Here is a 72089-nt window from a genome sequence, read left to right on the forward strand (position 1 = left end):
CACCCCCATTAGCTCCACCCTTTTATGTTCTGTCCACTGTATGGCTCACCTCAGTCCTAACCCAAAATTTTCCCTTAAAGGGACAGTCTACACCAGAATTTTTATTGTTTTAAAAGATAGATAATCCCTTTATTACCCATTCCCCAGTTTTGCATAACCAACACAGTTATATTTATATATTTTTTACCTCTGTGATTATCTTGTATCTAAGCCTCTGCAAACTGCCCCTTTATTTCAGTTCTTTTGACAGACTTGCAGTTTAGCCTATCAGTGCAGGCTCCCAGGTAACTTCACGTGCATGAGCACAGTGTTATCTATATGAAACACATGAACTAACACCCTCTAGTGGTAAAGAACTGTTAAAATGCATTCTGAAAGAGGCGGCCTTCAAGGTCTAAGAAGTTAGCATATGAACCTCCTAGGTTAAGCTTTCAACTAAGAATACCAAGAGAACAAAGCAAAATTGGTGATAAAAGTAAATTGGAAAATTGTTTAAAATTACATGCCCTATCTGAATCATGAAAGTTTATTTTGGACTAGACTGTCCCTTTAAAGTAGAACACTGTTTTTTTTGTAGGCGACAGATATTATCAGGTTGCATTAAGATACTTTTCACTTAGATATGGTTCAGGAAATGTAACAATATATTTCCCTCTACAAATAGATTAAGTGCTCAGGTGTGGATGTATTTCCCATTATGATCCTAATGATAGCATCATATTTAGCTTGCCACCTAGAAAATACAGCTATTTGGACTGGATAATACATAATAATGCACAATCGAGCATCACCACAGTTAAGCAAGACGGTAAAATGGCACTCTCTACAAGTTAATCCAATTAAGTTTTCTTAGCCACTGAAAATAATCATCACCAGCCAAAAGATTGGGTTTGACCTTGCAATGTACCTGATCCTTAAACTGTTATTTTATAAATTTAGAGCTTGAATGAAAGCACAAAATCGTAGTCTTCTAGCCCTGCTCTCACCAGACAGATCCACTTGTTAGGTGGAGAACAAATTAAGGCAAGCACTCAAATAGGCATCAGTGTAGCTCGTACAACTTCCACCCCCGCCTCAATAAAACAACAGATGCATGCTGTACATAGAGCAAGTCAGCTTGGCAAACAGGATTCCAGAAACCTTTTGGAAAGGACAGAGGATTGTGCATCCCATTCATTCACCATTGACAAGGACATGTCACAGTATTGCAGTAGCCTGGCCGGTAGTGTTTTACTCTGCAGTCAGTGACATCCTCTAAAAAATGATCTTGCTGCCCATACACAAAAAACTTTTGCCATTGCCCCCAATGCCATTTCTGCAGCACATCAGGCTTTATGGTTAGTTTTTCACTATACTGCAGAACTAAACCTAAAGGGTGATGTACTGCACATGGTGTAGGAGACATTAGTCCCAGTATGTATAAAACAATTTATTTAAGCTTTATGTCATTAATAATGTATTTTTTATAACCATTGTCACCCATCTTCTACATCCCCTGTATTTGTCTCATCCACATACCTTATCCTCAACGCTTTATATACAGACACTTATCCCTATAGAGCACTGGTATTTTACCTGCTCTCAACCAAGGTAATCCTGAAAATCTGGCCTGTTAGGGAGTCCTGAGAACAGGTTTAAAAACAAATGCTATAGCGTGATTCCCTCTGCCTCACATGCACCACCCCTCCTCTAGCATCTCATGTAAAGATATACAGTACTATTGAGAGGTTTCATATGTCTTAAACACAATGCCTGTCAGCACTTTACATGTAAACATTTAACACAATGTAGAGGCTCCCTTTGACTTACACGCAACCCCCTCTCCTGTATCTTATATACAGATATATAATATTATAGAGAGGTTCCCTCTGCTTCATATAGACAACCCTTTCTTAGTACCTTTTATATGTGTATATATATATATATATATATACACACACACACACCGTATATATTTAATATTATAGAGAGGTTCTCTATGCCTCACACACCTAGTTCTTCCTTATATACTGATATATAATATTATATAGAGGTGACTTCTGCCTGACAGACAACCCTTTCCCCAGTACATTATAAACAGATATATAATATTATAGGGATGTTAACATCTGCCTCACACACACACAGCCCCCTCCTCAGTTTTTTGAAAAAAAAAAAAAAATATATATATATATATATATATTTATTATAGAGAGGTTCCCTCTGTCTCACAAACAGCCCCCTTTCCCAGTTCCCTATATATAGATATATAATATTAGAGTGGTTCCCTCTGTTCACACAAATAGCTCCTTCCCCAGACATGCCAACTCTCCCTGAAGTTCAGGGAGTCTCCCTCATTGTAATAGCGGCTCCCTGATGCCCACAAATGAAATGCAATCTCCCTGAAACTACAAATACCATGATCCAACGTTGCCAAATCCAGAAACAGTGTTTCTTTAAGGAATGCCTCTAGTTGCGGTGACGTCGTTGAGCAGGAAGGCATTGTCACAGCAAGTCTGTCTTTACTTTCAGTATATTGCGTGCCTGCCACCCTCCCTCCTGCTGTTTGGAGGCGGCGATAAGGCTCTTGGGGAGGAGGAGAATCTGCAGCAGGCAACATCGGCTGCACCATAGGCAGCCGATGATGGCAAAGAGAGTGTGCCCCTGTGAGGGAAGAGATAGACACCCTTGCTGTCAGGTCCTTATCAAACTGACTCTACTTTGAGTACAAAACGTACTTACAAATAGCCTCTCAAACTTAAAATCACACACGCTCCCAGACACAAAAACTGAAAGTTGTACAGGGACAACTATACTGAGTAGTTCACAAGCTGGGACGCTATGGAACCCTCAAAGCATGATCAGTAACCAAAAAGCCCCCACTGATTTTAATAAAAAACACAAATACTACCTTATTTACTGAACATAATTAAACTTCGTATTCTAAAATATTTGAGCATTCAACAAGCGTACGTTCACTGGAAAATAGGTTTGTTGTATGTGGTTGTGCAATAAAGCTACTCTATCTTATCTCTATCTTATTTAGGGTTTCCATGTGTCTAGTATATAAGGGGGGGGGGCGTGCATCCCTGAAATGAGTTTTTGCAAGTTGCAAGTCTGCTTCCCCATACTTTATAACACAGATATATAATATTATAGAGAGGCTTCCTCTGCCTCACACACAACCCCCTCTCCAGTACCTTAAATACTGATATAGTATATTATATAGAGGTTCACTCTGCCTCACACACACAGCCCCCTCACCAGTTCCTAATATACAGATAGAGGTTCCCTCAATCACACACACACAGCCCATTTCCCAGTTCCTTATATACAGGTATATAATATTATAGAGAGGTTCCCTCTGCCTCACACAACAGCCCCCTCTCCAGTACCTTACATACTTACATACAGATTTATTATAGATTTTGTTGCACCATATTTTACTACCACTCTTAAGACACACACCTTAAAAAAAATAAAAAATTAAACTACTCAGCGTATTATTACATTTGTATCTAAACGAACATGTATCCGACCATCACACATAAGGCACAATCACTCATGTTCACTTCACTGCTGTGTAGTGTAATTACCCATCCTCTTTATAAGAAACCGGAAACTCACAGTGACGTCATTCTGAAAATGCTCTATACGCTGCATTATACAATATAGTGAGAAGCTCGCGCGCGCGCGCATGAGGATGTTATACAAGCTGGAGGCGCGCGTGGTGGGTACAATAAATATGAACAAGCTGTAAGCAGTAGAGGTAATGTTGATAGGTAAACGCAAATTAGGGGATAATGAGGGGGTATAAATGTTATGCATTAACTATAGAAACTCTTGTACGTATGAGTTGGTCCAAGTAGATTAAAAGTTGTGTTTGCAAACTGCGAACCAGATACAGATGCAGCGCACAGAAAAACGTACTGCTGATGGATATGTAATATAATGTAAAGTATTCTGTTACGTTTTGAGAACTTGTTATATAATGGCGCGCTTTATGTACAGGAGAGTGTGCAGCACTGTTTTTTTTATGTATCACCTTTTATTGCCGTACAAAAAATGAAAAACAACCTATGATAAAGCATAAAAAATTTGATGTATATAGCAAACGTGTTTCTTATATATATTTTAACATTTAGTGACAATAAAGGGACGTAAAAAAATCTTCTTGATTCAGATAGAGCATACACTTCTAATTCGTTTCCAATTTACGTCTATTAAACTTGATTTGTTCTCCATGTATTCTTTGTTGAAGCGATACCTAGGTAGGTAGTGTGGCAAGTAAAAGTGCTACCATCTAGGGCTGTTGCAAACGTTTATTAGTCTTGAAAAACAACTGCCATATAATGCAGACATGTGCATGTTCCTAAGCGTAATTTCCTGTTTTTCCAACACAGTTATATTTATATATTTTTTACCTCTGTGATTATCTTGTATCTAAGCCTCTGCAAACTTCCCCTTTATTTCAGTTCTTTTGACAGACTTGCAGTTTAGCCAATCAGTGCAGGCTCCCAGGTAACTTCACGAGCACAGTGTTATCTATATGAAACACATGAACTAACACCCTCTAGTGGTAAATAACTGTTAAAATGCATTCTGAAAGAGGCGGCCTTCAAGGTCTAAGAAATTAGCATATGAACCTCCTAGGTTAAGCTTTCAACTAAGAATACCAAGAGAACAAAGCAAAATTGGTGATAAAAGTAAATGGGAAAATTGTTTAAAATTACATGCCCTATCTGAATTATGAAAGTTTATTTTGGACTAGACTGTCCCTTTAAAGTAGAACACTGTTTTTTTTGTAGGCGACAGATATTATCAGGTTGCATTAAGATACTTTTCACTTAGATATGGTTCAGGAAATGTAACAATATATTTCCCTCTACAAATAGATTAAGTGCTCAGGTGTGGATGTATTTTCCATTATGATCCTAATGATAGCATCATATTTAGCTTGCCTAGTAAAATACAGCTATTAACCTAATAGCTATTCCTAAGCGTAATTTCCTGTTTTTCAACAAAGGATATCAAAAGAACATAGACATTCAATAATAGAAGTAAATTGGAATTTTTTTTATTTTTTTTTGTTTTTAATTCCATGCTTTATCCAAATGAAAGAAATGTCAGGTCCCTTTAATGTGCCTCTACACCCAGGTTGATAATTAAAATAAATGCATGCATTCAGCTAATGGTATATTTGCAGTCACATGTTGAACTTAATTTTGTGTTTCTTTTTCTGTAAGACTTCCAGTTTTTGCAAGCAGATTGTTTATTTCCTACACTTAATTACTCCAGCAACAATGTCTCAGGAGAGAGCAAAATCCAAAGTAGATGGTTCTGACAGTGATAAGTCGGATGGGATGCAGAAGAAAGCACAAAGCTTAGACCCTAAAATCAAGTCACCCACCGTGACCAAAAGCCCTAAAATAAAGTCACCCACCGTGACCAAAAGCCCTGGAAAAAGAAAGACCCAGGATGTGAAAAAGGTTATATCAGAATCAAGCAGTGGAGAAACCTCAGATGTGGACCTCAAGAAGAGAAAGAAACAGGAGAAAGAGGAGTCAGAAGGAAGTCTGGTGGACGCCGTTAAGAAGTTCCGTCAAAGGGAAGCCGCTTCTGTAGCTGAGTTTAAATTCAACAAGAAAAGGGTGCGGTTGGTGTCTAGTGACGCAGATATCGCAGACGATGTCCACGGTATTGTGTACTGGATGTCACGGGACCAGAGAGTGCAAGGTGCTGATGTGGCCATCTATAATGCATGTTTCATGAAATCACTTAAACGTCCTCATAAAATAATCAAATGGGTTGTATTTTTTAAGTAATGGGATCTAATTGTTAAATCTACTTTACCTATACACAAAAATATGTATTTTTATTTCTTGAACCACTCTGCCTTTGATGTCACATTTATACTTAGTTCTCAGTGTTACTGTTCTCTCTTTTTTTTTTTATTCATAGCTATAAATGCTTAATGTTTATTGCTATAAATGATCTAGAACAGATTAAAGGGACAGTAAATCAGTGTTTGTAATCAAGAAATTTAAAGGCAAACATTGTATTTCACATCGTAAGCTAATAGTTTATGTATTTCTTGCAGATAACTGGGCCTTTCTGTATGCCCAGCGCCTGGCACTTAAGCAGAAACTGCCCTTACATGTGACCTTCTGCCTGGTGCCAAAATTCTTAGATGCTACTATACGGCACTACGGTTTCATGCTGAAGGGTCTACGAGAGGTTGCTGAGGTATGTTGTAAGATCAGTAAGTGACATATCACAGAATAAAATGGTATAACACTCAAACCATCCTTTTGTTTGCAGGAGTGTCAGCAGTTAAACGTGCCTTTCCACTTGCTCATTGGCTATGCCAAGGATGTGCTCCCCACCTTTGTGAAGGATCATGGCATTGGGGCGGTTGTGACTGATTTTGCCCCTTTGCGAGTCCCCATGCAGTGGGTGGAAGATGTCAGTAAAAACCTACCTAACAATGTACCAATTGTGCAGGTGAGCAGACAAAGCATAACCGCTAAAGCATGCTAAATGTATCTTTCTATTTATACACATATGAATGCAAAACTGCCTAATTTATTTAAGCTGTAATATTAAATGAAATTAGAATGAGTCATTAAAGGGATATTAAACAGTAAATACTTTCTAGATAGACATGATGATGTATTTAGAGCAAAGATTAGCCTTAGAAAAAAAAAAAATATATATATATAATTTAAGTGTAAATATAAATCTATAATGTAATATGCACTGAAACTTAAGTTTTCCCCTTTATCTATCTTACCTGTTAAGGACAATTGGGGACAGATCTAAACCAGGCAATAAAGGAGACTGTACAAACAAGGTGGAAACCCTGTTATATATTTACTTGCACAATAAAAACAAAACAATGCAATAGCACTTACTCTGAATTTATTTTTCTTACACATTTCAAAATGTACTTAAATTTTCTGGACTCCTGTATAATGTGACAGCCATCAGCCAATCACAGACTCAGATATATGGCGCCTCAGGAAATGTGCATATAAAAAGACTTTGCCCAATTTGAAGTTTGACTTTAGTGTCCCTTTAAATTACAGGAAAAAGGAACAAAATAAATACTGAATGTATGTTGCATACTATTATCCATATCTATATATCACTTTCTTTTCAACGTTTATAATCTAAATATTTTATTTTTGACATAATAAAAATGTAAAGTTATAGGGACATTCCAGCCCAAATTAGAATCCACATAGATGCATTTCAGTTTTGAATAGAAGCATTTTTGTAATATACATGTAATAGCAATAAAGCTTCTTATAAAAGCTATAGCGGTTTCAAAAGTGTATTTAAAGGGACAGTCAAGTATAAAAAAAAAACCTTTCATGATTCAAATAGGGCATGTCATTTTTAAACTACTTTCCAATTTACTTTTATCACCAATTTTGCTTTGTTCTCTTGGTATTCTTAGTTGAAAGCTAAACCTGGGAGGTTCATGTGCTAATTTCTTAGACCTTGAAGGCCGCCTTTAATCTAAATGCATTTTGACAGTTTTTCACCACCATCTGTTTCATACAGATAACATTGAGCTTATGCAGTGAATTTATAGAGAAGTGAGCATTGATTGGCTAAAATGCAAGTCTGTCAAAAGAACTGACAATAAGGGGGCAGTCTGCAGAGGCTTAGATACAAGGTAATTACAGAGGTAAAATGTGTATTATTACATTAACTCTGTTGGTTATGCAAAACTGGGGAATTGGTAATAAAGGGATTATCTATCTTTTAAACACAACACTTGTTAAGAGAGACTAAGGTGCTTGTACCATCTAGTAATTAGTGGTGCACTGAAATGAAAATTTTGGACCAAAAATTTAGGGAAGGAAATATGGTATCACCTAAGGCCAATTGTAGAATGAATAGCCGTTCTATAATACAAATTAAAACAGCTTGCACTTCTCGTCTGATATATATAACAAACCAAATATCAGTTTCAATAGAGTAACAAGCACGGTATCTGTCTTCCGCACACTTGCAATACCAGCGTATGTTGTTAGACCCTCGGGAGATAATCATCTTTGGCCTGATTTCTGAGACACACCTAGAAGCTCATAATGAGCAAGGGGTGAGGGCTATATTATATTATAATAGCAGTTACAGTATATCCAACGCACAGCAAACCTAACCTTCCAGATATAAAGATAAACCTGCAGTAGTATGATCTAAAAACTTGACTTATTTCAGGAGTGTCAGCACAGTGGTTAGTCTTTCTATTTAGTCAACCTCACCCAAAAACTATTCTACGTTGTCACTTCAAAACAAGAAATACATAAATGAGAGGTTGTTTCTATAGCTGTATGTTTAAAGGGATATTAAACCCAACTTTTTTTCTTTTAGTATTCAGATAGAGCGTGCCGTTTTTTAAAGCTACTTTCTAATTTATTTCCATTATCAATTTTTCTTAGTTTTCTTGTATCTTTTTGTTTAAAAAAGGAATGTAAAGCTTAGGAACTGGCCCATTTTTGTTTTTGCACCCTGGCTAGCACTTGCTGATTGGGCACTACATTTAGCCACCAATCAGCAAGTGTTACCCAGGTGCTGAACCAAAATGGGCTGGCTCCTAAGCTTAGATTCCTGCTTGTTCAAATAAAGATAGCAAGAGATAGAAGAAAAATTGATAATAGGAGTTATTCGAAAGTTGCTTAAAATTGCATGCCCTACCTGAATCATTGAATCATGAAATAAAAATTGGGTCTCATATCCCTTTTTAATAGCACATTCATAAAAATTATATGTATATATTCCCTTTTAAATCAATTAAAATGTGTAGAAACAACTGATTTTTATCTTAACCACAGAGTATTATTTGTTGGCTTACATTTAGAAACACATTTAGTGACTGTGCATTTATAGTTAGAGCCACAATCCAATGAGTTAGTGCATTTTTTTCTATTAGAATGCTTTTACAAAAATAATTGAATCTCTTTCTGATAATTCCAAATTGGTAATTTTCAATTTAAAGTTTTATGTTTATTCTTTAAGGAAATTGTAGTAGCTGTGACATTGTGCTAAATTATGTATTTGCTTTCATTCCAGGTGGATGCTCATAATATTGTCCCTTGTTGGGTCGCATCCAACAAGCAAGAATATGGAGCAAGAACCATCCGCAAAAAAATCCATGATCGACTATCTGAATTTTTGACCGAGTTTCCTCCCATAGTCAAACACCCTTACAAGTCAAAGTTTGAAGCAAAGGTGCATATTTATATTGAAGCACTTACAGTTGCATAACAATTTTATAACATTCTTATATTATAACATATAATAAAAATATATATATATATATATATATATATATATATATATATAATTAGAGATCAAGCAATTAAAAATGTTTGTGTGCAGAATTTGATTTATTTGTAATATCTGCTAAGCACCTGGCTGCAACGATAAGCTACGCTTGAAAACAGTTACTTTATTATCAGAACTGCATTAACGGGACATTCTAATCAAAATTAAACTTATGATTCAGATAGGACATGCAATTGTAAACAACTTTATAATTGACCTTTATCATCAAATTTGCTTTGTTCTTTTGGTATTTTTTTCTGATGGCTAAACCTAGGTAGGCTCATATGCTTATTTATAATACCTTGAAGGCTGCCTCTTATCTCTTGACAGTTTTTCAGTTAGACACTGTTGGTTTATGTGTGCCATGTGTATATATAACATTGTGCTCACTCCTGTGGAGTTACTTATGAGTCAGCACTGATTGGTTAAAATGCAAGTCTATCAAAAGAACTGAAATAGGGGGGAGTCTGCAGAGGCTTGGATACAAGGTAATTACAGAGGTAAAAAGTGTATTGATATAACTGTTGGGTATGCAAAACTGTGGAATGGGTAATAAAGGGAATATCTATCTTTTTAAAAAAATACAAATGTTCAAGTAGGCTGTCCCTTTAAGCTTATAGTACTTAAGCTGTCCATTTGCTAAAGTGCAAAAAAAAGTAGACATGGGCATTCATGTGCTTCGTTGGCATCCAAATGTGGAAGAAGATGGCCCCTCATGCCATTCGGCTCTATTCAGAGACACATTTATTCTTGTAAAAAAATGCAACACATTACGATCTAGATTTGCACAGATCGTAGTGTGCTGCAATTTCACAAGAATAAATACGGCTCTGAATAGATCCGAATGGCACGAGGGGCCGTTTACCTCTGCATTCGGTTGCTAACAAAGCACCCCGAATGCCCACTTCTAAAACATTAAACATAGAACAAGCAAAAATAAGACATGATAAACTGGTATACATTCACTTGATAAGGGATATATACTGTTTCTTCTGCTATAAAGGCAAGTACATGTAACTTAACTGAAAGCTCATGAATTCCCTTTTATTTCCCATACCATTATTACATAGTTCCTTATAATGTTTGCCATAGTTATCATGTAATATATAATTATAAGTCACACTCTGTGAAATAATAAAAAGTCTACGTTTTTATATATTTTTATTTGTTAGTGAAGGCTCAAATTATTGCAATTTCCTTTGCCTTCTCCACAACCCTGGTACTAAACACTAATTGGAGTGTGTAACATATAGTGTCATTCAAAAATGGCACAGCATGTACACTCCAATTGGTGTGAATAAGTTCTGATTGTCAACAATTTCAGCTCCTACAGCTAATCAAAAAATGATGAAGGAAAAAAAAACAATTTTTCGATGTTTATATAAACATCATACTGGGATCGTATAACCCTAGTCATCTGAAACTTCTTATTTTGTTTGGCTAGCCTATAGATTGGGAGAAATGCTATGACAGTCTGGAAGTTGATCGCACAGTTGAGGAGGTAGAATGGGCAAAACCTGGAACAGATGCAGGAATGAATGTCCTTGAGGAATTTATATCAAAGCGACTCAAGTTCTTCAACTCTGATAGGAACAACCCAAACCTAATTGCTCTAAGCAATCTGTCCCCATGGTTTCATTTTGGTAAGTCTCCCTATCTGGGGAAGTTCTAGAGGAATTATGATAGTTGTCATGGTTACTAGCGGTAAACTATACTACCATTCTGAGCTGGGTGCACACAACCTGGGTAGCTACAGTGGGTATTGAAAAGAATCACCCCCCCTTGAAAATAATCATTTTTTTTTAGCCTTGCAGCCTGAAATAAAGACACCGTTTTTGTTTATCCAGTTGTAATTACTCAGTGCAACTTATAACATCCAAATGAAATATAACACGTCTGGCAAAAATAAAGACAATTCAATAACAGAATCACTGAGTTGGAAAAAAGGATCACCCCCTCATAAAATTACTTGTAAACTCAATGGCACACACACCAAGCCATTTGACCTTCAACTGTGGGCATATTGATTAGCTCAGCATGAAAAGAGCATGAGATGTCATAGTAAACTTCCTTAAACTGAATAGGGAAATGAGTGTGCACAAAGCTCACTCCCATGGTTGTCCTGGAACAGACATACTGATTTGTTGCTTAAAGTCCTTTGCAATGGGGTTTGAATACTTAGGACATTTTGAGGTAAAATATCTTTTGTTTTTTACATATAGATGTTCAGGTGATATTTTCTAGTCAGCTTTTTACAGCTATGCTGCATCACTTTATGTTTTAAAATTTGGGTATCATCGCCCTTTTAAGAAGTGGAAGGTATTTGGTACAACACAGACCCTCTCTGGATCAGGACTTCGCTCCAAACTGGATGAAAGAGCCAGGAGGCAACTGGTCAGAGAGGCTACCAAGAGGCCCACAGCAACTCTGAAACAGTTGCAGGAATTTGACAGAGTGGTCATTGTGTGCATGTGACAACAATATCATGAGTTATCCATAAAATCTGGCTTGTATAGGAGGGTTGCAAGAAAAGCCACTCTTGAAAGGCCACATGCAGTCACAACTTTGCTTTGCCATAACACACCTAGGAGATTCTGAGGCCACATGGAAAAAGGTGTTATGGTCAGATGAGACTAAAATTTAATTATTTGGCCTCAAATCCAATCCAATACAGCTCACCTTCCAAATAACACCATACCTACAGTAAAGCATGGAGGTGGTATTATCCTGTTATGGCAGTGTTTATCTGCAGCAGGCACTGGAGCACTTGTCAGGATAGAAGGAATAATGGATGGGGCAAAATAATGTTAAATTCTTGAGGAAAATCTGCTGCCCTCTGCCAGAAAGTTAATGGGAAGAAGGTTTACCTTTCATCATAATGACCCAAATCAAACAGCAAAAATAACCACACAGTGGTTAAAGGAGATAAATGTGAATGCCCTTGCATGGCCTAGTCAGAGCCCAGACTTAACTTAAAACCCCATTGAATATCTGTGGCATGACTTGAAGACTGCAGTCCACAAACGGTCACCATCAAATGTAATAGAACTGGAGAAGAGTAAGCAAATATTGCACAGTCTAGATGTGCAAAGTTACAAGAGACATATCCCAACAGACTAAAGGCTGTAATTTAAAGCAAAGGTTGTTCAACAAAATACTGACACAAGGGGGTGATCCTTTTTGCAACTCAGTGATTCTGTTTTTGAATTGTCTTTATTTTTGCCTGACGTTGGTGTTAAATCTTTCACTTGGATGTTATAAGTTGCACTGAGTAATTACAACTGGATAAACAAAAACTCTGTCTTTATTTCAGGCTGATAAGCAACAAAATGTGACTATTTTCAAGGGGGTGTGATTCTTTTCAATACCCACTGTATCTTAGGAAAATCTGGATGTACATACTAGACCTGCATATCTGTTATTTATTTTGAAATAAATAAGCTACCGACAGTTTCCAGCATTCAGATAGTTCTGATTCAGGCTACATTAGAACAGAAGTGCAACTTCAAATATGTGTGAAAATATTGATATTTTGAATATATCCGATGTTGGAGCTATCCAAATGCCAGAAACTGTGGTTAACTTTGTTTGCGCATCTAGCTCTAGCTTTTATTTTATTTTTTAATTTTTTTTGGGCCAGCTACTGGGCTAATGTTCTGTATCTTTTATTTATTTTAAACTACAAGAAACACAACTGAGAAGGATGTGCATACATATTGACACTAGCTGCCTGGTAGACTAAAAAAATCATGCAGTTGCTATATATCACCTGTTGCATTAGGGTCATTCCAAGCAAAATGCCTCACCATTTTTATTATTCTGGAAATTGGGTAGTGCTTTCTATCACCCTTTTTTGATGAAGACCCCACTCCTTTTTTTTTTTTTTTTTTTTTTTTTAATTTTTAAAAAAAACAAACAAAAAAAAAAACGTTCTGAGATATAGGTTATTACTTGTTTCAAGGGTAGTATAAAACTGCCTATTTCTATAAGAGCTATACAGCTCCACATTGTGTCTTTGGAAAGCTTACTACCTGTTCCTTTTAATGTTATACTTAAAGTGATAGTAAATCCTATGGTTTGTGAAGCAACAAATTAAAGGGGTCTTTCAGACATGAAGTATAAAATACTTCATGCTGAAAGTTCATTTATTTTTCTGTAGCGTTCGACGCACTGAGCGCCTAAAGCCGCGCCCGCAGCAGAACACTGTTTTTTCAATGAAGTAATGTTTACACCTTCTAGCCAATAGCTGTGTGCCCAAGCTGGCATTATCCTGGATAGCTAGCACGCTATTGGCTAAGATCACCTCAGTGATAAAATAGCTCAGCGCGGCAAACACTGCAGACAAAGGAACTTTTAGCATGAACTATTTTATACTTCACTGAAAGTCCCCTTTATTTTCTGCACTGGTAAATCCTAGCGTTTCACAAACACTAGGATTTACCATCACTTTATATGTAATATGTTGAGCCTTTGTAACTCTATGGCTGTCTAAATATGACTAAATGAACCTCCATCTTCTACATATTTAGGTCTTCAAAATTCAGTGGACTGTAACCACTCTTCTCTCTCTCCTTCTTTTTTTTTTTTTTTTTTTTTTTTTTTTTTTCTTCATGGGGTTCTCTTCCATGGATAATATGTGTGGAAGAAAATTTAGCTTGTTACTACCAGTACTTCAGTCTTTAAAAATTAAAAAAAAAAAAAACGCATAAAATTTGACAAATTTGCTTTTTAAGGGCTCAATATGTTAATGTGGGACCAATTTTAAAAATTCAAAATATATTAAATGATGTTGCATTTTTAATAATCTCCAACTGCATGTTAGTAGAGTCTACATTTGCCTCTGTACATAAATGTTTGTTGATACCTATTTTCAAGTTGAAAATCATGAAATGGATTAATCACGGCATTGAAGAGATTTATTTTTTTAATAGGGAAGACAAAATTGTTATTTCCACATGAACATGAGCAGAGGAAAGTGAGATGTGAGAGGGCAGTTTTATAATGGTGAGGTTCCAAGTTTAACCAGGAAAAGTAACTGCATATCAGGCAGTTGAGAGGGGTCTAGGAAAGCATTTGACATAATTTATCGTTTTTATGGTATTATAGTTTGGGAAGTTGAATCAAGGGCATGAAGAGTATAGTAGACTAATTTATGGGGATCTTCCAATGCAAATGCTGCTTCATCCGCTGTTGCAATATTTATAATAAAGGGACATAAATCCCCAAATTTCTTTCATGAGTCAGATAGTGCATACAGTTTTTTGTTTTGTTTTAAACAACTTTCCAATTTACTTCTATTATAAATTTGTATTTTTTTCTTATCCTATGTTGAAAATTTGGAAGGTAAGTTCAGGAAAGGCACATGTTGAGCAAAAAGAGGCTGCTTCTTGGGTGGTAACTAGCCATAGAACAAGCTATTGTTCGTTCCCAGGTTGAGCGCTTCTCTCTTTTTATTTATGCAAATTATGATACTTAGGGAAGTCTCCCTAAGTGTGATGCGGGAATCCAGACGTGGACCTGTTGCTCAGTGTGCCTAGAGGGATATGGCTGCACCTCACTGACGAGGCCCACAATAGGCCAAAACGTACGTCTGGGGTTTTGCTGTTTCTCTTGTTCAGAGAGGGATTGCCTGGTATTTCGGGGCTGGACTGTACTGTGAAGTCAGGATCAGACTGATATGCTCCAGGAAAGTTCTTCTCTGTGAAAAGCACATATTGAGCAAAAAGAGGCTGCTTCTTGGATGGTAACGAGCCATAGAACAAGCTATTGTTTGTTCCCAGGTTGAGCGCTTCTCTCTTTTTATTTATGTGCACGTGTCTGCAGTACTATAGGGCAGCAGTTTTGCAGCATTGTTATACATTAGCAAGAGCACTAGATGGCAGCACTATTTCCTGTCATGTAGTGCTCCAGACATGTGCACGCTACCTATCTAGATATCTAGAAGAAGAAAAACATGAGAACAAACCAAATTTGGTAATAGAAGTAAATTGGAAACATTTTTTTTTAAATTGTATTCTCTGAATCATGAGGAAAAAAAATTGTGTTGCATGTCCCTTTAATTGAGAATCTTTAATCTACAAACAAAGTTTAGAAAGCTATAGTTAAGTGTACAAGTTTAAAAATGTTACACAGAGCATAATGTTTTTACTGTAATTCTGAACTATGCAAATGGATTATGTTAGTGTTTTCAGATTGTAAATAACCAGATCCAAATAAACTGCTTATATCTGAAACTACAATATATTACATTCACGTTTGGCCTACATCTTTGATTTATGAATGCTGTACTGACAAGTTAAAGGGACATAAAACATGTTGGGATAGAGACAAAATAATATATGTACTTTAATTACTTTACCTGCAAATTTATACTGCAGTGCCTCGCCATTTAACCCTTTCTTTTTAGTTTCTGAATTGTAAATCTCTAACTCCCCCAACACAATTCCTTTTATGGCTGTATCTATGTTTATTGTTCTTTTTGTAAAATGCATAGGGATTATCTGCTGGAGCATGCCTAGAAGCTGTGAACTCAGTTGAAATACAATGCCTGTGTCTAAACACTGAGAAGAGGGGTGGAGTTGGCTGCCCCAGGCAGCTTAGCTATGTAATTAATTTTGCTTATTTTTTAAAAATTATTTAAAAATACTTGCCAGCAATTTAAAAAATTTTTTTTAAGGGTTGCCCAACACTCGGCTTACCCCCTGGAAGACCCTAGAGATCACTTCTTTGAGCGACTTCTACTCAAATGAGTCTTCTCCCGTCCCAAGATATGATAGTCATATTTGATATCCCCCGACATCTAGAGTTTGACTTTATGAGACTCAGGTCCCTCATGAAGGCCTGGGGATTCCTGCTCGATAAGATCAGGCCACTCACTCTCTGGGAGGTTAGATGGAGAGCGAATCTGCAACTATACAAACCTCTCACTGCTCATTACAGATCCCTTTTGGGGCTCCCCACTCTCGTAAAAACGAGACCTATGATTTCCTGGGAAACGGAATTGAGACATGTCTATACGACCGCGGACTGGACTAGGGCGATACAGATGACTAAATCAGCGCTCCGTTGCGTCACACTATATGAACTCTACTTTAAGATCATTACCAGATGGCACTTAGTGCCGACCAAGCTTCGAACTCTGTACCCTGGACACTCACCTTTGTGCTGGAGAGGAGAGAGTGTGGAGAGATAGGCACCCCACTTCATACGTGGTGGTCATGTGGTAGACTCCGACCGCTTTGGTCTAAAATCTGTGTGGTCTGTACGGCCTTGGAACTCCTGGCTCCTGATACCCCGGGTCTAGCCCTCCTACATGTAGGAGTAAAAGACCTCCCAAAACATAAGAAACACTTGCTAATCTACCTGTTGACTTCGGTCAAAATGCTTATAGCCAGAAATTGGAAAAAGCAGCAGCCCCCGAGATGGCAGGCAGTGGTCGACCATCTACAGTACATTAAATCTATGGAAGATTACGTCTTTCGGACGAGGAACCAATCGAACACCTTTAGCCTAATCTGGGGACCTTGGGAGGCTTACCTGAGACCACCCTCATGATTGTCCTTGTCCCTGATCTCTGGTGTCTTACCTCTTGCCGTGACCCCTCCCTGACCCAGAAGAGACGCCTCGCTATGGCTGTACTGAGGCGCTCCTCTCTCTACATTATTCCCTCCCTACCCCTGATGTCTTCCCTTTCCACTCCCACCCCTCTCCCCTCCCTAAAGAGACTTGGGTGAACAAACCCAACAACACCATTCCTACTTATGTATCCAACATATACCCTCAACCTAGCTATTCTAAACTGTCAGGCTTACTAGGTATGGCATTTATTGCCGTACACCTCTTAAAATATAAAATCCTAACTATTCCCTCAGAATAACCAACACATAACAACTACACTTTATGAATATGCACTAGCAAAATGGTTAAAGGTTAACTATGTTCATCTTTTCAGGTACACCATTTTGCCTTCCATGTAACTCCCCTTACTATGTACCGTGTGTATTCCAGCTGCTAAAAATTTCATGTGATGAGTTTGTTATTATATGGTTTTTGCACTTTACTTTTCAATAAAAAGTTACTGATTAAAAAAAAAAAAATTTTTTTTTATGCGAACGGTATTTTAAATTATCCCTTTTTAGGATATGCACAGATCTCAACCTGTTTTATGGCACTTTAATTTAGCACATCCCATTGTTAGAGTATGTGTTCCATTGTCTCACCTTTTTATAGTACTTTGAACTGCTACATTTGTTTCATATGACTTCTATTCTTCTCCCCTATCCCCATCAGGGCAGCTCTCTGTTCAACGAGCCATCTTAGAGGTGCAGAAGTATCGCAGTAAGTCCAAGGAGTCTGTTGACAGCTTTGTGGAAGAGGCTGTGATAAGGAGAGAACTAGCCGACAACTTCTGCTTCTACAACAAGAACTATGACAAAGTTGAAGGTAACTTTGGGAAAAAAATAGCTATTTCATATCTAAAGATAGGAAAACGCCTAATTTCTTACTCATCTGACTTGCTAGTCTAGGATTAAGGGTTTTTTTGGGGTTTTTTTTTTTAGCAGAGTTAGTTTATTTCTATATAATAAACTAAAAACAGAAATACATTGGTAATATGTATTTAGGAAACACATTAATTTAAAAAAATGTCAAAATGAACAAATAAGGATTACAGTAGTACATTTAAAGAATATCACAATGTATGTATGAAACTCATTATGTGGTACATAGCCCACCATACCCTGTAACATAGATATAAATGCTGGAAGCCAAAGCAGTCTCGGTTCTCAAATGACAACCAAGACTTACTGCCTGTGGGCTTCCAGCATTTGCCTTTATAAGGTAACGGAGCAAGGTCCATTACCATATGAAACCATCTTGCAAGATTGTTAACAATCTCTGTAGGTGCCAGTAGGCAGGGAAGGTGTGTGGGTGGCCCAATGGCAGAGGGAGGGCGGCAAAATGATGGCCTAGATCAATACCTTGTGTTGTCTACTTAAAAAAAAAAAATACAAAAATAAGAATATATAGTTTTGATATAAAAAAAAAAAAGCCCCATTTCTGCTTAAATATAAGTGCAGGCACAAATCAGCAGCTAGCTCCCAGTAGTGCATTGCTACTCCTGAACCTACCTAGGTATGCTTTTCAACTAAGAATATCAAGAGAATGAAGCAAATTAGATAATAGAAAGTTGTTTAAAACTACAGGCTCTGTCTGACTTTAATGTACTTTTAAAGAGACATTGTAATGTAAAAATGAATCCTCTTAATAGTGTGTAGTTTCAGCTGTACTAGTTAAAGGGACACCCAATTTTTTTTCTTTCGTGATTCAGATAGAACATGCAATTTTAAGCAACTTTCTAATTTACTCCTATTTTCTTTCATGTAAGTGGCAAGAGTCCATGAGCTAGTGACGTATGGGACATAATTCCTATTAGGAGGGGGCAAAGTTTCCAAAACCTCAAAATGCCTATAAATACACCTCCCACCACACACATACTTCAGTTTTTACAAACTTTGCCTCCCTGTGGAGGTGTTGAAGCAAGATTTGCTTGATTTTCTTCTGTGAAAGGCGCTTCTAAGCATTTTGAAGCCCAAATTCCTCTGAGTACAATGTTTGTCAGAGCAATGTGAAGGGATTTATTGCCTGTTGATTTAGTGGTTTCACCCATGGGAAATCCTTTCAAAGGCTCTCTGTAATCGGTCACAGGGATTCATTCCTTGCCTCCCTTTTCAGATCGACGTTATACTTCTATACCATTACCTCTGCTGATATTTTTTCAGTACTGGTTTGGTTGTATGCTATATGTGGATGGGTGTCTTCTGGTAAGTATGTTTAATTTTTTTTAAGACACTCTCAGCTATGTTTGACGCTTTGTTATAAAGTTTTAAATATATGTATTTGCTTATATTTGCCAAGAGTCAGGTCTATGTATATTTCCCTTTTCTGCAGACTCTCAGTTTCAGTATGGAATTTATGTTGGGGAAGATTATAATTTTTGCTTACCTGGGGTTCCAGATTCAGTCAAATTTGACTTTGTTTCAAAATTTTCGTGGGCAAACTAGGCTCTCGGGGACGCAAAATGCAGGGTTTTTTTATGGCGTAATTTTTGGCTCGAAATTGTGTCGAAGGTGACTTAAAGGGACAGTCTAGGCCAAAATAAACTTTCATGATTCAGATAGAGCATGTAATTTTAAACAAATTTCCAATTTTACTTTTATCACCAATTTTGCTTTGTTCTCTTGGTATTCTTAGTTGAAAGCTTAACCTAGGAGGTTCATATGCTAATTTCTTAGACCTTGAAGTCCACCTCTTTCAGATTGCATTTCAACAGTTTTTCACCACCAGAGGGTGTTCACATATTTCATATAGATAACACTGTGCTTGTGCACGTGAAGTAATCTGGGAGCAGGCACTGATTGGCTAGACTGCAAGTCTGTCAAAGAACTGAAAAAAGGGGCAGTTTGCAGAGGCTTAGATACAAGATAATCACAGAGGTTAAAAGTATATTATTATAACTGTGTTGGTTATGCAAAACTGGGAAATGGGTAATAAAGGGATTATCTTTTAAAACAATACAAATTCTGGTGTAGACTGTCCCTTTAAGTCTCTTCATTTCCTGTGTCTTTGTGGACGTGAGTTGTTTGGGCACGAAGTCGAGCTTAATATGTAATATAATTTGTAAACTTCCTTTTTGCGTCATAGTTGGCGCTAAAAAAACTTTTTGTATATTACCCCTCTTCATTGAATGCTTCTGGTTCTCTTTATTAAGAGCTATGATGCTTATTGTTTTGCATCTTACTTTAGCATTTTTTTCCCATTCCTGAAACTGCTATATGAGGAAATTGGATATTTTGTTTAAATGTTTTTTTCTTTTTACATTTTGCAAGATTTCTCAATCTGATCCTGCCTCTGATGCTGTAGAAACCATGCTGCCTGAACACAGTTCTACCAAAGCGAAGTGTCTGTTGTAATTTAACTGTTATTTCTTCAGCCCAATTATGTGGCATCTGTCATAAGCATTTGCATGCTGATAATGTTTCTATTAGTACGAATACATTGTCTATTGTTCCTTCAACATCTAAAGTACCTGATATTCCTGCAGATGTAAAGAATTATATTGCTGCAGCTATAGATAAGGCTATGTCTGCTATTCCTCCTACAAATAAACATAAAAGGTCTTTTAAAACTTTTCATAATTCTGATGAAATTTGTATTGACCCACAGCATACTGAAATATCCTCTGCTGATAAGGATTCTTCTGGTTCAGAAGATCCTGATTCAGATTCGGAAATTGACAAATCTTCCTATCTGTTTAAGATTGATTATATTCGTTCTTTATTGAAGGAAGTTCTGGTTACTTTGGGTATTGAAGAGTCTAGTCCTTTTAATAATAAAGCCAGTAAACGTTTGAATACTGTTTTTAAACCTAAGGTTGCACTTGAGGTTTTTCCTGTTCCAGATGCTGTTTCTGATACGATTTTAAAGAATGGTCTAAGCCTGGTTCTTCTTTCAATCCTTCTAGGTTTAAGAAGCTGTATCCTTTACCTGTGGTTAATTTAGAGTTTTGGGAAAAAAGTTCCTAAGGTTGATGGAGCCATTTCCACTCTTGCCAAATATACTCTATTCTTATGGAAGATAGTACTTCTGCTATTTCTATGGCCGATGTGACTTCTGTTTCAACTTTTTGTTTGGATAGTTTAGCCCAGCAGGTAGAAGATCATGATTTATCCAGCATTATTCTTCTGCTTCAACGTGCTAATCATTTCATTTGTGATGCTATATTTTACATTTTTAAAATCGATGTTAAATCTATGTCTTTAGCTATTTTAACCAGAAGAGCTTTATGGCCTATATCTTGGAATGCTGACATTGTGTCTAAATTACTATATCTATCTTTTTAGGGTTATTTATTTGGTTCTCAATTAGATTCTATTAATTTCACTATTACTGAAGGGAGTTTTTTTTTTTATTTTTTTTTTACCTTAAGATAAGAAATCTAAGGGTAAATTTAAGGCTCCTGATCTTTTTCATTCCTTTCGTCAGAATAAGGAACAAAAGCCTACCCCTTCCCCTAAGGCCTCTGGTTCCAATTGGAAACCATCTTCAAATTGGAATAAAACCAAGCCTTATAAAAGACCAAATCCAGCCCCAAAGTCTGCATGAAGGTGCGGCCCTCAATCCAATTCAGCTGGTGGGGGGCAGATTGAAATTGTTTCAGGAAATTTGGTCAGGTTCTGTTCAGAATCAGTGGATTCAAAATATTGTGTCTCAAGGGTATCAAATAGGTTTCAGAATAAGGCCTCCCATGGGAAGATTCTTTCTTTCTTTCTTCCTTCCTTCCTTCCTCAAATCCTGTGAAAGCACAGGCTTTTCTGAAATGTGTTTAAGATCTAGAGCTTTCAGGGGTAATTATTCCAGTTCCTCTACAGGAACAGGGTTTTATTCAAATCTATTCATTGTCCCAAAGAAAGAGAGAATTCTTTCAGACCAGTTCGGGGTCTGAAACTTTTAAATCGTCCCAACTTTCAAGATGGTAACTATGAGGACTACTCTACTGTGGACATAAAATGCCCTTGCTGAACAAAAAGGCAGACTTAAAGGATGCTTATCTTCATATTCCATTTCATCCAGACCACTATCGGTTTCTGAGATTCTCTTTTTCTAGACAAGTATTACCAGTTTGTTGCTCTTCCATTTGGCCTAGCGACAGCTCCAAGAATCTTTTCGAAGGTTCTCGGTGCCCTTCTATCTGTAATCAGAGAGCAGGGTATTGCGTCGTTTTGTTATTTGGACGATATCTTGGTACTCGCTCAGTCTTTTCATTTAGCAGAATTTCACACGAAACTAGTGTGGTTTCTTCAAAGGCATGGTGGAGGATCAATTTACAAAAGAGTTTCTCGATTCCTCAAACAAAGGTTGCCTTTTTAGGTTTCCAGATAGTTAGCGTCGATGACTCTGTCTTTAACAGACAAGAGGCGAATGAAATTGGTTTTAGCTTGTCTAAACCGTCGGTCTCGATTATTCCCTTCAGTGGCTATGTGCATGGAAGTTTTAGGTCTTATGACTGCAGCATTGGACTCGATCCCCTTTGCTCGTTTTCAGATGAGACCTCTGTAGCTTTGCATGCTGAATCAATGGTGCAGGGATTATACTCGGATATTGCAACTGATATACTTAAATCCCAGCATACAACTCTCTCTGTCTTGGTGGTTGGACCATCATCATTATTCAAGGGGCCTGGTTTGTTCGTCCTTCTGGACTGTGATCTAAAGAGATGCAAGTCTTACTGGTTGGGGAGCTGTCTGGTGGTCTCTGACAGCACAAGGGGTTTGTAAACATCAAGAGGCGAGGTTACCAATCAACATTTTAGAACTCTGTGCTATCTTCAGAGCTCTTCAGGCTTGGCCTCTATTAAATAGAACTCTTCATTTGTTTTCAGACAGACATTATCACAACAGTGGCATATGTCAATCATCAGGGAGGGACTTGCAGTTCTTTAGCAATGAAGGAAGTATCTTGGATACTTTTTTGGGCGGAGTCCAACTCTTGTCTAATTTTTGCGATTTATATTCCAGGTGTAGACAATTGGGAAGCGGATTATCTCAGTCGTCAGACTTTGCATCCAGGGGACTGGTCTCTCCATCCAGATGTGTTTCATCAGATTGTTGCGATGTGGGGTCTTCCAGAAATAGATCTGATGGCTTCTTGTTTAAACAAGAAACTTCCCAGATATCTTTCCAGATCCAAATATCCTCAGGCAGAGATGGCGGATGCTTTTAGAAGTTCCTTGGTTCTCACAACCTGTTTACATTTTTCCACCTCCTAGTTCTTCTCCCAAGGGTGATTTCCAAGATCATAATGGAACAATCTCATGTGTTTCTGATAGCACCTGCATGGCCTTACAGGTTCTGGTATGTGGATCTTGTCCGGATGTCCAGTTGCCAGCCTTGGCCACTTCCTTTAAGGCCAGACCTTCTGTCTCAAGCACCGTTTTTCCATCTGGATCTCAAATCTCTAAATTTGTGGTTATGGAAATTGAACGCTTAGTTCTTATTCATAGAGGTTTCTCTGACTCTGTAATTGACACTATGTTACAGGCTCGTAAGTCAGTTTCGAGGAATATTTATTATCGGGTTTAGAACACCTATATTTCATGGTGCTCCTCTCATAAATTTTTCTTGGCATGCTTTTCAAATTCCTCGGGTTTTTACAGTTTCTTCTGGATGGTTTGGATCAAGGTTTGTCTGCAAGTACTTTGAAGGGACAAATCTCTGAACTTTCTACCTTATTTCATAGAAAGATTGCTAAACTTCCTGATATTCACTGTTTTGTTCAGGCTTTGATTCGTATCAAACCTGTTATTAAGTCTATTTCTCTTCCTTGGAGTCTTAATTTGGTTTTAAGGATCTTGCAGGCTCCTCCTTTTGAGCCTATGCATTCTTTGGATATTAAACTACTTTCTTGGAAAGTGTTATTTTTTTTGGCTATTTCTTCTGCTAGAAGAGTTTCTGAGTTGGCGGCTCTCTTGTGAGTCTCCTTATCTGATATTTCATCAAGATAAAGCGGTTTTACGTACTTCATTTACATTCTTGCCTAAAGTTGTGAATTCTAACAACATTAGTAGGGAAATTGTTGTTCCTTCTTTGTGTCCTAATCCTAATGTCAGGGTATCTGTGAATAACATGAAGTGGACTACAGATGTACCACATGAATTGTTTCATTTTTGTTAATATAAAATTTGACATGAATTGTGTGGGCTATAGCCATAACCCCAAAACCCCCTTTACAATACATCTAAATGAGAACAAAGGAAGAAAACATTTGGTCTAATTAGTTCAGGCAGTAATTTCTTAGATCAGTGGGCCACTTCAAAGTAGATATTAGCATTTTAAAACTCTCAGATGTGTAGGTCCATATATGGAGTTTCCTGCCCAAAATGGATAATAGATTTACAGACCCCCTCACTGCTCAATACAGAGGGAGCCTTAAGTCTGAATAAATCAGATAAGCAAACACTAAGCCCATGAAATAACCCTTAGCATATAGGTGATAAATTGTCCCTGCTGAGATCTAAATACATATAAGTAGGCTGACCATATTGCCGCTTTAAGAAGGAACACATATGAAAAATACATATGTGAGGGTTCTTATACAAAACCATTTCTTTAAACAGTCCTGAAAACAGCCCTGACATATGTATTTTTTATATGTGTCCCTTTTTAAAGCGGCAATATGGTCAGCCTACATATAAGGCATCTGAACTCAAGTTACCTGTATGACATGGCAAAAATAAATCTTACAAAAAGGATTGTGCAAAATTTTCATGTGAGTTTAAGATACTCAAATGACATGTATATTTAGACACATATTAAATATGAACATACAAATCTGAGAGATTATCTATGCCTAGGAAGTTGAAAGCCTGAGAGTTAAGATTTTAACATGTCTTAACGTATGTATTTTAAAAAAAAAAATCATAGAAGTCTTAAGGATCCGAAGTTTGGACAAATCATACATATATATATATATATATATATATATATATATATATATATATATATATATAGTTTTCAAACATTAAATATGTGCCTTAGACTATTAACTAATAGATACCAATAAATTGATATGAAATTGTCTGTTCGTATAATATTAAATGTGAATGTCTGCTAAATGAAAAATATAAATAACCTATTCTTTTTAATTTTCAGGCATCTCACAAATACACGTGTGGTTGTTCCATAAATTGTCATATGTTTTACGCACTCAGAAAGAGGTGTACTGATTTTGAAATATGCTGTGTTTTTATATGAATATAAGATAATATGATGTTAGAAATAATTTTGAGGTTTCATATTAAAATAATCTGGAAAAATGACAAAATATGATCAATGTATAGTAAACATATGACCAGACAGGTTTATTAATATAAATAAATAGTGTATTTGATAAACATTTTATAGATTAGATAATGGAACTGCAGCAATATTTGAATGAAACTATTTGTCTCTGCTGCCCCCGATGGCCTAAATCCAGTGTTACAGCCAAAAGACATTTCACTGTTGAAAATGAAATTTCCCAGTAGCCAATCAGGGGGGCGACTCTCAAATAACCAATCAGGGACAAGCTTCCGAAGGGCCTACCATCCTAATTTCACTAATGATTAGAATAAAAAGGGGTGGGATTATATCGCGTGATATAACCCCAGGCAAGAGAGAGAAAGGGCGGCTGCTGCTGAATTTTTGGCTGACAAACTGCAGCCTTGCAATCCAGTCTATTATAAAGCAATCTGGGCCTAATTTTTATCCATCTTGCAAATATTACCTCTTAATTTATGAGGTGAAATTGGATTTATCGCAGAAACTCTGGAAGCTGAAACATTGATTTGGTATTCTAAGACTATAGTCAAATTGCAGTTAGTAATTTTAAAAGGGCACTTGGTATTTTAGCTTGCATTCTTAATCCTGTGTGGTTTAAAACTAATCTTTTGGGGGCGTGGCCACACAGCAGACATGGAAGGTTGCACTTTTGGGAGCTCTCTAAATATTTTTCTACAAATGTCCGATTATTCCTGAAGTTTTAAGCCAATTTACCTCAGACTTACTCTGTACAGATACCTTAATGTGAGGGGACCCTGATCTAAGATGAATTGATCCAGCCTGCTGAAAGCACTACTAAGGACCTGAAATAGAGCTCGCAACTCTTCTCATGCCCGGGTTAGAGTGGAGATATTCTTACTACACATTAAACCCACGCTGCTCTGAATATGGAGGAAGAATATTTGCTAATAAAGGCATTACTCGGCAAGCTAGACCGGCAGATCTTCAACAGTTTCCAGGATCTTACGCATGTTCTTAAGACCACTATGGGAGCAGGAGACAACCACGCATCCAATATGGCGGAGAAAATTGATAGCTGCACGCAAAGCACAGAGCCTCAGCACACTGCAAATACATGCTATCCCATAGCGGACAATTTCGAAAGCCAGCTTACCCGCGATTTCGAGATAGTGGGGCAGCAAAATACTTTTCTGCTGGAGGACGAATGCACCTCTGATGGCTCTGATCCTGTTGCGCAGATTGAGGGACGCTCTGTGGAACTTGTACCACACGGCAGTCGCGCTGATCTACTATTACACCCGGATAACAGTCCCAGCGTCTGGAGCCATTGTGATCAGATAGCGACTAGGCGGGAGAAGAGCTATTCTATATACGGACCTAAGAAGGTTCATTACGCTAATCTGTGGGTTCAGTCAGGTCCGATGTTGTTAGCCGATGCAACCCCAAATAGACTGAGCCACTCTGATCTGACGAAGAAGGGATTAACATCATTCAAGCATTGGGTACTACCTTGTAGCTCACGGCACCCAGACAGTTTTTCAGCTTCCGGAGTGGGATGACTATTGCATACACGGTAGCATATTGGAACTTTAAGGCACTGAAAACACACTTGTTATTGTTCTTAACCTCTGCTGAGGATTGTTTGTCAGACCAGCTCCAATAATATAATTTAGACAAACCCCATATATTCTTGTAGTTTTATATGCTATATGTTCAAAATATTTTATATGTGCTTGAGTTTGTACGTTATGACTGAAAACTAGGTTTTACTGTCTCATCCTCAGTTCGCATATAGATATTGTTGCCAGTATATCTGTTTTAACTCACTGTTTGATAGTTAGATGTCTCTCTGCCTGTTTTAGGCCATAATATATGCATCTTCAATATAAAGATTTTTCAGGAGGCACATGGTTGGATATCCCTCAAGATTTGACTGAAACTCATGTTAAATAGAGCTGTTCTTCACCTTAAGGTCATTGCCCCTTATTTTCAATGTGCTAAAATAACTCACTAGAGTCATAAGGAGCCCTGTGTTTTTATGCTGTTCATCCTAACTCCCTAGACCAATATTATACTTTTGTTCCCTAGCATTGCAGTGTTCTTTATAATATTCTTATGTAAGGGCTAAAAAAACATTAGATGCATTATTGGGGCCTTCTGTCTTTTTTAACATTTTTCTCCTGTTTCATGGCAGTCTGTTAGAGGCCTTAGCATTCCCTGGTAGGGACTGTTGTGACCTTTTAAAAGGGTATGACTATACTCAAGCATACCTATTCATATGCATAACTAATAGCGGTTAGCTGGGTATATTTCACTTTATCTATTCCTCTCCTTGGGATATAGGATGCTGGAGAATAGTAATTTGTCTTTACTCTCTGCCCACTCTCATTTGCTATATACTTTAGGTTATCTAATGTTACATGGTTTTACTATGGGGCCTAGCTCTCTCATCTGTCATAGAGGATCCATAACAAAAATTGAAGATCACATGTTTGTTTTCTGTGTGCAGAACTACCCATAGGTCTCAAATTAAGATAGGTCTAGGTGAAATAGTTGTATGCTCCTCATCTCTACATACACGAACTAGTGAGCGCTGCATTCATACACATAGGGTATATTCCTACTTTTACCTTCAAGTATACTATCTCCAGAATACGCACAATTTAGTAATTTGAGCTGTAAGTTTTCATTACTTAACCTTTAATTATACACATAGCATTATTATGACCATATTTACACTCTAGCTAGCCCGCATAAAGCCGCACACATCTCCAGCTCCCCTCATAATTACAGATTATTTGCTCCTCACTCACTATTACCCTCTATACCCCCTCCTAATTCACATATACAATATTTCAGGACTTGCTCACACTTCTCTCGCCTCATCCACCACTCACACTAGTACATCCATAATACTATAGGTTAGAAAGACTAAGCGCTGAGGTAATTGGGGCATCCATACCTTTTTAGAGAAATTTATCTCTTTAAGCCTTAACGCCCATATCCTTTCATAGTCTTCCCCATCTTAAGTGGCCTATACATCAACCTATGCATATATGGATTGTAATACTATGTCAAGATTGGATGTTTATATAATATATTTGTTTTTTGAGCTTGTGACTATTTTCTTAGGAAAGGGCCTAAGTGTAGAGCTGTCAATGTACCCACCATTTATACTTTATATTATTAATGCCTGACGGTATATCTCTTAAATTGCCCTTGTTTATATATGGCCCCGCCCTCCCACCCTGTCCCTCATTTAAAGAGCGGTGCTTACCCGCTGAATTTCCACCCTCCCCATACTATATATTCATTCATTTGCTTTTTGTAGCTCATAAAGAGCTATCCATCTGACCATCAGTTAGCTTCTATACCCATAGACCATTTGGCCTAGAAATATGTTCTTAACTGGTCAGTCAACTACATTATTGGATCACAAAATCGAGGTTCCATCAGCCTATTAACTGTGTATTTTATATTTGTTGAATTATTTTGCTCAACTATGTTTGGATCTTTCTTATGTTATCAAAAGGCGGACTATGTTTTTATGTTTGTTACGCAAAACCTCAATAAAAAATATTTAAAAAAAACAAAAAAAAAAAAACTAATCTTTTGTTTGCCAAGTAATTTATAATGGTAGCCATATGAATATATTTTCGAATTTGCCTTATTGCTGCTAAAGAATATACTTCAGCTTAGATAAATTGGCATATAAACTGGCTGTTTACATTAAGTATGTATATATATATATATATATATATATATATATAATCTCTTCTGGTGTTTTAATTAGAGTTGTATTGAATCATTTGTGGGCTAAATAGCTTAAGTATATTTGTCTGGAAATTTAACAAACCATACCTTGGCATCTCATTGTGGTGTTTAAATGCAACTCTGATTTGGGAGATTATTGTGAATAAGGTAATTTTTATGATCTTTATATAGCATATTATAACAGCATAAACGTGTATAGTTTGATTCATAACCTGGTTCCTACAAATATAATTCAATTTGTCTATAAATTTTAACTAATTTAAAGAATTTAGGAATTTACATTAATTTTAATTGTTTTGTATATGCATTTTATTGGGGGTTTATTTTAAAGCGTAATTATTAAATATATTGTATTATAACCAGGCCTATACTGACACTAAGAATTCTCTTGAAAGATCTCTACATTCTTTGAATGTGGTAAGAGCTTTGAAATGCTATGTTGAAGCTACTAAGAATGTCAGAAAGTCTTATAGTCTATTGTGGTTCCTTCAATGTGTCTCATTCCTTCTTTGAAGGAACATTTGCTTCATAATTTGGATGGGGTTCGCGCCTTGAAGTTCTATCTTCAGGCTGCTAAGGATTTTAGACGAACTTCTTCCTTTTTTGTTGTGTATTCTGGAAAGCATAAGGGTCAGAAGGTCTCATCGACTTCCTTATCTTTTTGGTTAAGGAGTGTTATCTGCTTTACTTATGAGACAGCGGGACATAAACCTCCTCAGAGGATTATGGCTCATTCTACTAGAGCAGTGGCTTCCTATTGGGCCTTTAAGAATGTGAGGCCTCTATGGATCAGATTTGTAGGGCGGCTACCTGGTCCTCCTTACATAATTTTTCTAAATTTTACAAGTTTGATGTTTTTGCTTCAGCTGAAGCAGCCTTCGGGAGAAAGGTCACCACAGCCTGCAAAACCTCAGATTAGGGTCCGCCTCTCTTTGTCCCTCCCTTTATCAGTGTCCTCCTAGAGCTTGGGTACTTGGGTATAAGTTTCCCTACAGTAATAAGTAAAACATAAATTATGCTTGCCAGATAATTTAATTTCCTTCTGTATAAGGAGAGTCCACGGCCCCCGCCCGTGTTCTCCGATGGGCGGCCCTCTAAATATTTTCTTCTGGCACCATTTATACCCTGATATTTCTCCTACTGTTCCTTGTTCCCTCGGCAGAATGACTGGGGTATAGGAGAAGTGGGAGAGTTATTTAAACCTTTGTCTGGGGTGTCTTTGCCTCCTCCTGGTAGCCAGGTTCAGTATTTCCCAACAGTAAGGAATTATGCCGTGGACTCTCCTTATACAGAAGGAAATGAAATTAACTGGTAAGCATAATTTATGTTTTTGTGGTGTTATGTCCCTTGTAAGTAGATACATTTTAAAATTATTATATCATCTGTCTACCAGACATCCCTGATATATAAATGGTGTTTGCAAATGAAATTACCAAAGTTTTCAAACGTCTCACCAGTACTGGAAGGTCCCTCAAAGAATTTTAGAGAGGGAAATTTTAGCTTGAGAGCTATTTATCTTGCTAGGTTGGGTTCTGGATGTGAAGGAGAGAACGTTTTACATATTTTTACACCCCTGAGTGCCCTGAAATTTGTAAGAGTTCCAATAACAAGAGATTTCATTTTGTATTCTTTCTAATGACACAGTGAGTCCACGGATCATCATCAATTACTGTTTGGAATATCACTCCTGGCCAGCAGAAGAGGCAAAGAGCACCACCGCAAAGCTGTTAAATATCACTCCCCTACCCACAATCCCCCAGTCATTCTCTTTGCCTGTAGTGAAAGGAGTAGGTGAAGTTTAGGTGTCTGCATTAAAAAAAAAAAAAAAATCTTGATTGAAGAAAACTTACTCTGTTCTTGTCTGGGGTCTAGAAAGATGGAGACTATTTGCTCCATTCTTTCCTTGGTACAAGAGGGTCAGTTCATGACAACCATAGACCTAAAGGATGCATACCTTCATGTTCCCATTCACAGGGACCATCACAAGTTTCTGAAATTTGCCTTTTTGGACAATCATTTCCAGTTTGTGGCCCTTCCATTCGACCTTGCCACATCTCCCAGAATTTTTTCTTTTAGCTGTGCTTCAATCTCGGGGCATTGCAGTGGCACCTTATCTGGATGACATTCTGGTTCAGGCACCATCTTTTCAACAAGCAGAATCTCATACAGAGATCTTGTCTTTTCTTTGATCCCATGGATGGAAGGTGAATCTGGGGGAAAAAAGATCTCTGGTTCCAGCTACAAGGGTCGTACTCCGTGTTAATAAAGATTTTCTGACGGAGGTCAGAAAAAGAGAAAATTTCAATTCTCGTCTTGCGCTCCAGTCCTCTCCACAGCCGTCAGTGGCTCATTGTATGGAAGTAATCTTTCTGATGGTGGCTTCCATGGACATCATTCCGTTTTGCTCGGTTCCATCTCAGACCTCTGCAGTTATGCATGCTCAGACAATGAAACGGGGACTATACGGACCTGTCTCCGCGTGTAAATCTAGATCAGGCGTCAATAGACTCTCTTCCGTTTTGGCTTTCTCAGGATCATCTCTCCCAGGGTACTTGCTTCCGCAAACCCTCCTGGGCGATTGTGACCACGGATGCCAGCCTTCTAGGTTGGGGAGCAGTATGGGGCTTGTTGAAGGCTCAGGGCTTATGGACCCAGGAGGAGTCAGTCCTGCCCATAAACCATCTTGGATCTGAGAGCAATCTTCAATGCTCTTCTGGCCTGGCCTCAGTTAGCCTTAGCCTTAGCCTGGTTTATCAGATTCCAGTTGGACAACATAACCTCGGTGGCCTACATCAACCACCAGTGGGAACTCTTGAGTTCCTTGACCATGACAAAGGTAACCCAAATTATTCAGTGGGCGGAGACCAACAACTGCTGTCTTTCTGCAATCCACATCTCAGGAGTGGACAATTGGGAAGCAGATTTTCTGAGCAGACAGACTTTTCATCCTGGATTCGGATGTGTTTTCCAGCTTGACCCTCAAGTGGGGGCAGCCGGAGTTGGATCTCATGGCTTCTCGTCAGAATGCCAAACTTCCGAGATACGGCTCGAGGTCCAGAGATCCGCAGGCATTTCTGATCAATGCTCTGGCAGTTCCTTGGAACTTCAGTCTAGCATACCTGTTACCTCCATTCGCTCTCCTTCCAAGAGTCATTGCTCGAATTAAGCAGGAGAAGGCGTCTGTAATTCTCAAATCATTACAATTTATAATCTGATTGGCTCTTTGTGCTCTGTTACAAGTGGCCGAGTTAAGAACTGGAGTTATATCTATAACTCTACCACCTAGAATGCTCTACTAACAACATGAAGCACTGTTCTAACCCTGCATCTCTCCTGGTTCCTTTATCTGCCTGGTTGCCCCTCCGTGTCCCTTTTAATTTGCTTATAATACACTGGTATGTATCTCTCCTGCTTTCTGGATTTATGATTTTTTTTTTGTTTGCTTTTTTGTTAGATTTGTTATCAGTTCCTTTGTACAATATCTGTGTGCTTCCCAGCCATTTGTCTCCCCCCCTCCCCCATCTACTTTGCAAGTGTGTGTAACTCCAGTCTCCTAACTAGTCTGCCTGTGCACAGCTGCCTTGAATCAAATCATTACAACTTATAATCTGATTGCTACAAATAGATGAACACTTGGCTCTTTGTGCCCTGTGTTACAAGTGGCCGAGTTAAGAACTGGAGTGGGGAAACTGCAGTCCCACTAACAGGTAAAACTTACTAACTATACACCTGCATTTCCATGTCTTTTCTGCTATTTCTGTCTGCCCTCTTCCTAAAAATCACTGCACTTCCCTGAAGCAACAATAACCCCCACACTATCCTTCTCACCCTCACTTCTCTCATCCCCTATGCTCTCCTCTCATGAACTACTTTGTCTCCTTAGAAATACTTCCCCATCTAACTCTCTTGTGTCTAATCATACCCATTCCTACAAGTCCCCCTCTCACCTTCTGTCACTCACACTCCTACTACTGCTTGCTGCTGGTGACATCTTTCCTAACCCTGGCCCTGCAGCAATCACCACACTTTTACACTCTCACTCAGTCCCCCACTGCAAAAACTCTAGGTCACACAATCCTAACAATCTCATCTCTATTAACCCACAGTGCTTATCCCCTCTCTTTTCTTGTGCTCTTTGGAATGCTCGCTCTGTCTGTAACAAACTTACAACTGTTCATGACCTGTTTGTTTCTAACACCTTCAATCTTCTAGCAATTACTGAAACCTGGCTATCTTCCTCTGACACTGCTTCCATTACTGCTCTCACGCACGGTGGTCTCCACTTTAGCCACACACCTAGGCCAGATGAGAGACATGGTGGCGGTGTTGGAATCTTACTCTCCCCCTCCTGCTCCTTTCAGCACCTGCAGCCTCATCCATCTCTCTCCTTTTCCTTCTTTGAAGTTCACTGCATCCGACTATTCTCCCCCCTCTCCCTCAGGGTGGCAGTTATCTATCGCCCCCCTGGACCAACCTCCCAATTCCTTGATAACTTTGCTACCTGGCTTTCTCACTTTCTCTCTACAAATACACCTGCTTTAATTCTGGGCGACTTCCACATCCCCGTTGATAACCCATCTGCCCCTGCTGCCTCTAAGCTTCTCTCACTCACAAACTCCTTTGGTCTCTCACAATCCACCCTATTCCCCACTCACCGTGACGGACACTCTATTGATCTAGTATTCTCCTACCTCTGCTCTCTCTCTCTCTCTCTCTCTGACGCCACCTGCCCATTTCCCATCTCAGACCACCATCTGCTCACCTTTAAGCTTAACATACAGGCTAAACCTACGTCTCCCCCTCATCCCCGCACCTGTAAATATCTGCACACTGTGGATCCTCTACAACTCTCCATCCTTATTCAAAAACACCTCCCCCACACTTCCACAATATCCTGCCCTGACCTTGCTACAGCCCACTATAACAATACTCTCTCCTCTGCACTGGACACTTTCGCTCCTCCCCAAATACGCAAAACCTCACGTCGTCGGCTCCAACCCTGGCACTCTAAGCAAACACGCTACCTGCAAAAATGCTCCCGTGCTGCTGAACGTGCCTGGAGGAAATCCCGCTCTGAATCAGATTTCCTCCACTATAAGTTCACTCTTTATTCTTACTCCTCTGCCCTTCACTTAGCCAAGCAAACCTACTTCTCTTCTCTTATATCTACTCATGCCTCAAACGTCTCTTCTCCATTTTCAACTCTCTCCTTTATCCACCTGCACCACCCCCTTCATCTGCCTTTAGTGCTCAAGACCTGGCAGACTACTTTTTCAAAAAAACAATTACCATCCGAAGTAATATCCCAACACAACGCCCTCCACCACTCTCAGCACCTTCCACTGAGAATGAAGGGAGTTTCCTATTATCTTCCTCACACCTCACTACCTTCCCACTTGACCCTATCCCTTCACATCTAATACTTTCTTTGTCTTCTACCCTCACTCCAGCTCTTACTCACATATTCAACCTATTCGTTACTTCCGGTTCATTCCCATCTTCCTTCAAACATGCAAAGGTTACCCCCCATCCTCAAAAAAAAACCTCCCTCGACCCCAATTCTCCTGAAAACTACCGCCCCATATAACTGCTTCCGCTAGCTTCAAAAGTCCTGGAAAAACTAGTCTTTGATCGCTTAACCCACTTCTTGTCCTCCAACTCAGTGCTCGACCCCTTGCAATCTGGCTTCCGTTTCCAACACTCAACTGAGACTGCCCTCACCAAGGTTACCAATGATCTTCTTTCTGCTAGAAAAAACGGCCACTACTCAATACTTGTCTATCTTGATCTGTCTGCTGCCTTTGAAACCGTTGACCATCCCCTTCTCCTATGGGCTCTCTGACACTGCACTTTCCTGGATCCACTCTTATCTCTCTAATAGGTCCTTTTCTGTCTCCTTTTCTGGCGACTCCTCCTCTCCATTGTCTCTGTCTGTTGGAGTACCTCAAGGCTCTGTTCTGGGTCCTCTACTCTTCTCTATTTATACTTCCTCACTGGGTAAACTTATCAGTAGCTATGGCTTTAACTACCACCTCTATGCTGATGATACTCAGATCTACCTATCCACCCCTTCACTCTCTCCTTCTGTCCTTTCTCACATCAGTGTCTGCTTATCTGGCATTTCTTCTTGGATGGCCTCTCACCACCTAAAAATCAATATGTCCAAGACTGAACTCCTTCTAATCCCCCCCCCCCCTCTAATTCTACCCTGGTTCCTAACTTTTCAATCACTGTTGGTGACACCACTATCTCCCCATCACCCCAAGTCCGCTGCCTAGGAGTTACACTTGACTCCAATCTGTTCTTCATACCCCACATCCAATTGCTCTCTTCCTCCTGTCGCAACCACCTATGCAATATCTCCAAAATTCGTCCGTTTCTTAATGCTGAAACTACTAAACGGCTAATCCACTCCCTGGTAATCTCCCGACTTGACTACTGTAATAACCTAACTGGCCTCCCCCTCTCCCGCCTCTCCCCTCTTCAATCCATCTTAAATGCCTCTGCTAGGCTAATCCACCTCTCCCGACGCTCTGTATCTGCTGCACCTCTCTGCGAGTCCCTTAACTGGCTACCCATCAACAGTAGAATTAAATTCAAAATTCTCATCCTGACCTACAAAACCCTTTCCTCCTTTAAACGCTCCCTAAAGACCTTTCTGTTCATGGAAGCCTATCTCCAAATCAGTAACAAATTAATTCCACTTGCCTAATTGCTGCCCCCATCTAACTCCACACTAACATCATTCTCACCTTTGCAGTCCCCACCTCCTGTTTCTCACCCTCCTACCCATCTAGATTGTAAGTTCCCACGGGAACAGGGCCCTCAATTCCCCATGTATGTGTTTGTTAAACTTTGTCTGGTGTCTTTTTTATATTGTACTGTACTTTTTTTTTTTTTTTTTTTTTTTTTTTTTTTTTTTTTTTTTTGTACCCATGCGGGGCCTCGCAGGATTTGGTATGCAGACCTAGTGGAAATGTCATCCTTTCCACCTTGGAGACTGCCTCTGAGGAAGGACTTTCTACTTCAGGGTCCCTTCCTTCATCCAAATCTCTTTTCTCTGAAGCTGACTGCTTGGAGATTGAACGCTTAGTTTTATCTAAGCGTGGATTTTCGGAGTCGGTCATTGAGACCTTGATTCAGGCTCGTAAGCCTGGGACTTGCAGAATTTACCATAAGATCTGGTGTAAATACTTGTATTGGTGTGAATCCAAAGGGTACTCTTCGAGTAAAGTAAGGATTCCTAGGATTTTATCCTTTCTCCAGGATGGTCTGGAGAAGGGTTTGTCGGCAAGTACTCGGGTCAGATTTCGGCTTTGTTACATAAGTGCTTGGCGGATGTGCCAAACGTGCAATCGTTTTGTCAGGCCTTGGTTAGAATTTGGCCTGTGTTTAAACCTGTTACTCCTCCATGGAGTCTTAACCTTGTTCTTAAAGTTTTACAACAGGCTCCGTTTGAGCCTATGCATTCTTTAGATATTAAGATATTATCTTGGAAAGTTTTTTTTTTTTTTTTTTTTTTTTCTTGTTGCTATTTCCTCTGCTCGGAGAGTTTCTGAACTCTCTGCTTTACAGTGTGATTCCCCTTATCTTATATTTCACTCTGATAAGATGGTTCTGCGTACTAAGTTTGGTTTCCTGCCCAAAGAATATTAATCAGGAAATTGTTGTACCTTCTTTGTGTCCTAATCCTTCTTACAAAGAACACTTGTTGCATAATCTGGATGTTGTGCGAGTGCTAAAATTTTATTTGCAGGCAACTAAGGACTTTCGCCAGTCTTCTGCATTGTTTGCTTTTCTGGGAAACGCAAGGGTCAGAAAGCTACGGCTACTTCACTTTCCTTTTGGCTGAAGAGTGTTATTCGCTTGGCATATGAGACTTCTGGACAGCAACTTCCTGAGAAAATCACATCTCATTCCACAAGGGCTGTTTCTTCTTCCTGGGCCTTCAATAATAATTCTTCTGTGGAACAGATTTGCAAGGCTGCAACTTGGTCATCTTTGCACACTTTTTATAAATTCTATACTTTTGCCTCGGCTGAGGCTTCTTTTGGGAAAAAGGTTCTTCAAGCAGTGGTGCCTTCTGTTTAGGTTCCTGTCTTGTCCCTCCCTTATCTGTGTCCTCTGGCTTGGGTATTGGTTCCCAACAGTAATTGATGATGATCCGTGGACTCGCTGTGTCATTAGAAAGAAAACAAAATTTATGCTTATCTGATTTATTTCTTTCTTGACACGGTGGCTCCACGGCCCGCCCTGTATTCAGACCGTTTCATTTTATATAAACCTCAGGCACCTCTGCACCTTGTGTTACTTCCTTTCTCTCGTTTCCCTTTGGTCGAATGACTGGGGGATTGTGGGTAGGGGAGTGATATTTAACAGCTTTGCTGTGGTGCCGCCTCCTGCTGGCCAGGAGTGATATTCCCAACAGTAATTGATGATGATCTGTGGACTCACCGTGTCAAATACATTTATCAGGTAAGGATAAATTTAGTTTGTTTTTTTGTAAAATTCAAACAATTTTGCTATATTAACAGGTGCTTATGATTGGGCCAAAAACACTCTAAAAGACCATGCAAAAGACAAGAGGACTCATCTGTACACTTTAGAGAAGCTGGAAGCTGGGAAGACTCATGATCCTTTGTGGAATGCAGCTCAGGTACTAAGTTTTATGCTGAATACTAGTTTTTGGGAGTTTCTGGAAACTTGAAAAGAGCTTTTACACAATCTTTTAAATTCACATCACAAGTTACTATGGTTTTTGTTTCATTACATAGCTCCAAATGGTAATGGAAGGGAAAATGCATGGGTTTCTTCGGATGTACTGGGCTAAGAAGATCCTGGAATGGACAAGTTCTCCTGAGGAGGCTCTGAAGTTTGCAATCTACCTTAATGATCGGTTTGAGCTAGATGGACGGGACCCAAATGGATATGTAGGTGAGAAGAAATGGATTTAGTTATTCTGGGGTAGTGTGTATGCAGTATGGGCCTGTTCTATAAAAAACAGGAACCAGTTGTTTTATGATCATCTGCTCACATTATATTTGAGTGATTGATATAATATTCTGCTTGCTAAACAGTCTGTTTTTAATTAGCAATGCTTTACATGTGTACCTGCATTTCTGAATGGCAGCATTGCTTAGTCTGAATTTTATGGTTTTTCATTTTTGCATTCCTCGCTTCCATTTTACTACCCTTCCAACAATTACTTGTTGCTGTTACATGGACCATAGACCAGCATTAGTTTGAGTATGGACTGTAGACCTCGGGATACATTTTAAAAAAGGACTTTGTAGAATTAGGAAAAGTTCAGAGAAGGGCCACAAAACTAATTGGGGGAATGGAGGATTTAAACTATTGGGAAATGTTAGCCAAATTGGGGCTGTTTACTTTAAAAAATAAAAAAAAGCTTGAGAGGTGATATTCAAAGCCCAGGTGGAGCATTGTTTATTCTAAGGCAATTGATTGTGACAAGAAGTCACACTTTAAAGCTAGAGGAAAGGATATTTAAGCTCCAGCAGCGTCAACATTTATTGACTGTAAGAGCAATGAAATTGTGGAACTCCTTGCCCAAGGAAGTAGTGAATGCCAGTAGCCTAGATAAAATTAAAGGGAAACTCAAGTCAAAATTTAAACTTTCATGTTTTAGATAGAACATGCAATTTTAAACAACTTCACAATTTTAATTCCATTAACAAAATGTGCACATTTAAGTGTTTACATTTACACTTGAGTCACCAGCTCCTAATGAGCATGTGCAATAATTTGCAGAATATACATATATGAATTTGTGATTGGCTGTCACATGATACAGGAGTAGAAGGAATAGACACAACTTTGTAATTTGTTAGAAAAAAAAATCTACTAATTTGAAATTAAGACTAAGTGCTATTGCGTTTTCTTTTTATCATGCTGCATTTGTTGATTATGCAAATAAACTGTATTTACTGGTCCTTTAACCCCTTGAGTGCTAATGACGGCTCTGAGCCATCACAGAGTTTCCCACTGGTGCTAATGACGGCTCAGAGCCGTCGCTAGCACTCTCCCAACTTGAGGGAGATCTGGGGGCTCCTACCCCTGCGATCGGTGCTGCATAATGCCAGGCATTGCCGGGGCTTCCCGTTTTCCGTGGTGACGTCAAGCGTAATAACGTGATGACGTCGCCGCGCAACTTTATTTAACATTAACATATAGGAGCAGGAGGCATGCTGCTTAGAAGCCTGTATCTCAGGCATCTAAGCAGCTACAGACCCCCAAGACCCACCATTGGAAAGGTAATCACCTAACCTTTCCAACAGTGTAAGTATTGGTGATCTGAAATAAATAAAAAAAGTTTAAAAAAATATATATTTTTAAAAATATAAAATAAAAAAACATTTGCACCCTGGTGGGAAAGTGCTTAGCACTCAAAGGGTTCAAATTGGCTTAGTTACATTTCTGGCTATAAACAGAATGCAAAGATATGATTGCTTGTGTTGAATTGGGTCAGCTTGAAATTCTATTTATGAAAGTTTAATCTGCAGCTTCTTTATTGTAAATAAGGTAGGATCTGTATAGGGTGGATTCAATGGACTTCTTCTGTCTTCTTTTAACCTCATCTATTATGTTTTTATAAATGTCAAAATAATACTTTCATTACAGAGAGAGATCATGTAATTGTTAAGGGACATGAAACCCTAAATTTTTCTTTCATGACTCAGAGCACACAATTTTCAACTTCTGTTATCAAATTTGCTTAATTTGTTGAATGAGCAACATCGCACTACTGGGAGTTAGATGAACAGATCAGAGGAGCCAATGATAGGAGGCATATTAGTGGAGCCAACAATCGCCATCTAGCTCCCAGTAGTGCATTGCTACTCTAGGTGTGCTTTTCAACAAAGGATACCAGAAAATGAAGAGAATTAAATAGAAGTACAGTGGAAAGTTGTATAAAATTGCATGCTCTATCTAAATCATGAGTTTAATTTTGACTTTACTCTGCCTTTTTAAGATGCATTTCATTTTTGGTTACCAATTTTACTTTATTCTTAGTATCCTTTTGTTAACCCCAAAAAGACGTGTGTGTATGTATATATGTGTGTATATATATTATAACAGAATTTATGCTTACCTGATAGATTACTTTCTCTTGCAGTGTATCCAGTCCACGGATTCATCCTTTACTTGTGGGATATTCTCATTCCCTACAGGAAGTGGCAAAGAGAGCACACAGCAGAGCTGTCCATATAGCTCCACCCCCCAGTCATTCGACCAAAGGTTAGGAAGAAAAAGGAGAAACCATAGGGTGCAGTGGTGACTATAGTTTAAATAAAAAAATTTTTACCTGACTTAAATGCCAGGGCGGGCCGTGGACTGGATACACCACAAGAGAAAGTAATTTATCAGGTAAGCATAAATTCTGTTTTCTCTTGCAAGGTGTATCCAAAGTAAAGTAATCCTTGTGGGATACCAAAGCTTTAGGACACGGATGAAGGGAGGGAACAAGACAGGTACCCTAAACGGAAGGCACCACTGCTTGCAAAACCTTTCTCCCAAAAATAGCCTCCGAAGAAGCAAAAGTATCGAATTTGTAAAATTTGGCAAAAGTATGCAATGAAGACCAAGTCGCTACCTTACAAATCTGTTCAACAGAAGCCTCATTCTTGAAAGCCCATGTGGAAGTCACTGCTCTGGTAGAATGAGCAGTAATTCTTTCAGGAGGCTGCTGGCCAGCAGTCTCATAGGCCAAACGGATGATGCTTTTCAGCCAAAAGGAAAGAGATGTAGCGGTTGCTTTCTGACCTCTCCTCTTACCAGAATAGATAACAAACAAGGAAGATGTTTGTCTGAAATCCTTAGTTGCTTGTAAATAGAACTTTAAAGCACGAACTACATCAAGATTGTGTAACAGACGTTCCTTCTTCGAAGAAGGATTAGGACACAGAGAAGGAACACCTATTTCCTGGTTAATATTTTTGTTAGAAATAACTTTAGGAAGAAAACCAGGCTTGGTACGCAAAACTACCTTATCTGCGTGGAACACCAGGTAAGGTGAATCACACTGTAAGGCAGATAATTCTGAAACTCTTCGAGCAGAAGAAATGGCTACTAAAAACAAAACTTTCCAAGATAACAACTTAATATCTATGGAATGTAAAGGTTCAAACGGAACCCCTTGAAGAACTGAAAGAACTAGATTTAGACTGCATGGCGGAGCCACAGGTTTATAGACAGGCTTGATTCTGACTAAAGCCTGAGCAAACGCTTGAACGTCTGGTACCTCTGCCAGACGCTTGTGTAAAAGGATAGACAGAGCGGATATTTGTCCTTTTAAGGAACTAGCTGACAAACCTTTCTCCAATCCTTCTTGGAGAAAGGACAATATCCTGGGAATCCTAATCTTACTCCATGAGTAACCCTTGGATTCACACCAACAAAGATATTTCCGCCATATCTTATGGTAGATTTTCCTGGTGACAGGCTTTCTAGCCTGAATCAGAGTATCTATAACTGACTCAGAGAACCCACGCTTTGATAGAATTAAGCGTTCAATCTCCAAGCAGTCAGACGTAGAGAAACTAGAATTGGATGCTTGAACGGACCCTGTATTAGAAGATCGGCAAAGCCTTCTCCTGCTTAATTCTGGCGACCAGACGTGGGAGGAGAGGAAGCGGTGGAAAAACATAAGCCAGATTGAAAGACCAAGGCGCTGCTAGAGCATCTATCAATACTGCCTTGGGGTTCCGGGACCTGGACCCGTGGAGAGGAAGTTTGGCGTTCTGACGGGACGCCATCAGATCCAATTCTGGAGTGCCCCATAGCTGAGTCAGCTGGGCAAATACCTCCGAGTGGAGTTCCCACTCCCCCGGGTGAAAAGTCTGACAACTTAGAAAATCCGCCTCCCAGTTGTCTACTCATGGGATGTGAATTGCTGAGAGATGGCAGGAGTGATCCTCCGCCCACCTGATTATCTTGGTTACTTCCGTCATCGCTAGGGAACTCTTTGTTCCCCCCTGATGATTGACGTAAGCTACAGTTGTGATGTTGTCCGACTGAAATCTGATAAATTTGGCCGCAGCTAGTTGAGGCCATGCCTGAAGAGCGTTGAATATCTCCCTCAGTTCCAGAATGTTTATCGGGAGAAGTGTTTCTTCCCGAGACCATAAGCCCTGAGCTTTCAGGGAGTCCCAGACCGCACCCCAGCCTAACAGACTGGCGTCGGTCGTTACAATGACCCACTCTGGCCTGCGGAAACGTATTCCCTGAGACAGGTGGTCCTGAGACAACCACCAGAGAAGAGAATCTCTGGTCTCCTGGTCCAACTGAATTTGAGGAGACAAATCTGCATAATCCCAATTCCACTGTTTGAGCATGCATAGTTGCAGTGGTCTGAGGTGTATCCGAGCAAAAGGGACTATGTCCATTGCCGCTACCATTAATCTGATTGCCTCCATGCACTGAGCTACAGATGGCCGAGGAATGGAATGAAGAACTCGGCAAGTAGTTAAGTTTCAACTTTCTGACCTCCGTCAGAAATATTTTCATTTCTACTGAATCTATTAGTGTTCCTAGGAAGGGAACCCTTGTGAGTGGGGACAGAACTCTTTTTGACGTTCACTTTCCACCCGTGAGACCTCAGAAAGGCCAATACAATCTCCGTGTGAGCCTTGGCTCTGTGAAAGGACGGCGCCTGAATTAAGATGTCGTCCAAATAAGGCGCCACTGCTATGCCCCGCGGTCTTAGAACCGCCAGAAGGGACCCTAGCACCTTTGTGAAAATTCTGGGAGCAGTGGCTAAACCGAATGGAAGAGCCACGAACTGGTAATGCTTGTCTAGGAAAGCGAACCTGAGGAATTGATGATGATCTTTGTGGATAGGGATATGCAGGTACGCATCCTTTAGATCCACGGTAGTCATATATTGACCTTCCTGGATCATAGGTAAGATTGTCCGAATGGTCTCCATCTTGAATGATGGGACTCTGAGGAATCTGTTTAGAATTTTTAGATCCAGGATTGGTCTGAAAGTTCCTTCTCTTTTGGGAACCACAAACAGGTTTGAGTAAAAACCCAGACCTTGTTCTGCAATTGGAACTGGGTATATCACTCACATCGTATGTAGATCTTCTACACAGCGTAAGAACGCCTCTTTCTTTATCTCGTCTGTAGACAGACGAGAAATGTGGAACCTTCCCCTTGGAGGGGAGTCCTTGAATTCTAGAAGATATCCCTGGGAAACAATCTCTAATGCCCAGGGATCGTGAACATCTCTTGCCCAGGCCTGAGCGAAGAGAGAGAAGATCCCCTACTAGATCCGGTCCCAGATCAGGGGCTACCCCTTCATGCTGTCTTGGTAGCAGCTGCAGGCTTTTTGGCCTGTTTACCCTTGTTCCAGCCCTGGTAAGGCTTCCAGATTGCCTTGGGCTGTGAAGCGTTACCCTCTTGCTTTGCAGCTATAGAGGCTGAAGCCGGACCGCTCCTGAAGTTACGAAAGGAAAGAAAATTAGCTTTGTTTCTAGCCTTAAAGGGCTTGTCCTGAGGGAGAGCATGGCCCTTTCCCCCGGTGATTTCTGAAATAATCTCTTTCAATTCTGGCCCGAAAAGGGTCTTTCCCTTGAAAGGGATATTTAATAATTTGGATTTTGACGACACATCGGCCGACCATGACTTGAGCCAAAGCGCTCTGCGCGCTATAATGGCGAAACCTGAATTTTTTGCCGCTAACTTAGCTAATTGCAAGGCGGCGTCTGTGATAAAAGAATTAGCTAGCTTTAGAGCCTTAATTCTATCCATAATTTCGTCATATGAGGTCTCCGTCTGGAGCAACTCCTCCAGCGCCTCAAACCAGAAAGCCGCTGCAGTAGTTACAGGAATAATGCAGGCAATAGGTTGGAGAAGGAAACCTTGTTTAACAAAAATTTTCTTAAGTAAACCTTCTAATTTTTTTTATCCATAGGATCTTTAAAAGCACAACTGTCTTCAATTGGTATGGTTGTGCGCTTAGCAAGTGAAAAAACAGCCCCCTCTACCTTAGGGACCGTCTGCCACGAGTCCCGCCTGGGGTCAGTTATGGGGAACATTTTCTTAAAAATAGGGGGGGGAACAAAAGGGACACCTGGTCTGTCCCACTCCCTAGTAACAATATCCGCAACCCTTTTAGGGATCGGAAACGCATCAGTGTATACAGGGACCTCTAGGTACTTGTCCATTTTACAGAATTTCTCTGGGACCACCATAGGGTCACATCCAGAGTGGCTAATACCTCCCTGAGCATTACGCGGAGGTGTTCCAGTTTAAATTTAAACGCTAATGAATCTGACTCTGCCTGATGAGAAACCTTTCCTGAGTCGGAAATTTCTCCCTCAGACATCAAATCCCTCACCCCCACTTCGGAGTGTTGTGAGGGTACATCAGATAGGGCTACCAAAGCTTCAGACTGCTCATAATCTGTTCTTAAAACAGAGCTATCGCGCTTTGCAGGAAAAACTGGCAGTTTGGATAGAAAGGCTGCAAGGGAATTATCCATGACTGTCGCTAGTTGTTGCAATGTAATAGGGGCAGACGCACTAGAAGTACTAGGCATCGCTTGAGCGGGCGTAACTGGTTGTGACACATGGGGAGAGGTAGGCGGACTATCCTCATTACCTTCAGTCTGAGAATCATCTAGGGCCACATATTAGTGCAATTGGGACACATTCTGAGAGGGGGTTACACCATGGCTTCTAAACACATTGAACAAGGATTTTCCTTAGTGTCAGACATGTTTAACAGACTAGTAGCATACACAAGCAGGCTTGGAAAACACTTTAATCAAATAAAAAACACAATTTGAAAAAACGTACTGTGCCTTTAAGAAATAAAAAGAGCACACTATTTTACAAAACAGTGAAAATTGCACCAATCCTTTTGAAATTTTCACAGTATGTACCTAAGGCTTTAATATGATTGCACAGCAAGTTTCAGAACGATGAACCCCTTAATGCCCAAACCGGAGCAGCCTAAAGCCAAGAACCGGTTAATAAACTACAGCACCTTGCCACAGCTTACTGCTGTGGCCCTACCTGCCCTTAGGGATCAATTTTGGGGAAATAAAGCTTCTTCTAGGCCCTCAATCAGTAGCTGGACCCTCCATGTGAAGCAGCATGAAACAGTCTCTCCATTCTAAGTGCGCATCTGAGGCGCGAAATTAGGCCCCTCCCACTCCACTCCGGAGTCGTGAGGCCTACAAAAATCACTTCTAAGTGACTAAATTCATGCCATGTGGATAATAACCCCAGTAAAACACTCCAAAGTGCTTAAAAAGGTGTCTCCAATGAGTATTTCTTAATAAATAATCGATTGCCCTGCCTTAGTGTCAACCAGCCTATTTAGCCCTGTCGTGTAAGCATTCAATTCTATTCTAAGTCTCAGAACATAGCTTACCCTCCCCACATGGGTATCTTGTCAGTCTTCTAGCATTATCTCAGTCTTGTCTAGAAATAAATGACTGAACATACCTCATTGCAGTCAAGCCTGCAAACTGTTCCCCCCAACTGAAGTTTTCTGGTACTCCTCAGTCCTGTGTGGGAACAGCAGTGGATTTTAGTTACAACATGCTAAAATCATTTTCCTCTCAGCAGAATTCTTCATCACTTTTCTGCTAGAGAGTAAATAGAACAAACCGGTACCATTTAAAAATAACAAACTCTTGATTGAAGATATAAAACTACAAATCTAGCACCACATTCACTTTACCCTCCCGTAGAGAGACCCTAGTGCTTAGAGCCGGCAAAGAGAATGACTGGGGGGTGGAGCTAGAGGGGGAGCTATATGGACAGCTCTGCTGTGTGCTCTCTTTGCCACTTCCTGTAGGGAATGAGAATATCCCACAAGTAAAGGATGAATCCGTAGACTGGATACACCTTGCAAGAGAAATATATATATATGTCAGCAATCCAACATGTAGTTGGATAATATCAGTGTCGCCGACTGGCCTGGATTTCTATTGGTAAAAAAACAAAAACCTGACCTAGGGAATCAATGGCGGTAGTTGTACGGGCGGAGGATCGTAGGTGAAATTTAAGCTTATAAATGTTAAAAATATAAAAAACAATGATAGAATGCAGCGTTTTCATCAATGAAAGTCCCATTATTTTTTTTATTCTACATACGATTGCATGTTTCACTGGGTCTTAGTTTACCATCACTTTAACTGCATACTGGCAGACCTTCTGCCAGTACCTAAGATGGTGGTGACCAGGGGGGGAGGGAGGAAAGAGAATTGTTTGGGAGGGATCAGGGAGGGTTGGAGTTATCAGGTGAGAGGGTAATCTCTACTCTGCATCAAAAATTAACCTTACAAGCTTATTAACCCACTCACTGCGCAGCAGCAATTAGCAGTATTCTAATTCCAAAAAGCATTGGCAGTTCTGCTATTTCAGGACAAAGGGTACCCCAGAGAAGCTTTTATAACCATTTGTCACATGACTGCAGTAGTTGTGTGTAAAATAATTTCAGTGAGAAACCCAAAGTTTGCGAAAAAGTTAAAGGGATAGTTAACACCAGAATTGTTGTTGTTTAAAAAGATAGATAATCCCTTTATTACCCATTCCCCAGTTTTGCATAATAAACAGTTTTAATAATACACGTTTTACCTCTGTAATTACCGTGTATCTATGCCTCTGCAATCGGCCTACTTATTTCAGTTTCTTTAAGACTTGCATTTTAGCCAATCAGTGCTGACTCCTAGGTAACTTCACGTGCGTAAGCTCAATGTTATCTATGACACACATGAACTAACACCCTCTAGTGGTGAAAAACTGTCAAAATGCATTCAGATTAGGGGTTGCCTTCAAGGTCTAAGAAATTAGCATATGAGCCCACCTAGGTTTAGCTTTCAACTAAGAATACCAAGAAAACAAAGCAAAGTTGGTGATAAATGTAAATTGGAAAGTTGTTTACATTTTAACCTCTGCAAAGGAGCATAGTTATATCAAAACACTCTAAACGCATTAGAGCATTTTGTCACTTTAAAGGGACGTAAAACCCAATTTTTTTCCTTTTTATGATTATATAGAAGTAAATTGGAATGTTGTTTAAAATTGTATTCTCTATCTAATTTGCTTCATTGTTTTGATAATTTTTGTTGAAGAAATAGCAATGCACATGGGTGAGCCAATCACACAAGACATCTTTGTGCAGCCACCAATCAGCTGCTACAGAGCCTATTTAGCTAGGCTTTTCAACAAAGGATCCTATGAGAATGAATACGTTGGGAAGTTGTTTAAAATTGCATGCTCTTTTTAAATCATGATTAAAAACATTTGGGGTTCATGTCCCTTTAAGTACACTCCATCCTCTCTGTAGCCTTTCTAGATGCTTCAGAGGTAAAATAAAGGAAGACCAGGTACAATGATTGTTTAATTGTTTTAGACTGTGCTTGAAGATTTTTAATGTGTATTTTTATTTTAAAGTGATGATTGAATTCTCCTGGTCTGTCTTTAAATACATGAAACATATATGTAATTTACTCTTTCAAGGTAATATTTTAGAGCTTCTCCCCTTTAGGATGCATGTGGTCGATCTGTGGTATCCATGACCAGGGCTGGGCTGAACGTGCAGTGTTTGGAAAGATCCGTTATATGAACTATCAAGGATGCAAGAGGAAGTTTGATGTGGAAAAATTTGAGCGCCGTTATCACCCCAAGAAGATCAATCCAAAATAGTCAGAGCAGTGCCTATTGGTTTCATGTCCTATTTATATCAAATAACTTTGTTTGCATCCTCAGGGAAAACCTGTTCTAAGCACTTCATTTTGGCCTTCTCCATAGACTTCAATCTGCATTAGGTAGTTTTTTTATAGGTTTGTATGTCTATGCAGAAACTGTTACATGTATAGTGTGCATATATGCATTTGCATGGGGGGGGGGTTTCTACTTTTTGTACTATACTGGATTCATTTAAAATTCTCAAATGTTCTAGTAAATATGCATAGAATTGCTATGTTCAGCATGCAAAGGAACATGAGAACAAAAATGGTTATTTGATACATGTAAATAAGCAGAATATTTCAATTTGAAATATTTAATCATCAACCCTTTTTTTTCCAACACTGCAATGTTTTACCACCATTTGGGTTGTATGATGTGAATAACGTTTATGGAGCATAAACTGCTTATTCCATTTAGTTTTGTTGTATAATGCTTGTGCTTTTTCTACTGTTATTCTATGTGGGTGTTTTTTTCTATATAAAAGCAAACCTTGAATTGTGTACCTGGCCTGTTCTTTTGAAGATAATTGTATTTGGCTCATTTCTAAAATGTCATATTGCGAACAAGCCCTTCACTTATGTTTATGTTCCATCTTTGTTTTACAAAAGGAAAATAAAACTGGCACTAAAAGTCAAAACGTACACTACTGTTGGACATAAAGTGGCCATTTTGTAATTACATGAAAGTTGCTACTAGACATCTATTTTACTATTAGAGGAAAAGGGGACAAAATAAATAATGAAATTATATTACAAAGATTTTTTTTTTTTTAGCTACACATAATTAAATTTAACTTATAATCTCATACTGTTCAATATCCCTTTTTAAGTATGCACGGTGCACCTACATTTTAAACACAGCACTTGCTCAGAGAGGCTAAGGTGTTTGTACCATCAGATTTTTCCTTTTGTTTCAGGGCGCAGTCTGGGTGAAGACACTACAACTGGGTAAGTCCTATTTCTCCCTTCCTCCCCCTCTAATGACTAAGTGTAGGGGGGAGTGGACGTTTTCTCTTGTAAGGTGTATCCAGTCCACGGGTTCATCCATTACTTGTGGGATATTCACCTTCCCAACAAGAAGTTGCAAGAGGACACCCACAGCAGAGCTGTCTATATAGCTCCTCCCCTAACTGCCACCCCCAGTCATTCTCTTGCAACTCTCGACAAGAAAGGAAGTATCAAGAGATATGTGGTGACTTAGTGTAGTTTTACCTTCAATCAAAAGTTTTATTTTTAAACGGTACCGGCGTTGTACTGTTTTACTATCAGGCAGAAATTAGAAGAAGAATTCTGCCTGGAGGTTTGATGATCTTAGCGGTTTGTAACTAAGGTCCATTGCTGTTCTCACACATAACTGAAGAATATGGGAAAACTTCAGTTGGGAGAACGGTCTGCAGATTACCTGCTTTGAGGTATGTTCAGTATTTTTATTTCTAGAGAGATGAATAAGTTCTAGAAAATGCTGACAGAGCCTTGTGTATTTGAGGTAAGCCTGATGCAGTGATTTAACAGCGACTGCGATCATGCTTACAAAACAGGGCAATACTCATGTTAATCATATTACTTAGTGACAAAACGTTTACTTGATTTCATAAATAGGACGTTTTTTCTCTGAGGGAGATAAGTCTTTATTTGGGGCCTAGTTTCCACATGGCTAGTCAGATACTCCTAGGAGTATTTTCTTAAGGCCCTTCTAACATCCAGTACATGGTGGGAGGGGCCTATTTTAGCACTCTAACTACGCAGTTTTAATTCAGACTGAGACATCCAGCTTCCCTAGAGGTTTCCTCTGGCATCTGAGGACCATTTCAAAGGGGTTATTTCTGCACAAAATCGTTTTTGAGGGCAGATAGGAGCCTCAGCAGAGCTGTGGCAAGGTGCTCAATTGACTTTTAACGTTTTTTTAACGTTTTTCAATCTGGTTTGGGGCCTAAGGGGTTAATCATTCATTTGCAAGTGAGTGCAATGTTGCTTTAGTCCCTTACACACACTGTAAAAATGTCAAAGACTTTACTGTATTTTTACACTGTTTTGCAGTTTAAGTGCTAGTTATTTTCTCTTAAAGGCACAGTAACGTTTTTGTTTAATTGCTGTTTCACCTTTATTAAAGTGTTTTCCAAGCTTGCTTGTCTCATTTACTAGTATGTTAAACATGTCTAACATAGAGGAAACTCCTTGTTCAATATGTTTTGAAGCCATGGTGGAACCCCCTCTTAGAATGTGTACCAAATGTACTGATATTTCTATAAACTATAAAGACCATATTATGGCGCTTAAAGATTTATCTCCAGGGGATTCTCTGACTGAAAAGAGGGAGATTATGCTATCTAGCTCTCCCCATGTGTCAGAACCTATAACTCCCGCTCAAGTGACGCCAAGTACATCTAGCGCGTCTAATTCTTTTACCATACAGGACATGGCGGCAGTTATGAATGCTACCCTTTCAGAGGTATTCTCCAAACTGCCAGGGCTACAAGGAAAGCGAGACAGCTCTGGGGCTAGAACTAATACAGAGCTTTCTGACCCTTTTTAATGCCTGTGTCCGATATACCCTCACAATACTCAGAAGCCGAGGCAGGTGAGCTTCTATCTGTGGGTGACATTTCAGACTCAGGGAAGGCGTTACTTCAGTCTGATTCTGAAATGACAGTGTTTAAATTTAAGCTTGAACACCTCCGCTTATTGCTTAGGGAGGTTTTAGCGACTCTGGATGACTGTGACCCCATTGTGGTTCCAGAGAAATTGTGTAAAATGGACAAATTCTTTGCAGTGCCTGTTTACACTGATGTTTTTCCAGTCCCTAAGAGGTTTTTGGAAATTATTACTAAGGAATGGGATAGACCAAGTGTGCCGTTCTCTCCCCCTCCTGCTTTCAAAAAGATGTTTCTCTTGTTAAGCGTATCCAGTCCACGGATCATCCATTACTTATGGGATATTAACTCCTCCCCAACAGGAAGTGCAAGAGGATTCACCCAGCAGAGCTGCTATATAGCTCCTCCCCTAACTGTCATTACCAGTCATTCTCTTGCACCCAACGACTAGATAGGATGTGTGAGAGGACTATGGTGAAGGGAGCAGTCTCTAGCTAAGCGTACAACTATCCCCGTCGAGGACAGTTGTGCTTTCCTAGATCCTATGGATAAAAAATTGGAGGGTCTCCTTAAGAAAATTTTTATACATCAAGGTTTTATTCTCCAGCCTCTTGCATGCATTGCCCCAGTTACTGCTGCAGCGGCTTTTTGGTTTGAGTCTCTTGAGGAGGCTCTACAGGTAGAGACCCCGCTAGACGATATTCTAGACAGGATTAAAGCTCTTAAGTTAGCTAACTCCTTTATTTCTGACGCCATTTTTCATTTAGCCAAGCTAACGGCTAAGAATTCAGGTTTTGCCATTTTGGCGCGTAGGTCGCTATGGCTTAAGTCCTGGTCAGCAGACGTTACTTCAAAGTCTAAGCTTCTTAACATCCCCTTCAAGGGACAGACCCTATTCGGGCCTGGTCTGAAGGAGATAATTTCTGATATTACTGGAGGAAAAGGTCACGCCACTCCTCAGGATAGGTCCAATAAGTTAAGGACCAAACAGAATAATTTTTGTTCCTTTCGAAACTTCAAGAGTGGCGCAGCTTCAGTTTCCTCTAATGCAAAACAAGAGGGAAATTTTGCCCAGTCCAAAACAGTCTGGAGGCCTAACCAGGCTTGGAACAAGGGGAAGCAGGCCAAGAAACCTGCGGCTGCCTCTAAGACAGCATGAAGGAGTAGCCCCCGATCCGGGACCGGATCTAGTAGGGGGCAGACTTTCTCTCTTCGCCCAGGCTTGGGCAAGAGACGTCAAGGATCCCTGGGCATTAGAGATTGTTTCCCAGGGATATCTTCTGGACTTCAAAGCTTCATCTGCAAAGGGGAGATTTCATCTCTCACAAAGAGAGAGGCATTCTTACGTTGTGTTCAAGACCTACTGGTTATGGGAGTGATCCACCCAGTTCCAAGGGAGGAACAGGGGCAGGGCTTCTATTCAAATCTATTTGTAGTTCCCAAAAAAGAGGGAACTTTCAGACCAATCTTAGATCTCGAGATGCTAAACAAATTTCTCAGGGTCCCATCCTTCAAGATGGAGACTATCCGAACCATCCTCCCTATGATCCAGGAGGGTCAATATATGACTACCGTGGACTTAAAGGATGCTTATCTCCACATTCCGATTCACAGAGATCATCATCAGTTCCTCAGGTTCGCCTTCTTAGACAGGCATTACCAGTTTGTGGCTCTTCCCTTCGGGTTAGCCACGGCACCAAGAATCTTTACAAAGGTTCTAGGGTCCCTACTGGCGGTTCTAAGGCCACGGGGCATAGCAGTGGCTCCTTACCTAGACGACATTCTGATACAGGCATCGACTTTTCAAATCGCCAAGTCCCATACGGACATTGTTCTGGCCTTTCTGAGGTCTCACGAGTGGAAGGTGAACGAAGAAAAGAGTTCTCTCTCCCCTCTCACAAGAGTTTCCTTCCTAGGAACACTGATAGATTCAGTAGAAATGAAATTTTTTCTGACAGAGGTCAGGTTATGAAAGCTAACTTCCTGCCGTGCTCTTCATTCCACTTCTCGGCCGTCAGTGGCTCAGTGTATGGAAGTAATCGGCCTAATGGTAGCGGCAATGGACATAGTTCCGTTTGCCCGCCTACATCTCAGACCACTGCAACTTTGCATGCTCAATCAGTGGAATGGGGATTACACAGATTTGTCCCCTCTGCTAAATCTGGATCAAGAGACCAGGGATTCTCTTCTCTGGTGGTTATCTCGGGTCCATCTGTCCAGGGGAATGAGTTTCTGCAGGCCAGAGTGGACTATAGTGACGACAGATGCCAGCCTTCTGGGCTGGGGCGCGTTCTGGAACTCCCTGAAGGCTCAGGGTTCGTGGACTCGGGAGGAAGCCCTCCTTCCGATAAACATTCTGGAACTGAGAGCGATATTCAATGCTCTTCAGGCTTGGCCTCAACTAGCTGCGGTCAGGTTCATCAGATTTCAGTCGGACAATATCACGACTGTAGCCTATATCAACCATCAGGGGGGAACAAGAAGCCCCCTGGCAATGTTGGAGGTTTCAAAGTTAATTCTATGGGCAGAGGTTCACTCTTGCCATCTCTCAGCTATCCATATCCCAGGAGTAGAGAACTGGGAGGCGGATTTTTCATCCGGGGTAGTGGGAGCTCCATCCGGAGGTATTTGCCCAGCTGATTCAACTATGGGGCAAACCAGAACTGGATCTGATGGCGTCTCATCAGAACGCCAAGCTTCCTTGTTACGGGTCCAGGTCAAGGGATCCCCAGGCAGCGCTGATAGATGCTCTAGCAGTGCCCTGGTCCTTCAGCCTGGCTTATGTGTTCCCACCATTTCCTATCCTCCCTCGTCTGATTGCCAAGATCAAGCAGGAGAGAGCTTTGGTGATTTTGATAGCACCTGCGTGGCCACGCAGGACTTGGTATGCAGATCTGGTGGACATGTCATCCCTTCCACCATGGACTCTGCCGCTGAGGCAGGACCTTCTACTCCAAGGTCCTTTCAAACATCCAAATCTAATTTCTCTGCGTCTGACTGCTTGGAGATTGAACGCTTGATTTTATCAAAACGTGGTTTGTCCGAGTCGGTCATTGATACCTTAATTCAGGCTCGAAAGCCTATCACCAGGAAAATCTATCATAAGATATGGTGTAAATATCTTCATTGGTGTGAATCCAAGGGTTACTCATGGAGTAAAGTCAGGATTCCTAGGATATTATCCTTTCTCCAAGAAGGATTGGAGAAGGGATTGTCAGCTAGTTCCTTAAAGGGACAGATTTCTGCTCTGTCTATTCTTCTGCACAAGCGTCTGGCAGATGTTCCAGACGTTCAGGCGTTTTGTCAGGCTTTAGTTAGAATCAAGCCTGTGTTTAAACCTGTTGCTCCACCATGGAGTTTAAATTTAGTTCTTAAAGTTCTTCAAGAGGTTCCGTTTGAACCTCTGCATTCCATAGATAAAGCTTTTATCTTGGAAAGTTCTGTTTCTTTCATGTAATTAGCAAGAGTCCAGTGACGTATGGGATATACATTCCTACCAGGAGGGGCAAAGTTTCCCAAACCTCAAAATGCCTATAAATACACCCCTCACCACACCCACAAATCAGTTTTACAAACTTTGCCTCCCGTGGAGGTGGTGAAGTAAGTTTGTGCTAGATTCTACGTTGATATGCGCTTCGCAGCAGGCTGGAGCCCGGTTTTCCTCTCAGTGTGCAGTGAATGTCAGAGGGATGTGAAGAGAGTATTGCCTATTTGAATTCAATGGTCTCCTTCTACGGGATCTATTTCATAGGTTCTCTGTTATCGGTCGTAGAGATTCATCTCTTACCTCCCTTTTCAGATCGACGATATACTCTTATATATACCATTACCTCTACTGATTCTCGTTTCAGTACTGGTTTGGCTTTCTACTACATGTAGATGAGTGTCCTGGGGTAAGTAAGTCTTATTTTTTGTGACGCTCTAAGCTATGGTTGGGCACTTTATATAAAGTTCTAAATATATGTGTTTAAACATTTATTTGCCTTGATTCAGGATGATCAATATTCCTTATTTTCAGACAGTCAGTTTCATTATTTGGGATAATGCATATGAATAATTAATTTTTTTCTTACCTTAAAAATTGACTTTTTTTCCTGTGGGCTGTTAGGCTCGCAGGGGCTAAAAATGCTTCATTTTATTGCGTCATTCTTGGCGCGAACTTTCTTGGCGCAAAAAATTTCTTTGTCATTTCTGGCGTCATACTTGTCGCCGGAAGTTGTTTGTGATTGCGTAATTTTTTTGACGTTTTGCGCCAAAAATGTCGGCGTCGCCGGATGTGGCGTCATTCTTGGCGCCAAAAGCATTTAGGCGCCAAATAATGTGGGCGTCTTTTTTTGGCGCTAAAAATATGGGCGTCATTATTGTCTCCACATTATTTAAGTCTCATTGTTTATTGCTTCTGGCTGCTAGAAGCTTGTTCATTGGCATTTTTTCCCTTTCCTGAAACTGTCATTTAAGGAATTTGATAGATTTTGCTTTATATGTTGTTTTTTCTATTACATATTGCAAGATGTCTCAGATTGACCCTGGATCAGAAGCTACTTCTGGAAAAACGCTGCCTGATGCTGGATCTACCAAAGTTAAGTGCATTTGTTGTAAACTTGTGGTAACTGTTCCTCCGGCTGTAGTTTGTGATGAATGTCATGATAAACTTGCTAATGCAGATAGTATTTCCATTAGTAATGTTCCATTACCTGTTGCTGTTCCATCAACATCTAATACTCAGGGTGTTCCTGTTAATATAAGAGATTTTGTTTCTAAATCTATTAGGAAGGATATGTCTGTTATTTCTCCTTCCAGTAAACGTAAAAGGTCTTTTAAAACTTCTCATATTTCAGATGAATTTTTAAATGAACATCATCATTCTGATTCTGTTTCTGATGATGATTTTTCTGGTTCAGAGGATTCTGTTTCAGATATTGACACTGATAAATCTTCATATTTTATTTAAAATGGAATTTATTCGTTCTTTGCTTAAAGAAGTCTTAATTGCATTAGAAATAGAGGAATCTAGTCCTCTTGATACTAAATCTAAACGTTTAAATTCGGTTTTTAAACCTATAGTTATTCCGGAAGTTTTTCCCGTCCCTGATGCTATTTCTGAAGTAATTTCTAGGGAATGGAATAATCTGGGCAATTCATTTACTCCTTTTAAAAGGTTTAAGAAATTGTATCCTGTGCCATCTGACAGATTAGAGTTTTGGGACAAAATCCCTAAGGTTGATGGGGCTATCTCTACTCTTGCTAAACGTACTACTATTCCTACAGCAGATAGTACTTCCTTTAAGGATCCTTTAGATAGGAAAATTGAATCCTTTCTAAGAAAAGCTTATTTATGTTCAGGTAATTTACTTAGACCTGCTATATCTTTGGCGGATGTTGCTGCAGCTTCAACTTTCTGGTTGGAGGCTTTAGCACAACAAGTGACAGATCATAATACTCCATAGCATTGTTAAACTTCTTCAACATGCTAATAACTTTATTTGTGATGCCATCTTTGATATCTTTAGAGTTGATGTCAGGTATATGTCTTTATCTATTTTAGCTAGAAGAGCTTTATGGCTTAAAACTTGGAATGCTGATATGTCTTCTAAGTCAACTTTGCTTTCCCTTTCTTTCCAAGGTAATAAATTGTTTGGTTCACAGTTGGATTCTATTATTTCAACTGTTACTGGGGGGAAAGGAACTTTTTTACCCCAGGATAAAAAATCCAAAGGTAAATATAGGGCTGCTAATCATTTTCGTTCCTTTCGTCAGAATAAGGAACAAAAGCCTGATCCTTCCCCTAAAGGAACGGTTTCTGTTTGGAAACCATCTCCAGTCTGGAATAAATCCAAGCCTTTTAGAAAGCCAAAGCCAGCTCCCAAGTCCACATGAAGGTGCGGCCCTCATTCCAGCTCAGCTGGTAGGGGGCAGATTACGATTTTTCAAAGAAATTTGGATCAATTCGATTCACAGTCTTTGGATTCAGAACATTGTTTCACAAGGGTACAGAATAGGTTTCAAGATAAGGCCTCCTGCAAGAAGATTTTTTCTTTCTCGCGTTCCAATAAATCCAGTGAAGGCTCAGGCGTTTCTGAAATGTGTTTCAGATCTAGAGTTGGCTGGAGTAATTGTGCCAGTTCCAGTTTTGGAACAGGGTCTGGGGTTTTACTCAAATCTATTCATTGTACCAAAGAAGGAGAATTCCTTCAGACCAGTTCTGGATTTTAAAATATTGAATCGTTATGTAAGGATACCAACATTCAAAATGGTAACTATAAGGACTATTCTGCCTTTTGTTCAGCAAGGGCATTATATGTCCACAATAGATTTACAAGATGCATATCTGCATATTCCGATTCATCCAGATCACTTTCAGTTTCTGAGATTCTCTTTTCTAGACAAGCATTACCAGTTTGTGGCTCTGCAATCTCTGCTGTATATATGGACTTGAGTACAAGTACAAAGCTTGAGAATTGATTTCTTCTGCACCAATAATTAGTGTTACAAAGGAACCAACATATAGTTCAGGATATAATTCAATAATGCCGCCCTCTTGGAGCCGTTTATAAAAGCTGCCACAGTCAGTTAGTCACTGCTAATATACATTTAAAGTTTGTCGATTAACTTGTCATTATGTTAATGCTCAAATTGTTACAAAGTCCACACTATAATTGCTTGCTATGATTCTACTGTTTGTGTACTCCGTTTACAGCAGATACTGTTCACCGCTGCTATTATACATATGGCTAAATGAATACCCTTTATCTCAACCAACTACTCAGAATGTCATATTTTGTATAAGATTATACTGATGTACGGTATTCAGGATTAATCTGATGTAATAATATAATATCAAATTATATTGAGGGAAATATGAAGGTCTAAATTCGAATGCTAAGTTTAAAAATACACGAGGGTTGAAAGGAGTTCAACACCCTCCCCTGATATGTTTCGCCGTCTAAGTGGCGGCTTTTTTTAAGGTGACGCACGCCCGTGTACACGGGTGTTTATCACCTATGCTCCACCTCCAAACTGAATCCAAGGCCAATCAGAGCCATCCTCTCGTTAGGCCATACAATGTTACGTCTCAAGTGATACAAATGAGAGGATTCGCTCTTGGATACTATTTGCTGATTTGGATTTGTGTATGCACAGTTTAAATTTGCTGTCATATTAAACTGGCCCTTTAAACAACATAAAGATTGTCTTTACACACGAAGTGTAACTAACAAATGTATGTAAATTCACAATTTAGTCATTTAGCTATTTATAATATATATAACTGTATACATTTTTACACAAATTAACATCGATGTATGTTAACTTATGTTCAAGATGTCTTATATTAGAATTTAAAGCTGCTGACAATTGGAAAATCTGGTTTCTCGATGTCAAATGAAACTTGCTGATAATCAACTGTTAATGATATGACTTAAACAATCTTTATGTTGTTTAAATTTGCTGTCATATTAAACTGGCCCTTTGCTGATTTGGATATGTGTATGCACAATTTAAAGGGCCAGTTTAATATGACAGCAAATTTAAACAACATAAAGATTGTTTAAGTCATATCATTAACAGTTGATTATCAGCAAGTTTCATTTGACATCGAGAAACCAGATTTTCCAATTGTCAGCAGCTTTAAATTCTAATATAAGACATCTTGAACATAAGTTAACATACATCGATGTTAATTTGTGTAAAAATGTATACAGTTATATATATTATAAATAGCTAAATGACTAAATTGTGAATTTACATACATTTGTTAGTTACACTTCGTGTGTAAAGACAATCTTTATGTTGTTTAAAGGGCCAGTTTAATATGACAGCAAATTTAAACTGTGCATACACAAATCCAAATCAGCAAATAGTATCCAAGAGCGAATCCTCTCATTTGTATCACTTGAGACGTAAGATTGTATGCCTAACGAGAGGATGGCTCTGATTGGCCTTGGATTCAGTTTGGAGGTGGAGCATAGGTGATAAACATCCGTGGACGCGGGCGTGCGTTACCTTCGAAAAAGCCGCCACTTAGACGGCAAAACATGTCAGGGGAGGATGTTGAACTCCTTTCAACCCTCGTGTATTTTTAAACTTGGCATTCGAATTTAGACCTTCATATTTCACTCAATATAATTTGATATTATATTATTACTTCAGATTAATCCTGAATACCGTACATCAGTATAATCTTATACAAAATATGACATTCTGAGTAGTTGGTTGAGATAAAGGGTATTCATTTACCCATATGTATAATAGCAGCGGTGAACAGTAACTGCTGTAAACTGAGTACACAAACAGTAGAATCATAGCAAGCAATTATAGTGGGGACTCTAACAATTTGAGCATTAACATAATGACAAGTTAATCGACGAACTTTAAATGTATATTAGCAGTGACTAATTTACTGTGGCAGCTTTTATAAACGGCTCCAAGAGGGCGGCATTATTGAATTATATCCTGAACTAATTATTGGTTCAGTAGAAATCAATTCTCAAGATTAGTACTTAACTATAAATCCAACTCAGAGTTAACATGATCATTGCTGAACAGATCTTAGCAAAATTTATAGTGAACTTGTAATATTGTGCAATTACTTATTAATGTTATTTCTAGTGTTGGTCATTTCAAAATAAAGATCACACAATATTTGCAGAACCATTGAGTATTATAAGAATTGACTTGTAACAAGAGCAGCTGACATCAGCTATACAATACTTATTGAGAGACATATCTGAATACATATCTATGTGGTTTTAAGGGACAATTCAATATATTCTCAGTACCTACTGAACTAAAAACATACAAACTGATCTTTTTGTTCACATCAACAATTCCTAATAAACTGTGAAATAAGTTACAGCAATTCACTAACGGGAAGGTCCATAATTCTAACTGTTGGTGCACAAACACATAATATTTTTAGGATCAACTCAGTTATAGGAATTAAACGTGTTACATGAGCAGTTGATAAGAGACCATCTAATTACAGTATGGTACATTCAAATCACTAGAATACAACTCCAATAGTACATATATCCTCTGGTTAGAGGAATATAATAGTATTAAAACTATCCTGTGTACAATCAGACAACGATATTAATCCTTCAAATCACAAGAAGGTATGCAAGTATAAAATGCAATAATGCTATCCTAGTACTATGATATTATAAACCAATATTAACAGAGCTGATATAAAGCCATTAACTTCACACCTATTAACATAAATATATTTATAAATACGATCTGGTGTAATTTATATCGCCCACACAGGCTAACCTAAAAATCGATTAACCCTTTATCTGCCAATAGGCTAATCATTTATAGTATATCTGGATATACTAATATCCATACTTCTAATACGTGATAAAATCACAGTGGAGGGGGCGCAGAATGGTATACAATTCAGATGGTAGTTAGTGATAACCCGTAAAGACAATTTAAAACTTAAACAAACTAATGTTATCTTATGAGGTGAACAATATATCAATATAAGGTTATATAAATCCCTTTTGGAGTATACAGGAAAGAAAATGTCTCTTTTTACAAATAAGTTGATAGCTGAGCGGCGGCTGCTTCCTCTCAACCGGATGATCCAGGCAAGAACTAGGAGAAATAAAAAACAGAGGGGCGCCTCATGTGTGGTATAGTCTGATTGAAGACATGTGTGTGCTCGTGGAGTATGTGAGTACTCATTTGGCTATTCTGTTGCTTTTTCTTATGTCTTCAATCAGGACTATACCACACATGAGGCGCCCCCTCTGTTTTTTATTTCTCCTAATATCCATACTTATCCAGTTGATCAGCGGGTAATAAGATAGATTTGCTCTAATACAATCTATTGTCCTCTACAATAATTGTGAACAGTGACACTTATTAACGGTATCTGGATATATACCCCGCTGTAATATTATAGCATTTTATGCCAACATAATCCTAGTGTTATCCACTTGATTGTGGAATAACTTTATTCACCAACTATCTTCATTCACTGGATAATCTGAAGTTTTATAGGTCCTAAATTCCTATGTTTTTAAATTTCATATTGTTTGTGTTCTGTTATATTAAAATTTAACATTTATTAATTTATATTAAAATATCAGCTTATCACATCTCCAGATAATGATGTTATAATAAGTATAACACAATAGGGAGAGTGAAGTGCTATCTAGATGCATCTTTTTGCCAAATTTCCTTTTTGACAAACCCACACAAGTCTGTACATGCATCAGCACTCCAGCCTATGAAAGGTAATACCTTTCAATAATACAAGCATCTCCCATATTACAAGTGTAGTGCTGTTGCACTTTGCTCTTTTTTCTAAACATTTTTGTTCAGGCGCTAGCGATATCTTACACAGAGAAGTTACTCTGGAATCTTCAGATGCATGGTTGGAAATTAAACCTGGAAAAGAGTTCTCTCGCCCCCAAACACAAGAGTGAACTTTCTAGGGATCATAATAGATTCAATATGTGTATTTACCTTACAGATCAACGCAGGGAGAAGCTCCAAGCTGCCTGCTGTCTCCTTCAATCCACTCTTCAGTGGCTCAATGCATGGAACTGGTAGATCTTATGGTTGTGGCTTTGACGCTTTTTCCTTTTACTCGCTTTCATCTGAGGCCTCTACAGTTAGTCGTATGCAAAAGTTTAGGCACCCCTGACAATTTCCATGATTTTCATTTATAAATAATTGGGTGTTTTGGATCAGCAATTTCATTTTGATCATTTTATTAGGTATACGACCCCTTTTTGTGATCAAATAACTGAAGGACACAGTAATATTTCAGTAGTGAAATTTAGTTTTATTGGATTAATAGAAAATGTGCAATATGCATAAAAATTAAAGACAGGTGCTTAAATTTTGGTACCCTTGTCATTTTGTTGATTTGAATACCTGTAACTAATTGTGTTCCAATTAATCAGTGCTAGGTAGTTTGGTGAGCCCATTAAGCCTTGAACTTCAGAGACGGGTGCATCCAATCATGAGAAAAGGTAATTAAGGTGGCCAATTGCATCATGTTGTTTTTGACTCACCTCTGAAGAGTGGCAACATGGGGGCCTCAACACAACTCTCAAATGACCTGAAAACAAAGATTGTTCAACATTATGGTTTAGGGTAAGGTTACAAAAAGCTATAGCAGAGATTTAAGCTGTCAGTGACCACTGTGAGGAAATGGAAGACCACAGGCACAGTTCTTGTTAAGGCCAGAAGTAAAATATCGGAGATGAAAAAGGATGGTGAGAACGGTCAAAAACAAACCACAGACCACCTCCAAAGAGCTACAACATCATCTTGCTGCAGATAGTGTCACTGTGCGTCGTTCAACAATTCAGCGTATGGGAGAGTGATGGGGAAGAAGCATTTTCTGCACACACGCCACAAACAGAGTCGCTTGAGGTATGCAAACGCACATTTGGACAAGCCAGCTTCATTTTGGAAGAAGGTGCTGTGGACTGATGAAACAAAGATTGAGTTATTTGGTCATAACAAGGGTTGCGTTATGCATGGCATCAAAAAAACATAGAGTTCCAAGACAAACACTTGCTAGCCACAGTAAAATTAGGTGGATGTGCCGGGTACTGGGAATCTTGTTAAAGTTGAGGATCACATGTATTCCACTCAATATCAGCAGATACTTGAGAATAATGTTGAGGAATAAGTCCGTGTTGGTTATGTCGGAGCTGGATATTTCAACAAGACAATGACCCAAAACACTGCTCAAAATCTACTATGGCATTTATGCAGAGGAACAAGTACAAGGCCATCCCAGTCCCCAGAGCTGAATATTATTAAAAATCTGTGGGTTGATTTGAAGCGGGCTGTCCATGCTCGGCAACCATCAAACCTAACTGAACTGGAGATGTTTTGCAAGGAGGAATGGTCCAAAATACCTGAATCCAGACAGTCATTACAGGTTATAGGAAGCGTTTAGAGGCTGTTATTTCGGCTAAAGGAGGCTCTGCTAAATTTTAATGCAATATTTCTGTTGGGGTGCCCAAATTTATGCACCTGTCTAATTTTGTTTTGATGCATATTGCATATTTTCTGTTAATCCAATAAAGCTCATTTCACTACTGAAATATTACTGTGTCCTTCAGTTATTTGATAGATCAAAATGAAATTGCTGATCCAAACACCCAGCTATTTATAAATGAAAATCATGGAAATTGTCGGAGGGTGCCTAAACTTTTGCATACAACTGTATGTATGCTCAAACAATGGAACAGTAATCATTTAGACCTGTCTCAGGTAATATCTCTGGATCCAGAGACGAGAGAGTCTCTGCGTATTCATCTTTATTTGTGGATATTAAATTGCTGGTTTTGTGCTTTGAAACCACAGCCTATTGAAATGGGTGGACCTTGCAGGTAAAATGAGATCTCATTATGTTATCACTTTGTGTACACACACTTGCTTCCTTATCTTCTGTGTGTGTGTAAGCCAAATCCGAATACTTAGAGAAAACAATGGAAAGTTATAATTTTTTTAGTTATCTCTTCTACCCCCACCAGGAGTGTAATTTATTCTACTGGCTGTGTTTATATAGCCTGTCAATAACTTGGATTTAAGTCCAAAATATATTCAGTATAGGTGGGGATACCACAGTCTAAATCAGCTATGTCTTTCTAATGGCATTGAGAGTTCACAAATTCATTAATTACTGTTGGGAATAAAACATCTGGCCACCAGGAGGAGGCAAAGACACCCCAGTCAAAGCTATAAGTATCCCTCCCACTTCCCCAGTAATTCTTTGCTTCATCTACTGCAGTGTGGCATTTTATTTCCTCAAGTGGAGGTTTATATTGTATTTTATTCATATTTATCCGTGTGAGTGGGATATGAATGCGGCTCAGAGCAGACAAGGGATCATCCCTAGCAGAGTTTATACCGGTGAGCAGAGGCATCTTACTGGCTATAATCCCGGTTTTGGATGTATTTTTTATTATATTCGTTTTATGAGGCTGTTCGGCATTGGGAGTGTTTCTAAGGGCTCTACGGCCTTTATTAAAAAGCTTACTAGGCGGGAACCTTTGTTTTACATTGGGCTTTCGCACACTTTTGAGGGCTTCTGAGTGTGACGTTGCGTTCTTTTTCGGCTAGCGATCTGTCATCTTGTCGCATCTCTTACTTCGGAGTCAGAGTCCTCTCTATCTAGATTCTGGAGGTGTTGAGTTACTTCAGTCGCAGGAGGTGCTGCTGTTTGTTTTTTCTCTGTTAGTTTCACTTTTACTTTTTCCCTTATTATGGAGGACTCAGAGATGTACTTGTTTTCTGAGGAACTTTCTCCTGCTATCATTAATTCTGACAAATACATGTACTGTACTGAGGCCTTGGTCCCCCCCCTGCACAATTCTGTTCTGTTTGTTTGGCTTCAGTCCTACAATCTTAACCAAAGAATAAAGGTACCAAGTTTATTTCCACTGCTTTAATTCTTGCAGTTCAGGTTATCCCTTCAGAGCCCTCTACTTCTCAGGACTCTGTTATTCCTGAAATGCTGACACTTTTGCCTCTTTCTCCCACTCATGTTAATACACATGCAATATCGTGTGGCTCAGCTTCTTCAGGGGTGGTATGCCCTCCTGTTGATTTTGCGGCACAGCTTCAATCAGCTGTTTCAGCTGTGTTAAGTGCCTTTCTCGGGTCAGGAAAACAAAAGAGAGAGGCTAATCACGTTTCCTCTAAAGCAAGGACTAGTGAGTCCCTGGAGACCACCTTGATTAACCTTTCTCATTTGTCTGGTGATAATTCTTCCATAGCTTTGGAAGGTGAACTTCTTCCAATTCCTCCTCCTGTAAGGGTCGAGGAGCTTGAGGAAGTTTAATTTTCGTTTGACTTTAACATCTTTGTTAATTACTTAAGGAAGTATTGTCCACTCTGGATGTTTGTGAGTCTAAACCATTTGAGGAACAAAAGATACCTACAGGGTTTGTCAGACCAGAGTCTTCTTTTTCAGCCAGCAGCAGTTATCACTGCGGTTGCTGGGGCCGCCACCTTTTGGTGTGACTCTTTATCTGATATGATACTAGTGGATACTCTGTTACAGATTATTCAGGGTCGGATTATTTCCCTTAAAACAGCCAATTCCTTAATTTGTGATGCTATTATGCAGATCATCGGCCTTTAATGCTAATTTCCGGGATTCACAGTTCTCTCCAGCTTCTCTCCAGCAGGGAGCGAGCTGCACTTAGTGCTATGGCTGCGGTCGGGCCAGACTGTGACTATACAGCTGGCCCGATGCGCTGAGTAAATATAACAGACCCGCTCAGCAGAGTACAGAGAGCGGGTCTGTAAAACAGCGTTTTTAAAAAAAAATTAATAGGGTACAATTATGTTTTATAATGTTTGGCTAATATAATGTTATATAATTCTGCACATAGTGCAGAATTATATAACATTATTTTTAAGGTTTACTGTCCCTTTTAAGATGAATGTCTTTTTTTTGTCATTTTTATTGAGAGACAGATTTCAAATGATGACAAAAGTGTTGGCATTTTACATTTTGTCTTTGACATTAACAGTTTTTCATCTAGAAGAAAAGGGAGAAGGGAAAACAAATAACAAGGGAAAACACTAACAATTTGTACAGCATTTTATAATAACAGCATTTTATAATAATTTGTATGGCTAAGAGCTAGATAGTATCCAACCTTTTTATAAAGCGGAGTAGGTATAAAATGGAGTCATTTTCAATGTAGTATTCTACTTTCAAAACAAAGATATTTGAATTGAGGGGGAAGTCTACAACAGCAGGGCCAACTCTCGGAGGTTGATTTTAGGGGTACTAAGTAGATTTATATGGGAGGAGATGGCAGGGTCAGTGAATTTCTGGGTATGTTCCTATGGTATGATTCCCATAGTGATTGCATTTGTGCATAAGTGTAGAGGTTTTTGGTTTTCATTAAGTTAAATTCTTTTAGGGATAGAGTGTGGTAGCTTTCTTGGAGCTATTGTGGGGATTTTATCTGTTTTCCAGTTTTTTGCTATGAGAATTTTTAATACTATTACTCAAGATATTAAACCACTTTCTTTTGGGTAACATAGTAACATAGTAGATAAGGTTGAAAAAAGACTGAAGTCCATCGAGTTCAACCTATACAAATCTAAAATACTTACAAAAAGCTCCAGTTAAGCTTAAATAACCCCATTAAAATGTGACCCATTTAATACTAGCAATCATATCCATGAATTTTGTTTATATACAGAAATTTATCCAGACTATTTTTAAATGTATCTATGGTATTGGCATTCACTACCTCCTTGGTAATGAGTTCCACAATTTTATTGCTCTTACAGTGAAAAAACGTTTCCGTTGCAGGAGATTAAATCTCCTTTCCTCCAACCTTAAATTATGACCTCTTGTCAGAACCAATTTTCTTGGAATAAAAAGAGCTTCTGCCATCTCTGTATATGGGCCTTGAATATATTTATATAAAGTAATCAATGTCACCTCTCAAGCGCCATTTTTTCTAAAGAGAACAGACCCAGTTTGGCTAGCCTCTCCTCATAGGTTAATTTCTCCAATCCCCTTATTAGCTTTGTGGCCCTTCTCTGAACTTTTTCTAGTTCTGCAATATCTTTTTTAGCAATCGGTCCCCCAGAACTGCACTCCAAACTCAAGGTGAGGTCTTACCAGGGCTTTATATAATGACAGAATTATGCTTTCCTCCCTTGAATCAATGCCTCTTTTAATACATGCTAGTATCTTATTAGCCTTTGAAGCCGCTGCCCTGCATTGTGCACTCATCTTTAGCTTGTTATCTATTACTACTTCCCAAATCCCTTTCCTCCTGTGTTTGGCTAAGTCTTGTCCCATTTAAAAAATACATAGCCTGCTTATTTTTACTTCCAAAATGTAGAACCTTACATTTTTCCGTATAAATCTCATTTTCCATTCACTTGCCCATAGTTCTAATTTTAGCAAATCCCTTTGCAAAGAGAGTTCATCCTGCTCTGACCTAATGACCTTACTTAACTTAGTATCATCTGCAAAAATAGAGATGTCGCTATTTAATCCTTGCTCCAAGTCATTTATAAAAATATTAAAAAGAACAGGGGCCCAGTACTGATCCCTGGGGGACGCCACTGATTACCTTTGTCCAATCTGAGTATGATCCATTTACTGCTACTCGTTGCTCCCTATCTTTTATCCAGTTATTTATCCATGAGCTAACATTTTCAGCTATTCCCCAGTCCCTTAATTTTGTGCATTAATCTCTCATGTGGCACTGTATCAAATGCCTTTGCAAAATCTAAGTATATCACATCAACTGATTCCCCCTTTATCTATATTTTTACTTACTTCCTCGTAGAATCTAATTAGATTAGTTTGACATGATCTATTTCTCCTAAAGCCATGCTGATTAGAACTTCATAATCTTGTTTACACGAATATGCTCATCAATATAATCCCTTATAATCCCTTCAAATATCTTCCCCACTATTGATGTCAGACTAACTGGTCTATAGCTTCCTGGATCATCCCTGCTTCCCTTTTTGAAGAGTGGCACCACATCAGCTTTACGCCAATCCTGGGGTACCATGCCTGAGGGTGTGGCGAGTTTTTTTTTTTTTTTTGCGGGGGGGGGGGGGGGGGGGGGGGGGGGGGTGGTATTAACGAGCCATAGACATGGGTCTAGTGGGATAGGGATTTCTAGGATTTTGCTTGCTTTAATGTGATATTTTAGCCCAAATATCTGATATGTTGGTACATTGCCACCAACTATGGGCCATGTGTCCTGTAGGTGATCCGCATCTCCAGCAGTTTTCTGTGCTGAGGTTTATATATGTTTTTGGCATCTTGCTAGTGCCATCTCTGCAGTATTTTAATATTGAGTTTCAGGTATCTACAAGAGATTGAGGATTTTTTTTTATGCTTGTATAGATATGTAGTGAGTCTGCGTAGGAGAGGTCTATTCCGAGTTCGGTATTCCAACCGTCTATTTAATATGGTGTGTGTTCAGGGGGTAATTGTTGTAGTATGGTGTATGTTAAGGAGAGGGGCATGCCTGGTTGGGGAAGGTTTGTTACATAGGGTTTAGAAGGGTGTTAGATGTCTAATTCATGTTCCTATTTTGGTGGTGGGTTGATATATATGAAAGGCATTGCCTGTAGAAAAAGCCAGTTTTGAAAGGCAGGGTAGCCCAATTTGACCAGATCAGCTGATGTGGGCAGATTGTCTATCGTTTCCCAGATGATAAATCTGGGGCGAACCTATTGATTAGGCCTAGTATTGTTTTTTTGGGTGTGTAAGTCCTGGTGTGAATTCTAGGTTATGAGTCAAGAGTGTCAGTGGTGATATTTTGGAGGAGATATGAGGGTATTCTACAGTAATTTTGTCCTAAACAGTGAGTGTTTCTTTAATAACTTGTGTAGACTCCTTAAGCAGTTTATCTCTGTCTTTTGGGGACCAACATAGTGCTCCTAAATGAGTAGATTGAGCAATGTCATGTTCGAGTTGAATCCAATATCTTATTTTGTGTGTTAGAAAACCAATCTATAATTCATTGAAGGTAGATCGCTTGTCGGTATTTATGAAGCTCAGGGACTCCCAGGGTGCCCATTGTTATCGGAAGGAGCATAATTTCTCTTGTAAGGTGTATCCACGGATCATCCATTACTTGTGGGATATTCTCCTTCCAACAGGAAGTTGCAAGAGGATCACCCACAGCAGAGCTGCTATATAGCTCCTCCCCTAACTACCATATCCAGTCATTCTCTTGAAACTCTCGACAAGCATGGAGGTAGTAAGAGAGAAGTGGTGAAACGTAGTTGTTTTTTTTTTCTTCAATCAAAAGTTTATTTTTAAATGGTACCGGAGTTGTACTATTTTGTCCCAGGCAGATAATAGAAGAAGAATCTGCCTGTGATTTCTATGATCTTAGCAGGTTGTAACTAAGATCCATTGCTGTTCTCACACATAACTGAAGAGAGGAGAGTAACTTCAGCTGGGGAATGGTGTGCAGGTATCCTGCTATGAGGTATGTGCAGTTAAAAAAAAATTTTCTAGAGATGTAAAATGCTAGAAAATGCTGCTGATACCAGATTTATGTAAGGTAAGCCTGAATTACAGTGATTTATTACCGACTGGTATCATGCTTACTTTCAGAGGTAATACTCTTATAGATTTGCAATATAAAACATTTGCGGCATGTTTAAAAGTTTTTTATATATACTTTGGTGATAAAACTTTATTGGGGCCTAGTTTTTTTCCACATGGCTGAGTTTCCTGAGGCTTTCCACTGTTTTAACATGAGTGGGAGGGGCCTAATTTAGCGCTTTATTGCGCAAGTAACTTTTACAGACAGACATCCAGCTTCCTCCAGGAGTCCTCTGAATGCTATAGGACCTCTCTAAAGGGCTCTTAGGCTTTCCAAAGTCGTTTGTTTGGGAAGGTAGGCCCACAACAGGGCTGTGGCAGTTTGTTGTGACTGTTAAAAAAAAGTCTCGTTTTTTTTATCCGGTTTTTGAACTAAGGGGTTAATCATCCATTTGCAAGTGGGTGCAATGCTCTGTTAGCTTATTATACACACTGTAAAAATTTCGTTTGATTTACTGCTTTTTTCACTGTTTTTCAAATTCTGACAAAAATTGTTTCTTTTAAAGGCACAGTACCGTTTTATTTTTTTTGCCTTGTTAACTTGATTTAAAGTGTTTTCCAAGCTTGCTGGTCTCATTGCTAGTCTGTTTAAACATGTCTGACATAGAGGAAACTCCTTGTTCATTATGTTTAGAAGCCATGGTGGAACCCCCCTCTTAGAATGTGTACCAAATGTACTGATTTCACTTTAAGTAATAAAGTTCATATTCTGTCTTTAAAAAATGTATCACCAGAGGAATCTGACGAGGGGAGGAAGTTATGCCGACTAACTCGCCCCACGTGTCAGACCCTTTGACTCCCGCTCAAGGGACTCGCGCTCTAATGGCGCCAAGTACATCTAGTGCGCCCATAGCGTTTACTTTACAAGACATGGCAAGCGGTCATGGATAATACACTGTCAGCGGGTATTATCCAGACTACCTGGGTTTAGAAGAAAAGCGAGAAAGCTCTGGAGTTAGAAGAAATACAGAGCATACTGACGCTTTAAGAGCTATGTCTGATACTCCCTCACAATATACAGAAGCTGAGGAAGGAGAGCTTCTTTCTGTGGGTGATGTTTCTGACTCAGGGAAGAAGATTCAACCTGATTCTGATATGTCTACATTTAAATTTAAGCTTGAACACCTCCGCCGTGTTGCTCAGGGAGGTTTTAGCTGCTCTGAATGACTGTGATACAATTACAGTGCCAGAAAAATTGTGTAGATTGGACAAATACTATGCAGTGCCGGTGTGCACTGATGTTTTTCCAATACCTAAAAGGTTTACAGAAATTATTACTAAGGAATGGGATAGACCAGGTGTGCCGTTCTCTCCCCCTCCTATTTTTAAGAAAATGTTTCCAATAGATGCCACCACACGGGAATTATGGCAGACAGTCCCTAAGGTGGAGGGAGCAGTTTCTAACCCTAGCTAAGCGTACTACTATCCCTGTCGAGGACAGTTGTGCTTTCTCAGATCCAATGGATAAAAAGTTAGAGGGTTACCTTAAGAAAATGTTTATTCAACAAGGTTTTATTCTACAGCCCCTTGCATGCATTGCCCCAGTCACTGCTGCTGTGGCTTTCTGGTTTGAGTCTCTGGAAGAGGCTTTACAGGTAGAGACGCCATTGGATGACATACTTGACAAGCTTAGAGCACTTAAGCTAGCAATTCTTTTGTTTCTGATGCCATTGTTCATTTGACTAAAACTAACGGCTAAAAATTCTGGTTTTGCTATTCAAGCGCGCAGGGCGCTATGGCTTAATCATGGTCAACCCTAACCAGACCTGGAACAACGGTAAGAAGGCCAAAAAGCCTGCTGCTGCCCCTAAGACCAGCATGAAGTATCAGCCCCCTATCCGGTAACGGATCTAGTAGGGGGCCAGACTTCTCGCTCTTCGCCCAGGCATTGGGCAAGAGATGTCCAGGATCCCTGGGCGTTTGAAATTGTATCCCAGGGATATCTCTGGACTTCAGAGCTTCTCCTCCAAAAGGGAGATTCCACCTTTCACAATTATCTGCAAACCAGATAAAGAGAGAAGCATTCTTACACTGTGTTCAAGACCTCCTAGTTATGGGAGTGAGTGATCCATCTAGTTCCAAAGGAGGAACAAGGACAGGGATTTTACTCAAATCTGTTTGTGGTTCCCAAAAAAGAGGGAACCTCAGACCCAATTTTAGATCTCAAGATCTTAAACAAATTCCTCAGAGTCCCATCATTCAAGTGGAGACATTCGTACCATCCTACCTATGATCCAGGAGGGTCAAAACATGACTACAGTGGATTTAAAGGATGCTTATCTTCACATTCCGATACACAAAGATCATCATCAGTTTCTTCACCTAAATTTTGGATTTGAATTGCAATTCACAAGATGTTTTTCAACTGACATTCACTGACATTTTTTTTGAGGTTTTTCATTGAGACTTTTTCATCCCGTTGATTTTTATATTTTTCAACACTTGCTATTTTTCAACACTTGTTATTATTTGTTGTATTTATCACATTGGTATCTTAAACCTTATACCCAGGTCTGCGCAGGAGATAGGCCACTTACCTGTGACCATTCATTGTTTTTACCTCTGTATGTGTTATTAGCTTTTATTCATCATTCTGTTTTATTATTCTTCATGGATCCATGAGTTGATTATATGTTTTTTAGATTATGTAATAAATATCTACTTTTTTATCTACCAGATTATACCTTACTATCCCTTTTTTTGCCTCCGGTTTGGTAAGCGCTTGGGGGATCCCCATTATACATTCAATTCTATTGGTGGTTACTAGGTATCACACCCACCCCCCCCCAAGCTCCAAGGGCATTGAGTAGGCGCTAGTCCATATCCCCATCACCCGGAACTCTCTGAAGGCTCAGGGATTGTGGACTCAGGAGGAGACACTCCTTCCAATAAACATTCTGGAACTAAGAGCGATATTCAATGCTCTTCAGGCTTGGCCTCAGCTAGCGACAATGAGGTTCATCAGATTTCAGTCGGACAACATCACGACTGTGGCTTACAATCAACCATCAAGGGGGAACAAGGAGTTCCCTAGCGTTAGAAGTCCCAAAGATAATTAGCTGGGCAGAGATTCACTCTTGCCACCTATCAGCTATCCATATCCCCAGGTGTAGAGAACTGGGAGGTGGATTTTCTAAGTCGACAGACTTTTCATCCGGGGGAGTGGGAACTCATCCGGAGGTGTTTGCACAATTGATTCATCGTTGGGGCAAACCAGAACTGGATCTCATGGTGTCTCGCCAGAACGCCAAACTTCCTTGTTACGGATCCAGGTCCAGGGGACCCCAAGGCAACGCTGATAAGATGCTCTAGCAGCGCCTTGGTCCTTCAACCTGGCTTATGTGTTTCCACTGTTTCCTCTGCTCCCTCGTCTGATTGCCAAAATCAAGCAGGAGAGAGCATCAGTGATCTTGATAGCGCCTGCGTGGCCACGCAGGACTTGGTATGCAGATCTGGTGGACATGTCATCCTTTCCACCATGGAGTCTGCCTCTGAGATTGGACCTTCTACTTCAAGGTCCTTTCAACCATCCAAATCTAATTTCTCTGAGACTGACTGCCTGGAGATTGAACGCTTGATTTTATCAAAGCGTGGCTTCTCCGAGTCAGTCATTGATACCTTAATTCAGGCACGAAAGCCTGTCACCAGGAAAATCTATCATAAGATATGGCGTGAATATCTTTATTGGTGTGAATCCAAGGGCTACTCATGAAGTAAAGTCAGGATTCCCAGGATATTATGTTTTCTCCAAG

The 72089-nt window shown here is 39.4% G+C and overlaps 1 protein-coding gene across 3 annotated transcripts; it reads left to right on the plus strand.

Annotated features, from left to right (window-relative positions):
* The first annotated feature begins 3649 nt into the window (after positions 1 to 3649).
* LOC128656402 (deoxyribodipyrimidine photo-lyase) lies at positions 3650 to 48297 on the plus strand. 3 transcript variants are annotated; one of them, XM_053710286.1, is made up of 10 exons: positions 3650 to 3709; positions 5226 to 5715; positions 6080 to 6225; positions 6301 to 6483; positions 9064 to 9222; positions 10763 to 10961; positions 17608 to 17760; positions 37463 to 37584; positions 37703 to 37862; positions 47454 to 48297. In XM_053710286.1, the coding sequence occupies exons 1-10, from the start codon at positions 3677 to 3679 to the stop codon at positions 47609 to 47611; spliced, it is 1803 nt and encodes a 600-aa protein (XP_053566261.1). In that variant the 5' UTR covers positions 3650 to 3676; the 3' UTR covers positions 47612 to 48297. The 3 variants fall into 3 exon arrangements, with proteins under 3 accessions (XP_053566261.1, XP_053566262.1, XP_053566260.1); XM_053710287.1 differs by having other exon boundaries at positions 3678 to 3748; XM_053710285.1 differs by lacking the exon at positions 3650 to 3709 and having other exon boundaries at positions 4196 to 5715.
* The last annotated feature ends 23792 nt before the right edge of the window (positions 48298 to 72089 follow it).

Source organism: Bombina bombina, chromosome 4 (assembly GCF_027579735.1).
Source record: "Bombina bombina isolate aBomBom1 chromosome 4, aBomBom1.pri, whole genome shotgun sequence".
Lineage (NCBI taxonomy): Eukaryota > Metazoa > Chordata > Amphibia > Anura > Bombinatoridae > Bombina > Bombina bombina.

What these genes read in the sequence shown, in the direction of transcription:
- LOC128656402 (XM_053710285.1), top strand. Translation starts at nt 5,190, where the DNA reads ATGTTGAACTTAATTTTGTGTTTCTTTTTCTGTAAGACTTCCAGTTTT. An exon ending in GTCCCCATGGTTTCATTTTG is followed by an intron (nt 10,962 to 17,607) that starts GTAAGTCTCCCT and finishes TATCCCCATCAG; the next exon opens with GGCAGCTCTCTGTTCAACGA. An exon ending in CTTTGTGGAATGCAGCTCAG is followed by an intron (nt 37,585 to 37,702) that starts GTACTAAGTTTT and finishes TTCATTACATAG; the next exon opens with CTCCAAATGGTAATGGAAGG.